Raw genomic sequence first — 63,252 nt, forward strand, 5'->3', positions numbered from 1 at the left:
CCACTCAACAGCCTATTTCCATCATTCCCCCTCCCACTTCCTCTCTCCTCCACCCGCACTCAGCATCAGTCACTCAGGGAGGACCGTAGCGTATGGTGGGGGAGCACTGTACCTCTGCTTCTGCAGCATGCAGCAGGCCTTGTAAAGAGAGAAGGAGATCGAGAAAGAGAGAGAGCTGCCGTTACCGCTGTCTGTCATTTGCACGCCCAGAGGAATCAAGACGGAGGAGGAGAGGAAGAGTGCAGTAGGGAAAGGAAATAATATTTTCTGAGTAGGTTTAGAGCCTTTGGAACTGGGAACTGAGACGGTAAATATTTCCTCTTCTCATTTCTCCTCTTGCTGCAATTCTCTGTTTCTCTCACTTTCCTTCCTCTGCCTGCAGCTTGGCTGTGGGGATTCCAGTGTGTATTTCTGCATGAGGAGCTGTGCAGCATAGTAAATCCTCTCTCTCTCACTCGCTCTCTCTCTCTCTCTCTGTGTACATGCTCATAGCTGGGTATTACCCCAGTTCATGCATCATGTATTTTCATGCTTTTAGATGCATGATGAAGGATGATGCAAGAACGCAAGTTTTGATTCTTCTGAAGCATGCTATCAGATCAGGGCTGCTTGTATGTATTAAAAAGCCACATGTTCTTGTCTTGAATGTGCACATCTAGATGCATTCAATTACTTTTCTGCATTTCCATGAATTCAGGTAGCAGGTCGGAGATTTTCTAAACTGTGATCTGTGTTTTTTTCTTTCTTTAAGTTGTCCTGGGTCAGACTTTTTAGGCAGCCAGTGGCCTCCCTGCATCTTGCCGGTTGTCATGGTTACAGCAAATCCCGCGCCTTAGCTGAGTGACACTTGCTGTTCAATAGTTATTGACTTATTTAAAAATATCCCATGCCCTGTGTTCTCCTTCTGGTCCTCTTACGGGCATGGTCCTTCAATCCACTCAGACAGTCATGTGAATAAATACATTATTTGCTGTTTGCAAGAATATGTCAGGCAGCACATTATTTCAGTTAAGCGTGTCTGCGTATGCTGCTATACCTTTTAAAGTGGATATTATTACATGCATACTTAGAGCAAGAGCCATGCTTGTCTTTCTAAATGTACATCATTAGTATTGCATTGTATATTCCCTTTGGAAATGTAAAGTCCTCTGTCTTTGACTTAATTAAGTGGCTCTTTACTTCAGGACATTTGCAAGAGTTATCATGCAAAAAAAAGATCTTCCTAAGACATTAAGCTACTGTAAATTCAAAGTCAGTCAGGATGTTCTCTATGCCTGGAGTCTGAGCCAGATTCATCACTGTTTCTTTTTTAGGATAGTGGGGAGACAGGCTTAAATGACAGTACTCTAAAACTCAGTTAACAAGCTATCTTGCCATCATAATGATACAAAGTGCTCCTTTCCAGTAAGAATACACATAAATGTTAAAGTCCCCCTGCAGTCAATAATTGTATCCGTTAAAACTAATCTTTGATAATCACAATGCCATATTTAAATGTTTTTTCTTGTGAAAATAATTCCTTCATGCCTTAAAATAGCTTGAATGTAATTGCTTCATTTGATGCAGATACATGAATATGCAAATTAGTCCCCGCCTCCACTCACTCACAGCAGCTCAGACTATCTGATCCACTCGGCCAACTGTAGTAAACGCTACACAATGGCAAGTGGAAATATTGGTTTATTTCAGCTGTTCATTTTAAACAAGAAATTGATTTAAAAGAAGAAGAGAAAGAGAGAATTATACAGGCAGGTCCGGTACTACGGGGGTGCATGAGTGTGCTGAACACCCTCAAACAAAAGCAAGAGCACCCTCAGTTGATACTGTAATATCATATTGACGAAACAGGTTTGGTAAACGCTCCAGTGCGTATATGTGTTTGCGCTCTGGAGAATGTCAAATGTTTCTATTTACAACATATTATTGCAGCAGTGAGCAATGTAGCCAATAGCAGACATATTTGTTGATCTCTTGAGCTCAGTGGCCGATCAGTTTAGTCAATTAATTTCAGTTCAGCGCTGAACTGCACTGCACTGCACACTTGCGAAACCTCTTATTAACAAAGTGTAGACACAATGTTATTAAGAGATTCATTGTGCAGTGTAGACAACTTTATTGATTATTATGGGTCTTAGTGAGATTGCAAACCTTTGGCTTGACTACATTATCAAACCCAAAACGCTAATAATGTGTTGCTAATATTACACAAACCATGTTCCGGTTTGCAGAATCAGACAGCTGCCTTCTAAAAATCAGCACCCCTAGAAATAAGGATAGCTCGTTGACAGGATTGGTTACATTTTTGTGATGGTAGGAATTAGGTAGGGAGGGAGTTTTTGAGACACTGCAAGGAGAAAATACTCAGCAATGGTGTTGACTGATGAATTTGTGCATGATTTGTCTTAAAGGGCACCTATTATGACCCTTTTCACAAGATGTAAAATAAATCTCTGATGTCCCCAGAGTGTGTATGTGAAATTTTAGCTCAAAATACCCAACAGAATTTTTTTTACAGCATGTTTAAATTGTCATTTTTTGGGGCTCAGAAAAACGCGCTGTTTTAGTGTGTGCCCTTTAAATGCAAATAAGCTGCTGCTGCCGGCACAGGGGGCGGAGCCTCACGAGCTCCGCTCAGAGCCAGGACAATCTCATCTGATAATATCAGAACAGAAACTCTCAGTTGCGGTGCTCATTGCGGTGACAATAATGCCTACAGAGCCAGAGAATATATGCTGTATGGAGATAGAACAGGTATAGTTTAATTTTGGTTATAACTTATTTGTCATCTGCTTTTATCCACTATTAATACAAGCCTGCTGTAGCAGACCCTGTCCGAATGATGACCAAAATATACTGATGAGTTCAATGAAGTTTATTGTAGATCACACAAAAGATGAAGTGTTAGTTTTACTCCAGAGAAACACTCTAAGAGCTGAATAAGAACAAAAGTTAGCATTAAAGTCTTGTCCATAAACTCTCTCTCTCTCCCTTTCATTATCATGGAACATACACAGCGAAGTACACAAAACACTCGTTACAACTAACAGTAAACAAATATATACACACCTTTTCAGTGGGTGCTTAATAAACTGGTAAACCTTATATCCGTAAAACGACTCCATGAGCTGTCATAAAGTGCACACTCTCACTTTCATTTCTGCTGTGGTCAGTAATGTTATTCCTGTTGCTCTGAAGACCGTAAGCTGGATCACAAACAGTACAGATCCATCCTTGAGTAACAACGGGAGTAAATGAAGACTGCTATATTCATTCTTACATCCAACAACAAAACACCTCAATCGCTTAGGAGACATTCTTGTCTGCAGCTGCTCAAGCGTAGAAACAATGGCGGACTCTGTGTCCAGCTCACTCAGGGTGGGTCTATCTATGCTCAAACTGTAGTGTCAATCAACAGTCGTGGGAGGGGCCTGTGCAAAGTGATGTCACATTGCCCCGAATCTGAGAACAGCTTGTTCTGAGACAGTGCTTATGATTTATGGGGATTATAAAAAAAGCACTGGGTGGATTTTTATCATTATAGGGTGGTTGTGTACACACACTGCCAGCACACATTTATGTTCAAACACCATGTAAAAGTGAATTTTGCATAATAGGTGCCCTTTAAAGCATATTAAAAACACCACATAGACAAATAAACCATGTTTAAAATCTTGATTTTCACCACAGGGGGTCTTTAAGAGAAATAATAATACATGAAAGAGCCATAAAACCTAGAAACTAGTTAGCATTTTTGCACTTCTGATTCCATCGTTCTGAAATCAGTATTTTTTAGAATGGGTTGTTTTGTAAATGCCTGAAATAAGATCTGTGGTTAACACAAGCTCAAGATATTTACACGTTATATTCAACTACAGATCATACATCTGTAATGTGTTTATCATCAGATAGAAGAACTGTTTTTGTCCATACAATGAAAGTCAATGGGGTCCAAAACAACATTGAACCCAACTGACTTAGTTTTATCGAATGGACAATTTTTTTTCTCAAAATAGAATGAACTATCCCTTTAAAGGTTTGTTCAAAACCTTAGCAAGCTAAAAACACAGATTCACTGATAACCAATTCAGAGGCTTCTTGGTATGAAGAGTCTCGGGACAGCAGGATGCTGAGCCAAGAATAAATCAATCACCATGTTGACATCCTAAGCACTGTGGCATCATCACACCTCATGTATATATCTCTGGGGTTCATTAGTATCATGATTGTGATCATGAAGAAAGTGTCATGAGAAAGATTAGAATGCAACGATTAAGTCTTTCTGTGGCATTTGACACTGAGCTCTCTGAGATTGATGTTTCTTTCATTTCTTACCTTTAACCTTCTAGTCAAGTAGTCGACTAAACGATACTTCTGCTTCTAATCGACTTTTTTTTTTTTTTTTTTGCACATTTATGTTTTGCTTTATATTTTTACAAAGGCTATATTCAAATTACCATCATGTTAATGTTGCGTTTTAAGCGTATATCTGTAGCGGAAAACAAAATTTTATTTTACCTCAGAATTTGCTGCTTTAGTTTTCTCTGTCACTTGCAGCAGGCTAAAGGAAAATATCCACTGGGAAGATGAGCAAGGTTAAAGAGTATTTTGACTTGGAAGAAAACTAAAAAGGTTTTGTGTAGAATATGTCAAATTTTCATTGTTTTATGTCAACAATTAAGCTTGCATATAGGTTTGTTATACTACCAGTAATGAGGGACAATGCCGGTATGAAATTTGATACTGGTTTAAAGGGGAAACATTTAGAAACAAAAGTTAAACTGTATATACTGTATGTCTATTGGCTAATGTTGATTAAGTGAACGCTTAGGTACAGTGATCATAATGCAAGGCTAGCACTTTGTATATGATTAATATGATTTTTTTTTAGCAGCACTCAATATGGGATTTGATTTGTTTGATTAATAGATTAAGTAGGCTATTTCAGTTGTATCGCTTCTATACAGATCGTTTTTTTTACTAGTCTTCTTAGACTAGTCGACTACAAAATTTCCATTTAAACATATAAGACAGACATATACAAATTGATAAAGCCATTGATGTGGGTAATGGAGGCATAATGGTATCTTTTAATGATAGGGCAGATGGAAAGGTGAAACCCGAGATTTCCTTCCCATAGAGATGCACTTCCTCCCTGATGAGATGTACCATGTCATGGTGATTCCTTTCAGGGTTTCCTGTTACACATTATCCATTTTGTATTTGCACAGTCTTGGACTATTTTCCAAGTGAAGGGAGTTTGCTGTATCCTGTGAGTTTCGTTTAACAGTGAATTGTGAATGAATGCCAAATAGGCTTCTCGTTCTCACGGTTAACTTGCTACCTGGATGAGTAGGTTTCTATAGCAACTACAGAGTCCCCTCCCCCACTGTAAAACGCACACGAGCACGCAATGCGTAGCACTTTGACTGCTCTCTCCGACTCACCAGAGGTGATGCTGTCATTTTGCCATTCGAGCAGCGGGAGGATTTACCATTCAGTGTTAATAGCTCAAGATAAATGATCAGCGTTTTCTCGTTCATCTCATTTAATGGGAGGCATTGTCTTGTTATAACAAAGTTGGTTTGGGTGAAAAAGCCCTCAGTTTAGCAAAGCTCAGCTGTGTAACATGTTGACACAGATGAAACGGTTGTTAATTCCACACCACTAGGTTTGAGCTCCCAGCTGTTCCTTCTCTGCCCCAGTCTCAAGAGCCCTAATGCTACGCATGACTGCTTTAAAACACCCATCGTTAGGCGTCGAACACTCTCACACACATCCAGACCTTTCTTTCTGGAACATGCCCTAGTATTCTAGTATTCTTAAAGTATTACTGCCCTCGAATGAAGTTACTGGGATTAGCTCATGATTCTCTTATCATGAATCTGCTGAGCATCAGGAGAGCTCATCTAATATTGTCTTAAATGTTTCAGACCATTCCTAGATGTTCAGGAACTCTTTAAATAAGCATTATAAGTTACACACAGCTGAATTGTGAGTCATTTTTGCACCACTTGCATATTAATGATTGTTTTCAAATAGGTTTCCCAAACTTTTTTATTGTAAAGAATTAGACATGAATTAAAGCATTAATTGTACAACATCTGATATATATATGGTGCATCTGTTCTAATCTTTTCATTTGTACCAGAATAAAAATGGCATCTTCCCTGATTAAAGGGTTAGTTCACCCAAAAATGAAAATTCTGCCATCATTTACTCACCCTTGTGTTCCAAACCTGTATGAGTTTCTTTCATCTGTTGAACTAAAAAAAAATATTTTAAAGAATGTCGGTAAAGAACAGACAGTTGACGGTCACCATTGACTTCCATAGTAGGAAAAAAAATTCTATGGAAGTTAATGGCTACTGTCAACTGTCTGGTCACCAACATTTTTCAAAATATCTTCTTTTGTGTTCAACAGAAGAATGAAACTCATACAGGTTTGGAACAACATGAGGGTGAGCAAATTATGACAGAATTATTTTTTTTTTTATCCCTTTAAGGCCCTTTATAGTATCTGGAAGCTGCTTCAATGCATTCATTTTTGTTAAATGACAATACTCTAATCATCTTCCTTATGTTCTGTCATAAAATATGTATTTAAATCCTTTCAATTAAATTGGTTATTATTGGTCACATCCACTTGTTCTTGTTCTTCATCCTTTTAGGAGTCAGAGGTCAACGATCGAAGGAAAAGGTGTCAGATCCTTGAGAGAGAAGTGAAGAACAAGGCATTAGCATGTAAGACTTTGGTGAGTACCGGCACAAGCTACGCAGTGCATAATGTAATGGCTGATAATGTCTGAAAATATGTGTTCTCTCCTGTTGCACTCCATAACCATAAACCACAACTGACACTGATCTGTACACTTTAAAGATTGTTCTAGCTGTTTTCTTAGGTATTTTTTTTTCTGTAATGCCTGTCCTTGCTAAAGCTTTTAATGCTTTCAACAAAGCACACCCAATCCTGTTGCTCAAGAGCACCTTTGCCTTTGCTAGTCCCTTTCTCTTTTTCCAACTTGTTTCAGGCAGGTTTTTTGAACCCATCAATCTTCAATTAAAGGTGCAGTATGTTATTTCGTCGTTGCTGAACATTTTTGATATTTGAAATCAACCCAAACAAACACACCCCTCTCTTCATTGCTTCACCTCCAAAGCTCACTCTCAATCCTAACCGCCCTGCTCCAAGTCGGTCTTGGACCCCGATCGCTGGTAACACTGCATTGTCTAGCAGTCATCAGCCTCCACAGCTCTCACTAGCTGGCCTCCATTACACACGCAATGCAGGAGTGGATGTCTATTTATCGCAGCAGAAGCGCAACTAAAAATAATGCTTCACGAAAAATAAAGTGAGGATGATGAACGAACGACAAGGAAGCACAAAAAATGAACATACATACACAAGAGTAAATACAAACAAGAGTTTGTTGTTAGTTGCCAACAGCACAGCAGCTCCAGACAAACAATGACACAAACCAATGTTACTCACGTAGGGAGCGAAATCAAAGCAACCTTCGCATCTCTTTTCAGGCCTTCTCGCTTAGCTCTCTCCAGCGCTGGAAGGCTTTTCTAATTTTAACACGGGTCCTAAAGCTCTTTCCTGATCATAACCCTTCTTTTCCCAGTTATATTCTTATGAGCTTTTCTCTTTTGTAATGTCTCTCAGCCATCTCTCTTTCTACGGTCTTTTTTCGAATCTCCCTTTTGCTTGTACTCTCTCATCCACCGTCATACGCCCCCTTAAGCTGATTGGCTACATGTTGGTTATTGTGTCGGTCCGACCAACTTTCAAACAGCGTTTTTCAAATATCGCTTACTCCACCTTTAAGGAAAAATTTATTTAAATTAATTTATATATATATATATATATATATATATTTTTTTTTTGAAAATGTTACTGCTAAATATTCAAAAAATATTTTATTTAGATTATTACTATCATTATTATTATTTTATTTTTTTTAAATAATTGTATTATTTATTACTGACATTGAGGAATTATTGTTGGTGGATTAATACACCCCCAATATTCAGATTCAAAGCATAAACTTGATGTGTCACAGTACTTTAGTCGTGTTACAGTGAATTTGGAATTGATATACAGTACTTAATCATTAATCATTTGAATAGATTTGTCCGTATCCTGCAAGGTTTGCATAATGATTTAAAAAATAAATGATTTATATTCCTTCATAAAGGATTTTGACACAGAAACCTTTCAAACACTTCTGGTTGAGGCGTTAAAGCCATGGACTACATGAGGAAAGCCAGTGATTTTAAATATTTGGTTTCACATGTGTAAAGGGCACATAAGTTACCCAGCAGCAACTGCTGTATTAATGAAGCTACCACACACCACCTCCTTAGTGGAGATCCATTGGGTGTTTAATGGAAAAGCACAGGAATAGCATAATTGTAATAAAATAAAACAAATGTAATTTGATATTACATACTGCTTGGTGGCAAACACTCAAATGTGCTTTTAAAATTCCCTGAAAAAAACATCTTTATCCTTCAATGTCAACTATGTTAATTTGATAATGGTGCTCAAAACCCTTGTGCTGCTATCAAAGTACGTAGCACCACGGCGCTAGTCCAACAGTTTATTCATTCTAATAATTTTTATGAGCTGGGGGTGTTAATTAGCATGCATCATGAGAAGCGTGTTTTGCGACTTGTAGAGATGACATGTCAAGAGGTCACGGAGATGGTCGCTCTGAATAACAAACAGCTGTCTAATAGGATCAAATCTGTCTAATGAGCATTTTTTCCATAATTGAATGCCAAGTATCTAAACTGCCTTATTTGTTTATTGTGGTATATACATCAGTGCAGTGACAGCATTCTGACAGGCTAAGGGAGGATGCAGTCTCCCTCCCGACCTCCTGTAGCTGTCATGGAAACCACCTGCTCTCAGCGGGAGAGAAGCCTGAGCTTTCACAGCAGGATCAGAGGCTAAGATTTCTGTTTGTTACAGGTACAGACTGGAGATGTCACCTAAGATTGGCAGATCTGCCACTATAAGCTGCATGTTAAAGAATTGAATGTGTATTGGCTAAATGAAATGTGCACAGAACAAACTCCTTTTAGTAAGATTGAGTCAATGTATAGTGAGCCAGTGCTAGTACCCTGGTACAGCAATGGGTATTTGGGTAGTTGACATTAAATACTTTTGAGAAGTTGACATTAAATACTTTTGGGAAGTTGACTTGCTATACTAAACTGGCTATACTATACTGGTTTCCCATGACTTTGTCTAAAGCATTCAAGGCATGTTGCCCTATGTGAGCACTGTTAAGCCCTATTCACACTGGATTAGTATTACCTGGTAACCTCTAGCCATTTGTAATAATTGCAGAGGTTGTCTGTGATTTTAATCCCGTGCGAATCGGCCATTTCTGTAATTTGTAAAGTAAAAATTCCCCCGCAAATGACCTACCATATTTCGCTGAACACAGAGGTCCTGTGATAACATTAGTCCTGTGCGAATTGGCATGTCTGTGATTTGGCGGGGTCGTGTATAATTTTTTCAAGGTTTTTGTTTCCTGTGCGCCTTTTTATCCATCTTTCGCGAAGAATGGAGGCTGTATTGGAGTGTTTTGATAGTATTTTGGGCACTGGGTCATATCGCTATACCTACACCATACAACTGTAATTTGCAGAAAGAGAAAGCTGAAAATCATCAGAAGAGCGAAAAGAATGATTAGATGGAGATGGATGACATGTATGTATAGCAACATGCGGTACAGAACATTTTTCTGTTCATGATACAGTATATCATACAGCTAGACCTATAATGACAAGACATGTCCCAAGCAATAGCCTATTGACATCATATCCAGGAGATAAGTCAGTAAATTCAAGTAAAATCACAGATTTTGCTTATCCTGTGCAAATGCGCCACACGAAATTCAGATGTGGGTGGGTAATTTCTAAATCACACGAGGTCCCCAGATAATACTAATCCAGAGCGAATAGGGCTTTAGATGTTTGATAAACAAATAAAATGAACCTAGCATGACAAATAAATAATCTGTTCATGACCCACAGATTTCCTGCCCCCTAAAGTCTCTGTTTCTCCTGTTAAAGGGGTGGTATAATGTCCCTTTTTACAAGATGTAAAATAAGTCTCTGATGTCCCCAGAGTGTGTATGTGAAATTTTAGCTAAAAATACCCCACAGATAATTTTTTATAGCATGTTAAAATTGCCCTTTTTTGAGGGTGAGTAAAAACACATTGTTTTGTGAGTGGGCTCTTTAAATGCAAATGAGCCGCTCCCGGCACAGAGAGCAGAGCCATATAGAGCCCTTTGTTGCGAGGTGGGATTTATGTAAATTTTGGGGTTCATGATGTCACTAACCCGGGAGGAAGCTCGTGTAGTCCCTACCAGCCGTTTGTTGTAGTCCTTAAAAAGTGATTTCTGTAAAAGAAAATATCTCCCTTTGCTTTGCGTCGTAACTTTGCAAATGTTGTTTATGCTCAAACAGCAACATTACACTCTAACTAAAGTTAAAAAAGTGAAATCATAATCAGCCACCCTTTAATACTGTATGTCTGTGGTTGTATAACAACACCCACACACCCTATATACATCTATAATGCTGCAGTGGTTGGCCATGTAAAGAGCCTCATCTCAGTGAATGTTTTGGAAGGATGAGCAAAGCTTTTCTGAGCAGCTGCAAAACCAGGGGCCAAACCGGAGGGTGGGGATCGGGCAGCCGTGTCTGCTTGAATTAGTCCATTCTTGTGGCACGCTTTCGCTCTCTCTCTTCCCAAGACCGCCTCTTTTTTTGCCGTTCTGCTGCTTGATCCATCCGTATGGAAATTGAAAGCAGAATTCCTGGGTATGAAACGTGCCGCTGCTTTCACTTACATCCCTGTGAGAGTTTCTGTTGATAATCCCATGGTAGTCTAATCTTTGCTACATTAAAGCTGTGTTTAATCAGCTGTGACTGTGCAGAGAACATAACTGCACATTTTTAACTCTAGGTTTCAATGTGCAGCCAGTTCAGTGGTCTCTTAAAGCAGGGGTTCCCAAACTTTTCCATGCCAAGGCCCCCCAAATACCACTAGGTTCTGGCCAAGGCCCCCCTTTTGCAGGATGTGTTATTGAACCCATCGACAATACTACGGCACGCGTAGAAATAAATAAATAAAACATCTAGGTGAACATCAGATATATATATATATATATATTAGGGCTGGGAATCGATTAGAAAAAATTAACTAATTACTTGCACAATTTGCTGTAATTAATTGCAATTAATTGCATTTCCTCCAAGCTTATAATCATCAATAATTAAAACTTAGAATCACCAGAAAAAAGGAACAGAAAATAGCCCTATATTAAAATAATATTAAACATCAATATATCAATGTATTATTCTTTTTCAATAATCAATCAACATAATCAATTTAAGACTTTTTTTTTTCAATTTTTTTTTTTTTACTAATTATAAAAATAAACTATAGTCCTAAAAAAGCTATTATTACACATAGCATGTGATCAGAGCAGGTCATTTTAAAGGAATAGTTCACCCAAAAATTAAAAATTCTGTCCTCATTTACTCTTCCTCAAGTTGTTCCAAACCTTTATGACTTTCTTTCTTCTGCTGAACACAAAAGAAGATATTTTGAAGAAAGTCGGTAACCAAACGACTGATGGACCCCATTGACTTCCATATAGGAAAAAAAAATACTATGGTCAATGGGGACCAGCAACTGTTTAGTTACAAACCTTCTTTAAAATATCTTCTTTTGTGTTTAGCAGAAGAAAGGAAATCATACAGGTTTGGAACAACTTGAGGGAGAGTAAATTACAGAATTTTCATTTTTGGGTGAGCTATCCCTTTAACATTGTTGCCCAGCATGAATAACAGCGCAGCAAACAGAAGTCTAGAGAGAAATTTCACCTTATTTGAGCGGACTTGCTTTTCCAGTGCGTGATCGGTACATGATTGGAGCGTTTGGGCCGTGAACGACAGAGCAGAACGCGCAGCGCGCCGACACCTATGGCCGACACACACACACACACACACACGAGTGCGGCGGCGCACACGGAGCGGAAAAGACCCGCTCATTAAAGCTGCTCGAGAATGAAACCCGATCCACATATTTTCGGCTTTTTAATAGCAGCCGCAACAGGAAATCATTAAAACGAGGCAAAAAAAAAGTGCTGCGTTAAATGCGTTATTTTTTTAACGCGTTAAACATTTCAAATTAATCGCAAAGATTAACGCGTTAATTCCTCCAGCCCCAATATAGCCTATATATAATAAAACACCACTTTTACCCAAACTGATTAATAAAAACAAGTTTAAATTAATACATTTTCTATAAATATTTTTGTCTTCATTTTCTTTAGTAGGCTATGTCAGAAAAGAAAATGAAGGCAAAAATCCTACTCCAGTTCTTGTTCAAACACACTAACTATACATGCAATATGTGCATTTTAGGTACTTTTTGTGTGAAATCATATTTATTTTGTCCATCAAAAGTGTGCCTTCACTTTAATTGAGCGTGAGCAGCGCAGCAAAAATAGACTCGGCGCCGAAACCCTCCGCTTCACTGCTGCTCACGCGACGCTCCTGCTTGACGCTCACGCGCTGCTCCTGCTCGCGGTGTGAATGCACTCACTGAACATGCACGCCGGAAAAAAAATCGCGCTGCTCGCGGTCTGAAACGACCGTAATTCACAAGGTTTCCTACATGTGCGTTCTGTGTGCATGTGTGATGCTGATGTTGCGCGATCATGTTATTCATGCGGCGCCCGAGTGCATTTGAATCGGCATATGTCAGACTGAAAATCACGTGAAAATCGGCCAATTCTTGTCACTAGCCGATCAATCAGTTCATCTCTAAAATATTAACATTAAAAGTATAATGTTAAGATAGGCTATGCAACAAATTATTATAATGTTATTTCATAACAATACTCATATTAGCAAATATTTAATATTTTTTATAAATATATATTTTTTTACTTTTTTCCGCTTTTTTCCCCAACTTGCTGCGGCCCCCCTGGCGCCCCCTGGCGGCCCCCCAGGGGGCCGCGGCCCCCACTTTGAAAACCCCTGTCTTAAAGGTCCCTTGAGCAGAGGTTAAGGACTGTCCTTTCATATGAGGTAATAGAACATGATGGCTGAAATGTTCCCAAATGTATATGCGGATATGCTACCCGTGATCTCATGGGAGGTGTGCAGTGGTCACCGTTTGCTAGCAGTTGAGTGTGCGCTGCCCTCGTGTGCAGTAGCTGTCATGTCCTGGGTGACACTGTGGTTGACAGACAGGGCTTCTGACAAGAAAGTTCAAATGCTCCTCTTGTTGCTGTTGAGCAAACCTGCCACCTGATATACTTTGAGATGTGAGCCAGCTAGGAAGGGACAGGATGCTGAGTCAGAGACGCTCACAGAGTTCAGTCAGGGTGTGGCACTTTGAAAACGTCAAGAGATGGATGGCTATGTTAAACAGTCAAATTAGTGTGTTTGAAATGACTTTCCAAGCTTGTTCTTGTGCATTTATTATGATAAAGTGTGATGAGATACAAGTTGCATGTTTAGATGTGAGATGATTTGCCTTTCTCTTGTCTTTCTCATTGTTTGTTGCCTTTTTCTACCTTTTCTAAATATTGCTTAACGCCAATGTGTGTAGTGTTTTACATTTTCAAATTCTGTCCTAACTTAATACATAGAGACATCTATAAGTAAGCTATCTGTAGGTTGATTCCCTCATAAAGTGTAAATAGGTGCTCTGTAGATTTCAAAATATTTAGGTTTGTTTGAACCAGCCCACATAAAAATTTTGGCTCAATGTTGTGAGTTTGGGGCATGGCTATCAGTTTAACTATCTGACCAATCGCAGAGAGTGGGAGTGTTTGGGAAACCTGTTTGAGAACACTTAATATTTTTGCAGTTTCATGTTGTGATGCTTGTGGCAAAAGAAATTATACACTTCAAAAACGGCATAAATTACTTTAACTAGATGTACCGCATCGCGGTACAAAATATGACCGCCGCTCAGGCCTGCACTGGCTTTCCACAAAAATAAATGACGTGGAGTAATTTGGCTGTATTGCGTGTTTATGTATATACCTAAAAAAAGTAATAGTATGTGCATGTGTGTGTGTGTGTGTGTGTGTGTGTATGTGTGTGTGTTTGTGTATGTGTGTGTCTGTGTGTGTGTGTGTGTGTGTGTGTGTGTGTCTGTGCGTGTATGTATGTGTGCGTACATGTGTGCGCGTGTGTGTTTGTGTGTGTGTGTCTGTGCATGTGGATTTGTATGTGTGTGTATGGGTGTGTGTCTGTGCGTGTGGATGTCAGTGTGTGTGCATGCTTGCATTTGTTTGTATTCCTGCATGTGTGTGTGTGACAGTATCATCCTAAACCAGCAACCCTTCGCTCAACAGCACCATCTACAGGCCGATGAGTGTACAGTCACTAAATGTGCACATAAATGAATTTATTTTATACCCCCCCATGGATGAAATTCTACAAAACTTAGCAGAGGATACCCCCAGAGGATGTCAAGTTAATCATACACATGAAATATGGTGCAGTTCTGAACATCTCCACTGAAGATAGGGGCGATTAAAGCAGAATAATATTGCTTTTTAATTTTTTATGGGCGGGGCGCAAATCACAAATGAGTGATTATGGGCTAGGTTGATGTGGGCCCTTAAGAGCAACATACCATAAAAATTTCTTCATCCTCGGTGCCACGGTTCAGGTAGTTATTTAGGAAAAACTGCATTTTTTTGGGTTTGGGGGGGCCCAGCGCGGGGGGGGGGGGGGGGGGGGAGTGGCCCCCGGGGACCAAACGAAATTTTTCCGTAGAAGTCTAGTGGCGCTACATGCCCACCAAATTTCATGTTCCCCGGTGTTTCGGTGTCCCTGGTATCGTTGACGAAAAATTTACGGGGGCCCCAGCGCAGGGGGGGGGAAGTGGCCCCCGGGGACCAAACGAAATTTTTCCGTAAAAGTCTAGTAGACCAACATACCATAAAAATTTCTTCATCCTCGGTGCCACGGTTCAGGTAGTTATTTAGGAAAAACTGCATTTTTTTGGGTTTGGGGGGGCCCAGCGCGGGGGGGGAGTGGCCCCCGGGGACCAAACGAAATTTTTCCGTAGAAGTGTAGTGGGGCTACATGCCCACCAAATTTCATGTTCCCCGGTGCTTTGGTGTCCCTGGTATCGTTGACGAAAAATTTACGGGGGCCCCAGCGTGGGGGGTGAAGTGGCCCCCGGGGACCAAACGAAATTTTTCCGTAAAAGTCTAGTAGACCAACATACCATAAAAATTTCTTCATCCTCGGTGCCACGGTTCAGGTAGTTATTTAGGAAAAACTGCAAATTTCATGTTCCCCGGTGCTTCGGTGTCCCTGGTATCGTTGACGAAAAATTCAGTAAGGTGACGAAAAAAAAAAAAAAAAACTTTGACAATCCCTATATGACCGCTTTCGCTAGCTACGCTAGCGGCGGTCATAATTAATTTAAAAAGTTAATCTACCAACAAATTGAATCCTGGTCTGTGACAATTGCTGCATGGAGCCATTCTCCATGAAGTATTGATTCATTTTTCATACACGCCGTGTTAGAGGTTTTGAGATTTTGGTGGCTCTTTAAGCACAGTCAGTTATGGGTGGCAAAATGAGCACCCATCTTCAGTCCCTACTGGCAAACGAGATTTGTGTTTTATCACTGAGAGCATCACCCAGTGTTTGTATGTTCTCTAAGCAGTCACATACATCCTGTTGTCTGAAAGGATTTCTATATTGATCTAACCTTTCTTTTGGATGAAATGGCCAGATGTCTCGGTCCAAAATTGTATTTCTCTGCGGTTTCACTTCTCATTGGTACTGTCCGTTTTTAGATAGATAGATAGATAGATAGATTGATAAACACAGTAAGTTATATCTTAAGTGAATGTAAACAGTAGGGTGAAAACCAGATATGTCAGTATTTTGGAGCAGTGTATTATGTCTTAAAGGGACAGCAACCTAGTATACAGTACCTGCTGTCTGTGTTATTAATGCTAATCAAACAACAAAAGACAAAAAGAAAATCACTCACTGCTCTTCATTGAATTATTTTTGTATCTTTAATAAGAATCAAGTTATATTTAATTCATACATTGAAAACTATGCAGCGTTTTATTTTTACATTTGATTGACATCTGTAGTATTTCTTACTACGGGACCTTTTTTAACGATCTAAGCGCATTGTCTAAAGCACGGTGCAAGTGCACTTAGCTAGTTTAATGACGGGAAAAATGGTCAGCGCGCCCGGCGCATGGTCTAAAAGTGTTGTCCCTATTCTCTTGAGTAATGGGTGTGTTTTGGCCATAACATGCAATAAAGCAATCAGAGTCTCATCTCCCATTCCCTTTAAAAGCCAGTTGCGCTCGTGCCATGGCGGATTCGCTATTTACATGGTGGAATTTTCAAGCAGGAAAACTGAACGCTTCTCCAGAGAGAAAACGGATCTGCTCGTGTGCGAGGTTAAAGCGTGCAAGAAGACCATCTACAGGACGAGCCAGATTCCACCATATCTTTATGAACAATATAATAATCTTTTACATTGTAATCCTTTTATTATTTATATTTATTATGTTTGTGTTGCACGTCCCTGTGTGTGTATTAAGCAGAGTGTACTGTACGTGCGTTGTGCACCCGCCTATAGGAGCATATTACTAATGTGCCCTTTAAATAACAAAAAAATACTGCGCCCTTGACTTTAGACCAGGTTTTTTTTGGTCAATTTCAGTTGCCTCATAATAGCAACGAGCCAACAATGCACCTGAACACACCTCGTTTTCAGACCAGCATGGGTGAACAGATGAGCGCAAATGCATTTACTATTTAAACAACGTGGCGCAGGATGTGAAAATTACAACTGCGCCGGGCTGAAACTAGCAGAAAACACTTGCGTAGCGCCTGGCACCGCATTGCGCCGGGTGTATGATAGGGCCATACATGTTGAAGAAATCTACTGTGCCTGAAAAACTTTATTTACTTTGGATCTTTGTTCTATTGTACTTGTCCTTTCTACTTATTTTTAACAAAATAACAATATCATGATATATCGTTATTGTGAAATAAAATGCCTCATATTGTGAAATAACATTTCAGTCATAATAAAATTTTGGTCATATATTATGTTTAGAATGAGCTGACTCCTGTTTTTCTTTTTTATCTTGACAGAAGAATGAGCTTCAGGATGCTTTGTTGGAGAGAAAACGGCTCAATCGTGAGCTGCTTAGTCACATCCTGAAGGCTGCACAGTACGAGAAGGTAAGAGATGGTCATCACGTGCCAGCCGAGCTCATATCAATGGCTGCTCATTACATGGCTCTTCTAAGAACATCTGCCCGAAGGGCTCTTCTCTGCATCTCATCGGAAGTATTGATCTTATCGTGTCCCTGTCTGGTCAATATATCTGCCTTGTTTGTTTTGACCAGATTTATCTAATTGAAACTGGATGGGGTTTTGCCTGTATGCATTTATTATGGTTTGAAATCGGCCTCCATGATGTGAAAAACGTGTCCGCATGCAAATTGGAGATCATCAGAAAGTGAAAGATTGAAACTCTATCATAGTGTGAAGGAAATCCAGTGACACCCGAACAGGGGTATCAATGTAAGCAGTGAATCTGCTGAGGAGTGGATATCGTACTAACACAGGACCGCTGAGAGTGGCAGTCCATGGCACTCATTGTGTTAATAGTGTCAATTTCACCGGTGCTTTTTGCCAAGCTGACGGGCCATGGTTTGGCAGTCTCCCTCCGAATAATCCACAGACTGTTCCTCTCCTCTAACAACAAAAAGGGGCCATCTGTCACAACCCCAGACAAGCGTCTGAGATAAAATGTCTTCTGTTTAATCAGGTAGTGTTGTCCGCTCCCATTCCCATTCCCTCAATGATCAAAGACTCATTTCCCAGCATTCAGCGGTGCTAACAAGGCAGAAGAGAGTAGGTAAATAACCCCAAGTGGGACGGGTCGGTTTGTCACACGCTTCAGCACCAGGCGCAATCTCATATACCGATCTTAGATCGATATGAGATGTGAATCAACCTCCCCATTTCTCTGAGACTCTGAGCCGGATGAAATGTGTCCTAATAAATGAGACAGAGTATGGGCGTGTGCCAGCCACAAGTGTGTGATATATTGTGTGGTGAATTTTGATTGGTGGATGAGGTTCTTGTTTGACTGTGTCCTGAGTTGACCCTCTTCTGCACTCATCAGGTGATTGGTTGTTTCTCTGAGCTCTGCCAGCATCGTGAGTCAATGTAAAAGTCAAACGCATTTCTGAACACTGAATCTTTATTTTTAGAACTGTTGCCTTAGATACAAATCACCTGCATTTTTATTATTTAGCTCACAGTGCCGTGGCGTTATGTTTCAAGCCTCAAAGAATCACTGCACCTTTTATGAGAGTGAAAAAAGCTACTAAAATAATCTATCAAAAAGATTAATTCTGTGCTCTCACGGCCCATTGTAAAATGCATCCAAGCAGTGATGCAGAGTCAGCCGTTTTGCTTCCCTTTGTTGTGGCCATTATTAAATGTCCAACAGCTGAAGTCGGGCCAAGGTTCCTCTGTTTACTCTGCTTTTCATTGTTTAAGTGATATTATTGTAAGTTTAGCTGGACTTTTGGGGCTTTAGACAGTACATGTATCCTCATCTCTTCCCAACTCTTTATCTCTGTAGGTAAAGTCAGACTATGATCAGCTCAGAAAGGCCTTTGGTTGTGTGAGTCAAGAGAGAGACTTGGCCAGGCAGGAGAAGGCTCAGCTCCAAGACAAACTGGAGAACCTTGAGCGAGTCCTAAAGGTAAGATCATTGTTGCATATTGACCAAGGATTGATTATCGATTATCGAAGTCCAACCAGGATACAATTAATCTTGCAAATGTTATTAAATATCTTTAATATTAAGAATACTACTCATTTTAGAAGAGTTTAGAGATTGCCTTGGCTTGCACTGACCAAATACTGTAAACTGAATGCTTATCATATAATTAAAATCCTTTTCCCCCATGACTGCTTTTATCATATCTAGTAAACCAATCTGTAATGTTTACGATCAACTTTCATAATGTTAGGGTCTTGCTTTTAAAGGAAAAAACGATATCGGCTGAGATAATTATGTTTCAGATATCGGACTTGTTTCTGCCGGCATCATGTTGCTGACTTATTGTTCAATGAAAGGTGTTCCTTGACTTGTCGGCTTATTGACTGCTTGTGTCATGAATCTTGAAAGGAAAAAAGCTCTTATAACAAGAAATCGACTGCTCATCTTTAAAAGGATAAATATGTATTTATCTCTCCTACCTTTCTTATTATTGACTATGTGATAAATGAGGTGAGATGAGAAAAAGTAGAAGTAGAGTTGAGTAGAAAACTGTTTTCTGTAAAATGTCAGAATTCCTTTTGATGTTGTCTGAAGATTTCTCTCTTGCTCCTCAGAAATGCATAATCATTCCAGTTAAAGCAGCAGGACTGTAATAAAAGATTTTCTTTTAAAGAAAAAAATAGCTTCTTGAATTTCCGTCTGAAGTGTTTCATTTGAACTGTCCACTGGGCAAACCATCTATTTTAAATCTTAAGCTCTTAACAGGATAGTCTCCAACGAAAAGGATAATTCTGTCACTGTTTACTGACCCTCGTGTTTTTCCATTTTTTTGGTCAGTCATTCTTCAAAATATCTGCTTTTGTGGGGTTTTTTTTTCTTTCAGAATTTTCATTTTTGGGTAAACTATCCCTTTAACATATGTTGATAAGACTCATGTAATGCTTTTATGCTTTCTAGTTTATTAAATGTTCATTTGAACATTTTAAAAATTGTAAGAGTAGTTTCCTGTCCTCAGAAGCTCTTCAGCTGCTCATAATTTAACGATTATGCAATGCATCGAGTTGAATAGGCATGCGAGTGTGCAAGGTGTGTGTATGCGTTGTGCTTAAAACACTTCCACCAAGGTCACCAAAGAAAAGAGGCTTTAATTCTCTTGAAGAGGATGGAGGTGCAGACAGTGAGAGAAAAGATGGATCTTAGACCTTATAAGCTTTTTCAAGTTTTTAAGCCTCACAACACATCTGATATGTTTCAGTCCAATTCCTGTCCGGTTTAACTTCATCTTAAATAAAGGAGAAAGAAACTTGAACCCAAGCGGTCTATTACAGTAGTCATCGTGTGTTGTTTTTTTATTCATCAGTTTTTATTCTCGGTTTTCTGCATTTTCACAGAACATGTTGTATTTACCAAGCGCTTCCCGTCAATGGCTGTTGGTGTCATCACTCACTGTCACTATTGCGCTTAATGTGTCTGTTAAAATGCCTGTGTGGTTATTCATGATGTTGTTTCCCAGATCTTTGTCCAGAGCCTGAAAACAGCAGGTCAGAACAGTGATTAATTGTTTTGTTCTACAATGTATGTTTAAGAAAGCAGGGGTTTCTACAAACACGTCCTAATTCTAACACAATCTCCTTTTTTCTCTTTCTGTTTTTCTATTTCTCAGCATATGCGAGAGGCTGCGGATCGGCGGCAGCAACTGGAGGCAGAGCATGAGCAGGCCCTGGTGTTCCTCAACTCCAGACAGCAGGAGATCAGCCTTCTGCAGAAGGTAAAAACCTCAGTCCTCAAACCGGTCTGTACACACACACACACACACACGCACACACACACACACACACACACACACACACACACACACACACACGCACGCGCACGCACGCGACACACACACACACACACACACACACACACAACCACAACAGACGCAGTATGGGTGTTTCTTAAACTACGGCCACTTATATGTTCCAGGGCGTGATTTTTATTTATTTAACTTTTCAAAATCCTTTTATTGATTTTAATGTTTTATACTCATCCCAGATATAAACATTTAATATTAAAGTGTGATTTTTTTTTTTTTTTTTTTTTTTTTTTTTTTTTTACAATAAACTATTTACAATATAATTGTGTACACTACTGTTAAAAAGTTTGGGGTCTGTAAAATTTGTTTTTGAAAGAAGTCTCTCATGTTGAGCAAGACTGCATTTATTTGACAAAAAAAATACAGGAACATTTTGAAATATTTGAAACTCTTTTCTATTTTAATATATTTTTAAATGTAATTTATTCCTGTGATGGCAAATCTGAATTTGTCAGCCATTACTCCAGTCTTCAGTGAGATCAGTGTCACATGGCAACATTTTATTTTGTTAAATATCAATGTTGGAATCAGTTGTGCGCCTTAATAGTTTTATAGAAAATGTAATACATTTTGTTAAATACAATTGTTTTTCACCAATTGCAGCAATTTCCAACCCAACCAACAATTTTTCTATTAATAAAGTTTAACAAGTTAGTGTACTAAAGAAAAATCAAGGTAAATATTAGTGAACAGAATATTTAATATAGACTGTATATATAATATCCAACCAAGCTGTGATTTTGTAATTTATGGAGATATGTGAAAATGAATATTTAACTGTCAATTTATGTAAAAAATTCTTTAAACATCTAGCTATAAAATTAGCCATAGCTAAACAAAGGAGTAAGACATTTTATTCCAAAAACGTTTTAAATGTAAGCTTTTCACAGCACAGATCACTATGTCGAACCAGTTCAATTCTTTTATAATAGTTATTTATTATAATTTAAGGATTATGACATGCCGTACTTCCTTTCCAGTCTTTCTGCAGAAGTTGACGTAAGGAAAAGAAAATAGTCTGATGTGGAAGCAGTAGATATTCTGGCTTAGTAGGGCTGGATAAAATCAGTGCAATCACATGATACGATCATGGCTGCTTTCCTTTGTGTCTGCGGCCTTTCAGGAAGGAGCAGCGACAGGCAAACAAAGCAATTAGAGCCGACAGCAGACACCGCATCAGTGCAGATCCCTGGGGAGGGGTTCAACAGAGCTTTCACCTCTCTAACATACACAACACAGACATATATGCACAAATGACTTACTGATACAACTTGCATGGCAATCATAGCTTGTCTATGTATCTCTCAATTTCCTGCTTGCCTACAAACACACAGTTTTCACTGTAATTTTACTCACTTATGAGTAACTGCTGTAAACTCTGACTCCCATTTTTGCCCTTCAGATACTGAATTTCCCCTCTGGGATCAATAAATCTGTCTGAAATTAGATGAAGTAGCTTTGCCAAAGAAATCTTGGCGAATCTTTCAGAATCAGTCTGAGATTATAATGTCCTACTGACGTTGCAGTTACTTTCTGAGGTTTGAGTTTGTCGGGTTTTGAGTGAATGGAATCGCATTTGTACTGCTAAACTAAATGCGCTATCTCTTATTTCCAGGTTCAAGCTGAAACTGAGAAAGAGCGTGAAGAAGTGGTGCATCTGCTAGAGGTAAAATTTAATCTACTTCTTTTCGTTCTGTCCTTTGGCATCCTTCTATGAAAGCCTAATTTACACTCATAGCATGGTCAGCAGAGTCTGCCTTTCGTGCAAAAAGGACCTGTCTACCCCAATTATCTGATAAGTTTAGAAGGGACAGGTTCGGCCTGTCTGGATCCCTCTTGTGTTTGATAAAAGACCACCATGTCTGACAGTCGGGCCGGTCTGAGAAGCTTCTACTTGTCTCGTACTGTCAGCTTAATCTGAGGAGAGCTTATGTATGTTCCCTACGGGGCGTCCTTCCAGTGGTTCCTAATTTTTATGACCTTCATAATTTTTGCCTCTTCCCATCTTTAATATTGTTTTATACCCTGCAATTTTGTCTCAAGACATTTAGCTCATCTTTTTTTTCCATAGTTGAGTATTATGTTATATTATTTAGTTTTGTGTTATTTTTCATCTCTGACCCCTGTCATTCTGATTTACATTTATTTGTTTTCCCTTTGTGTTTAAACAGAGCCATATGGACAAAATGCAGGTACACACACTCTCACTCATGTAGAGATTTTTTTTGCAACCTTCCATATCAGTTTTTTTCTCATTAGAGACATACAAACAACATGGACCACTGCACCCCTTACGAAAAATAAGTTTATTCAAGTGTGCTATTAGTATACTTCTTTAAAACTAAAAACAAGAAAGTATTATTTCACTATTTCATTTCATACTTTTTATATACTTCTCAGAAATATACTTTATGTACTTAGAAATATACTTCAAATTGCACTTAAGTATACTTGATTTATACTGACACAAAAGTCTAAACATATTTGGCCTATATTTGTACTCAATCTTTTGATCAAGATACTGTATACTTAAAAGTATAATGAAGTATTCTAAGTATACTTGGCTTGTAGTTGTGTTTATTATTTTGATTGAGTAGCCTATTAAATACTTTTTCCCACATAGTTTTACATTTATAATCTTACATGGTTTGAAAATATTAATTTATAAAGAAAACAGATTTTTTTTTTTGTCACAATTTACTCTTTCCACACCCATATATTTTGAATTTACTCCTACTATTTACTGCAAATAGCACACAAAAGCACTATAAACACTATAAAGTTTTCTGAGACCATAGTCGTAGCTTTGTGTTAAGAACTGACTGTCACTATTAACTGATTACCTTCCAGTAAGGACAACATTAGGGGTGAGTAAATAATGACAGAATTTCCATTTTTGGGTGACCTGTCCCTTTAAAATCATTGCATTATTGTGTGCCAGTTGAGTATCGGCGCTGCTACACTCATCTGTGTGGCCATGAATTGTTGCTGTTGAAGAGTTAAGAGTTTAACAAACAAAATGAAATTTTCCTGTGGCTGTGACAGGCTGTTGCATCAGGTCTTTTGTTGTTGGTGTAAAACTATGACTTGGTGAAATTATGGCTGCTTTTCCACCATCGGGCCGAACGGTTCTAAGAATGGTCAGGAACGGTTCCAGTTATATTTCCACTTGAGCTTGGTTCGGCACAGCACAATTACAAACCGTTTTCTCTTTTTTGGCTAACCGTGCTGGTAGAATGCGTCGCCACTCAGGATTGGTCACTTTGTCTGTTGCCTGCCCTGGCTGCCAGTTTCTTTGTAGCTGGCTAAGTGCACTATTTGAGTGAAATTATCGCAAGTTAATGATAACATTAAAATAAATATCTGATCATCCTCCATAAAGCAGTCGCTGTTTACATCTCATATCGTCTGTGAGTCTTGCATTACCAAGGCAATGACTGACGCATTTGTATTACACTCCAAAGATCTCTGTTATCAGCCCTGCAGGGGAAAATGAAACCATATCCGTACCGGCTGGGCCGGATTGGCACAAAATAGAACAGTTAAGCAATGAGAACATTTGGCCAGACAGTGGAAAAGTTTAAGTATTATGATCCGTTAGATAATACTCTTAACCTGTGTGTGTGTGCGTGTGTGTTTTCTTTATTTATTTATTTATTTAAACCTCTTTATGCCTTTGGCACTAAAAAGAGCTCTCACTGCATGCTTTGATGCAGTTGCTGTGTTAAGCCATTATTCATTTGCTTTCCTGATGCATTAAATTAAATTAATTTATCTTAGGTGTCTATTCACAAGCAGATAATTTGTCGTTCTTTTTTTTTTTTTTTTGTATGTGTCATATTTATGAACTATAGATATTTTTGTAGCTCAGTGGTTCTCAACCAGTGGTTAGTGATCCAGAATGGTTCGCAAGAAGAAAAACAATGCTAAATGCAAATGCAGCTAAGTCTATATCTGTTCATAATCACAGAACACATTTTCTGCATTCCACTGCACTGCATTTCCATATTTTTTCTATGTAAACATGCACTAGACGAATGCATTTGACCGTTGTGCTCGCGTTTGCACAGCGTTCTAAATTCAGTGTACTCAAGTTAAAAGTTAAATTTGAAAAATAAAGTGACTGATTTTATTTTTGTTCATTTCACTGCCCTGCATCTCACGCTTTTAACCACTAAAGTGTGTTGTTTCAATGATCCTTAAGGATATCAGATTAAATAGGCTTATTAACTTCTAAAAGGGGAAAAACAATTCCCATATCATGTTCTTATTGTCACAGGCTGTGCATTCAATCAAACTTTACAGCATTTTGTCGCAAATGTATTCAATGCTGGGTAATATGTCTAATAGCAGGGATTTTGCTAATGATACAGTATTTGGCCCAGTGTTTGTTCCATGTGCTAGGCTGGTAAATCACACTTCTGCTGTGTATGCGTTTACAAAATTGTCTGTATTCCTGTCAATAATTTTGCATATTGTTGGGTGTAATATTGCTGGTTCCTGAAGCCAAACCATTTGAGAACCACTGCTACAGTTCATTGTATTTCTCCTGTGTATTTATTCCTATGTATGATATATGCAATTTGATTTAATCTTTTGAGTAATTCTTTCCTGTGTATTCCTTACTCTGTCCCTCAAAGGTCAAGGTTCATGACTTAGAGCAGAAATGCCGGACACAGAGTGAGCAGTGCAATATTTTGTCAAAAAAGCTGGAGAAATATCACCTGGGGTCAGACACGGAGGATACGCTCGACATTGACTCACAGGAGAAAAACTTGAGCAACAGTTACAACAACCTGCAGCACCAGGCAGAAAAAAGTGAGCAAAGCATTGTTTTTAAACAGTTGGAGGTGTATCCGATTAAAAAAAACAAAACAAAAAAACACACACACACACACACACACACACACACACACACACACACACACACACACACACACACACACACACACACACACACACACAAACCATAGTAATTTCACAAAATCATGGGAAGTTTTGATAACATTTTTCTATCCGTTCTGGCCTTCCTGTAATGTCTCTAATTTAAATGAAAATGTCTTTTCAGATGTGTTTGTATTAGCATGTTTTATTTTTTTACGTTTCTTTCTTTTAAAGTGCCTTGGAGAAGTATGTACAGTAAACAACACTGAATATATTTATTTCCATGGTGTGTATTCATACTGTCACAGCATGTGTAGTCCACAGAGCAAGATGCATGACGCAGAATGAAATATACAAGGAAACTTAAACACTTGGAGAACTTCAGAAAAAACACTACACATCAAACATAGATGTTAATGCGGAACACATAACTGAGAAAACTGAAGGCTTAAAGTTACACTGTGTAATATTTTAAGTTGATTTTTTAGCAAAAAACACTTTTTTATTAAACACTTTTAATAAAATTATACATTCTCATTAATGTGTAATAACTTCAACCAACTAATTAAGTATTCTCGTAAGTGTATAATCTGCCATTTAGAATACATACGAGCGAGTCGCTCGAATGGCGGCAGCCATGTTGGGCCTCCATCTTGAAAATACATTAGACAGAGAGGGACATACCTGGAAATTCAAGCTTCGCCTTTCGCGTTTTTACACTCAGTGGCACCGTGACGAATGCGAGGGGGAGATTACTCGCGACTGCCGGCAGATTTGAAATAATACAGCCACCGTAGGAGTTAAAACGCCCTCGGAATGGGAGGGGCTAGAAAGTAATATTCAGTTGGTAGTCATATACAAATTCACCGCTAGATGGGAGTAAATCCTACACAGTGTAGCTTTAAATACACTGAAGCTGTGAATCAAAGAAACAGGGAACAGGTATGCACTATCAGAAACCATAGTAACAAATTACTAGAACTCAGGCAAAACAGTGACAAGGAAAACTAAGACAAAGAAACCCCCCGAGGGGGAAAATCTATTCTTTTTAATTGTCTTCTCATCTAATGTTTTTTCCACAGCCTTATTTAAATCCATTTGTTCAGATCCCTCTTATTGTTCAATGATCGAAGTCATTGATTTCCATTATAACTCATGCTTGCAGGTGATGAGAGATCTGACGGAACTCCACTGGTCTCAGATTTGTCCATAGTACAGCAACACAAGATTGACAAGCCAGAGCAGCTGTCGGTCAAACCCACCGTCCAAACCCAGAGTCGCTCCAGCAGCCCCATGCTAGCATCCCTCTCAGAGGTTTGTCTCCCTCAGCCAACCACTCATCACAGCTACACGGTGATCATTCGGTTAACCGATTGCCACGAGCAGATAGCAGTATCTGTTTATCTGCCTGTATTTTACTCAAGAGAGAAGAAATGTGCTCATTTCATGCTTTTATAATTGGCCTCTCTCTCTATAATTAGATACATAAATGACCTCATATCAGATGTTTGGGTGGAAGACTGTCTGATGCTTTAGGAAAGAAATTCAATTGTTTACTGTATGTGTAAACTAAATCACACATTTAAGCATCTAAAGTCTCAGTGGAATGTGGACTAAAAAGATACATTTTACAATTAATTGTGAAAAGTGTAATTGTTTTAATGTTAAAATATTTACTTTTGTCCCGACTATAAAGCATTTAAATTATTAAATTGTTTATTTTATTTTTAAACTCTATGACTTGATGCTTCTGAAAAAAAACATTGTGCTGTTTGTTTGAGCGTCTCAGCCAGCCTGACACAGCCAAATTGGCTCAACCAATGGCGTGAGTTCTTGACCAATGGCAAAACCTGTTTAAAAACAGTCATTGTTTTTGCAGTTCCGTTTGGTGATGCAATCACCACCATAGAAATTACGCACTTCAGCTTTATATTTTCCCTGGCTATGTGATTGACATCAATGCAAATAGGTAATAATCATCTCCGCTCTGTGCACTTAATCATACATGAATCAGATCATCCATGAACACATGCATGCACTGTGCACATTGGGAGCAGGACTGTAAATAAAAGGATGTTATGTAATGATCCTCACACAAACACTCTCATAGTACATTGCCATAGTACATTTATGTTGTGATATGTGGAATTTAAAGATAAAGATCAAGTGTGTCAGCTGATTTCCTCTGTCCAGATGGATAATGAGGTGAGACCAGCTCCAAGAACCAAGGCAAGATACACAGGTCAGGTCCGCCTCTGCACTGCCCGCTACAGGTACTTTTCTTACCACTTACCCTCTATATACAGTGTATATATAAGTACTGTTCAAAAGTTTGGGGACAGGTATGAAAGCGAGGCTGTGAGGGATAGACTTACTTTTTTAGACTTAAATCTGCTGTAAAAAGCTATATAAAGCTCCTAGATCACTTATAATTTTCCACAGCTTATATTGTCGGGAGCTTTTTGTCCACTGAAATATTTTGGAAAGATATTTTTGCAGTGTTTCATCAGCTTTGTAATTCAGCTTTGCCATCACAGGAATAAATTACATTTTAAAATATATTAAAATAGAAAACAGTCTTAATGTTCAGTGTACAAAAACATTACATAAATCTTACCGACTTTATGAGCAGTAGTGAAAGGTATGTATTACACACATACTTGTACATGTACATATATGTGTGTTTGTATTTTACTGTTTTCTTTGTTTTCTTTCCCGCTCACTGTCTGGTGTTTTGGTCAGTTATAATCCCTATGATGGACCTAATGAGCATCCTGAAGCAGAGCTCCCTCTTGTGGCAGGGAAATACTTGTACGTATATGGGAACATGGATGATGATGGATTTTATGAAGGTAATTGATTTATGATGTGAGAGGTGTAATTAATGTTGAAAATTAAGAGTTTAAATTAAGAAAACACCTGGGGCCTGATGTATAAACGTTGTGTACGCACAAAATGGGTATAGAAATGTGCGTAGGCAATTTTCCACACGCCAGGGACGTTTCCTCCAAGGAGGCAAGGGAGGCAGGCAGTGCCTCTTCAAAAAATAGGATGAGAAAATAATTCATATTACAAAAATAAAACAGCACAAATATTACAAAATTTGACACTAAAAAGACTTTAGTGTATAAATCACTGTCCAACAGCGACACCAGCAGGTAAAGTTACAGCACGACACCACGTATCTCGTGCCACCCCTGAGCCTATTGACATTTAACAGACCCCCTAAAGTGTGTGGTAGGGGGTAATTGTGCACGAATGGAGGAAAGTCACATGAGAGGAGGCAATGCCTACATCGCACTGTGATTGGTTGTGATTGGTTTGTGCTATAAATCCTGCCTCTTGTTTTTGTGCGTGTTCCGTGTTCACGAATCAGTCTGAATTAACAAAATTATTGAGTTAATGGGAAGACTAATTGAAAAGGAAGTAAACAGCTCAGCCACTTCACCGCTTTATGTCACTTCAAAATCAAAATTGCACTTAAACCGGAGAGTTGCTTGGCCTCCTCTCACTATAGAGACATATAACATCCAACTTCCAACATCCAACATCCAACCTCACTCCGCCTGGATAGCAGTTCTCAGTAGTTAGGCTCCAGACGAGCCTCCTTGGAAGCTGACCTGAGTGTGGAGCACAGTTAGGCCTCCTCTCTCTTTAGAGAGTCGTCATGCTGAGGCCTCCGTTCTTAGAGCTCAGCTAGGCAGTGGGAATGAGTTACAGGCTCTCTGTAAGCCTTCTTGGTACTCCTGGGTTGGGAATGTTGTTAGGCCTCCGCTTGCCTGAGCTGCTGGCCCTATTATGTAGCTTCCTTGACAGGTGTAGGACGTAGTGCTGAGGCCTCCATCCCATGAGCTCAGCCAGGGGCTAAGCTGCTAGGCTCTCTGTGAGCCTCCTTGGCTACTGCACTTAATCCGGATCACTATAGAGTAATCCTCTGCTCCCCTGACTCTACCTGGATAGCAATTCTGAGTTGTTGCGCTCTCTGTGAGCTTCCTTGGGAAACTGTCCTAGGAGTAGAATGTGGTTAGGCATCGTGCTGAGGCCTCTGTTCTCAGAGCTCCATTCAGTGACGACATTCCCTTAAAGGTATTCTCAGGAATACCAAATTCTTGAGCTCTACCTGTGGACTGAGTTTCTTTTTTGACTCAGCCCTGCTGGGAAGGGAGGATGATTTTTAAAAATAATAATAATTTATTAAAAGAAAAATTATTTTTAAATAAGTGTGAGTTTTCCTACTTCTACATCTTGCCTAATGTTTTGGTCATCACATTAAAAATAACATTTAAATATGATATTTGAGTTTTGAAGTGCTGGAAGAAGATGTGTTACGTACTTGAAAGCATTTTACTATTCCGGCCAAACTTTCATGGTTACAGTTAGTGTTGCTACAGTGAATCTATAGTGAATGTTGCTGATCTGTGGACTTGAAGCCTATAACTAGTTCTTTCATGGCACAATGTTTCTCCTGGTTTCCACGCCAGCGCTGTTTTATCTAATAGAGATCTACGGTTAATAACAGATACATTTGAATGCTTCGCACTAGATCTTGCAGTGATGTTATTACTTCTGTGGCAAATTCAAATGCTTTCTTTACTGGATCTTAGTGCTATGTAGTAACAGTGTTGCTTGATCAAGATCGGATCTCGCTGCACTGACATTGGCCCAAACTGAGCGTGAAGCAGTGGCGGATCTAGAAAATTTTACATGGGGGGGCAAAGGGGTGGCAAGAGGTCTTGGCAGGGTGGCAGGGGTAGACGGTACATGGGAATCCCTATTTATGAATTGCTTTAACAAAACAAACACAAAAACACTTTTTAACTACAGTAGTTATTGTTTAATCATGCCCTTACACACTACAACGGTTTTTACTTCACAACAGGAATGGCTGGTTTCATTGTGATATCTGAGAGGAATTGGATTTAATAGGACTGCTTAGCTAATCAAATGATCGATCTCCTAACTGGCACTGTATTGTGAGTTGTAACGTAATGTCAGTGTAACGGCACCCATCAGTAAAATTATGGATTATGGGGCGTGTCTAAGGGTATTGGATATTCGGTGCTTCAGCCCAAACTAAAATTGGGTATTTTTATTTAAAGGAATTAATTAATTATAAAAGCGATTTAAGGGAATAAAGAAAAAGAAAGTCTTGTTGTATTAGTGAAATAATTGTAACTATTTGCAACTTATTTTTTATTTTTAATTATACATGCATTCTCTCTAAATGAATCAAGGAAATTATAGCATAGTTTCAATTCAAAAAGGCAAAATTGAATAAAAAAATAAAAAATAAAAAAGTTGAGTAGCCTAATTTGCGTCACCGGATAGTGTCGGTAGTTGAACTTTTCTATTGTAAAACAGTCAAATATAACAAATTTATCTACTTACATTTTACCAGGCATTCGTTAACTTCTTTAACGTTAATCATTTTGATATTGATGAGCTAGACTGCTGAACTTTTAGTCCTCCTAACAACAAACAGAGCGTTGCGTAATGTAGTGCATCAGAGCAGCATCAATAATAATATCAAGTGAATCTCTTATTTGCAACTTAAGTTTATTGCCAATAATAATGACAGGTTTGGAGTCAAAAGCGAACGTGAACTCGGTGAGCTCGCGCAAAACACATCTTCAGCACAGCGACTCATTGAAACGCCTCTGATTGGCCGATGTAATCAACAGACATGTCTCTGATTGGCTACAATGCTCAACGCTGCAAAAGCACGTCAAAAGTACCTTTATGCAAAGGGAAAAATTTAAATAAATATGTAATATGCACTGTTCATGATTAGGTAATCGCGGCCGCTGTAATCTTATTCACATTTGTTTTTCTGATTAATTGTTTTGCTCTATGAGAAAGACAATTTAACAAAATATTCGGGGCTTTTCTAAAAACATTCGGGTCTTAAGCATGGTCTTAAGCCCTAGCGCCGCCCCTCAAAATTTTATATTTTTTATTAAGCTGTTCTTGTCTTTACAAAATAAGACTAATCAAAGGGAAGAATGCTCTTACAAATCACGAGGGAGCGATTTTTGACCGCTGATTTTGGCTAACGTAATAGAACCGCTGTTTTTGCTGATGCTGAATCGTCTTTAGCATACAATACATTCATTACAAATGTAACTGTAAGTTAAACGTGTGTTTATACTACATCTGGGGAAACTCACTTCACCTTCAGAGGCTCTGTCCGGGGCAGCTCAGTCTAGTCGAGTTGCAGGGCCACCGCACCGCAGCAGACTCGCTGTGTGTGAGGTAGACTGAGCGAACGCCGCTCTGCACGTTTGAATCAGGGACGTAACTAAGTATTTGAGGGGCAGGGGGGAGGGGCGAATAATACATTTAAAATAAAAAATTAAATTGTTCACTTTTGGTAAATGTATTAGACATAGTGGCGGGTTGTTTTTGTAAGTACAGTTTTTGGATCATCAAAGTTAGGGGGGCAGCTGGGGGGGGGCAAGGCTCTAGAATGGGGGGGCACCTGCCCCCCTGTAGATCCGCCCATGGCGTGAAGCACAAAATAATGAGTAGCGTAGTTTTCGTTCCGCTTTCATTGCGTTTGCCATTTGATGTTGGGCAACGTTGTGGTGGTCGCGCCATCTTTATCTTCGCAGTCCACTTACAAATCAGGTTCGAATGGAACGTGCACCTTCAGTCAACATGATGTGGAGAGCGCAGTTCATGGTTGCATAGCAACGACAGACGCCACGGGAGCGCAAGGTCTTTGGAAAGGAGGAGAAAGCGGCACAGCCGCGCTTTCCACGCGTTTTTAGACGCGATACTTGAACAGCCCCTAAGATCTACGGGCGATGGGTGCGCATTTTAATATAATATCGAGCGCTATATCGAACATTTTTTATATCGTTACCGACAATGGTGTAACGTCGATAAATACAGATACCGTTTTATCTCCCAACCCTAGCGCAAGCCTGGACTTTCTCTAGTATGCAGCTCTAGCTTTGGCCGTAGGGAATTAGTCATGAGCTGCTGGTGTGTACCTCAGGGATGGGTACAACTTTAGAGTATTTGACTTTAATGTGAACCGATGAGGCACTCATCCCTTCAGCATGGCGGAGTGGGCATTCATTCCCCAAAGTGTCCTTGAGGGGACACAGTGCCAGTTCCCATTCGAAGGGGAACGTCTCAGGTTACGCATGTAACCATGGTTCCCTGAGAAGGGGAACGAGACACTGCGTCTCCTTGCTTCAGGTATTCCTGTGCATGTCTCCTTCAGATAAAGAAGTGGATGACCTGTTCTAAAGGTGCCCATTTTATACTTCCAGTCGCATCATTAGTAGCCAATATCAAATTCATTGTCCTGTTTTCACATGTGCTTCAGACACTGGCCATGCCCAAAGTGTCCTCTAGGTGTCTCGTTTCACTTCTCAGGGAACCATGCTTACATGCGTGACCTGAGATGTTTATACATGAGGCCCCAGATCTATAATCATCAAACATCTAAAAAAAATCCTAACAACTTATTTGCTAATGGACACTAGAGGATAAATAAGACATAGATAAGTAACAGTGAATTTAATTAGTAAGCATTACCTGACAGCGTGTATTATAATGACATGCTTACAAAATTCATCACAATTACATTTTATGTAATGAGATCTGTTGCAGCTTATAAGATCTTTCTTTTTGTCTTTGTTCCAGGAGAGCTGTTGGATGGGCAGCGTGGCCTGGTTCCCTCTAATTTTGTGGAGTTTGTCCAGGACAAGGAAAAGCCATCTATTGACGGAGAAGAGGAGCAAGGCAGGCTGGAGCAGAGCTGTCTGAGCCTGACTGCCATAGATGGAGCTGCTCCTCTGGACAGCCTTAGCAGTGATGCCCTCGGCCACTGCAGCAACGGGACAGGCACTCTGGACGGAGAGGAGCTGGGCGACAACATCGTGCCTTACCCTAGGAAGATCAACCTGATCAAACAGCTGGCAAGAAGTGTGATAGTGGCCTGGGAAGCGCCTCTGGTGCCCCTCGGTTGGGGCAACATCAACGGCTACAATATCTTAGTGGATGGGGAAGTACGTTCCTCTGTGCCATTTGGGGGCAGGACCAAACTGCTTCTTGAGAAGCTAGACTTGGCTACTTGTACCTACCGTGTGTCGGTACAGAGTGTGACAGACAGGGGTCTTTCCGATGAGTTGCGCTGCACCTTGCTGGTGGGCCGCAATGTTGTGGTGGCCCCCACTGGCCTGCGCATGGACGACATCTTGCGGGACTCCGCTGAACTTTCGTGGCTGCCCAGTAATAGTAACTACTCACATGTTGTGCACTTAGATGGTGTGGAGCATGCTGTGGTCAAGCCGTGCTCTTACAAACTGCGTTTTGTGAACCTGAAGGCCGCCACAGTGTACAAGGTAAAAGTGTTGGCCAAACCTCACCAGGTGCCCTGGCACATGCCCCTGGAGCAGAGAGAGAAGAGAGAGGCTGGGGTGGAGTTCTGCACCCAGGCTGCAGGCAAGTTTCAACTCTAATATTGTTCAGATATCGCACCAATGTTGAGCGATTGAGATGCATAGGATGACTTTTGTTTTTTAGATTAGATTGTGATCCACAAATTCATATCAGATCCAATTTGATTTATTTGTGATTCATTTGAGTGTATTTCATTTATAAGGTATTATTTAATGTTACTCTGATATTGCTGTTTTTTAACTATTTATTTAAAGAACCTGCTGATATGTGTCGTTCGTTCGTAAATTAAACTACACTGTTGCGCTGTGTGTTTTGGATTCACTTGAAAGAACCAGTTCATAAGAGTCATTTGATTGTGAATTGAACTACACTATTCAACCTACACTATGGGCCCTATTTTAACGATCTGAAACGCAAGTGTCAAAGCGCAAAGCGCAAGTAACTTTGTGGGCGGGTCTTGGCGCTGTTGCTATTTTCCCGGCGGGATAAATTACTCTTGCGCCAGGCGCAAATCTAAAATGGGTTGGTCTGAAGTAGCTTCATTATTCATAGGTGTGGTTTGGGCGTAACGTGAAATAAACCAATCAGAGCGTCATCTCACATTCCCTTTAAGAGCAGACGCGCTTTTTCTAAAGCGGATTCCTATTGTAACGGCGGATTTGCCAGGCGCGCGCCAGGAGCGGTTCACAGCCGAGGAGAGCAACGCTCTCGTCAGGGACGTTGGGGATGGAGAAACCCACCCAAATTAACTTAGGTTAAAAAGGCGTATGATAATTTGGGTAAATGTGTAAGCTAGATGTATGCTTTTATAATAAATTGTCTATCTATCTATCATAATAATGTATGATTTGCAAAAATGAAAACTGCTGCTTCTGTGTAGATGAGAGAATCAAAGTGTATGCGCGTTGTGCACACGCTACATTGATTATGGCCAAGCATGCGCCCTTAAAATAGCATATGAATAACATGCGCAACGCGCCACTGACTTATTTTTTCCTGGTTAGTGGCGCAATTGTTTTCTAAACCTGCAAAATAGCATGAAGGAACGTTTGCGCCGGAACACACCTCCTTTTTTGCGCTGAACCGCCCAGGGAGCGCAAGTTCATTCCCTAGTTTAGCGATGTGCTTCTGTGGAGGGAAAAGCGCGCTTTGCGCGGGTGCAAAATAGGAATGATACATGCGTCGGTGTACAAAGTCAATTGCGCTGGGTGCAAGATAGGGCCCTATATGTTTCTGACTCACGTAAAAAAACAAGTAAATTGTTCTTGAGGTGGACTAGAATAGTTGTGTTGAATGCTTGATTTTGCAGCCTGTGAGAATAACTAAAATGAAAGTCCATTATTTTTGCAATATAGACTACAGTTTTTGACTGCATCACATTCAATACATACAGTGAAAACACATTCGTAGCTCTGGTAAAATGAGCAGTAGGGGAGCAGGATTGCTTGGAACACTATTACGGGGAACCTTCTAGCTTAGAACATTAGGAAAATAATCTTGTTCTTTTTTTTTTTACATTAACAGGTTCTAAAGTGTACAGTAGAGTTAGCTCAGTAGAATGCAGTTACAGAAAGTGCTGCTGAACAAACGGATTTTCACACAGCCACTGAAAATAGGCAAAGAGTAAAATACTGATCTTGGCATTACAAGAATCGACATCCGGATTTATTAAATGAAGATCAGAAAATCAGTATTTTAACCCACTAAGGCTGACACTCACATCTGACCTAAACAGAGCATACACAGTCTTCCCTGAGATAGACAGAAAACAGCTATTTTTGTTGTTCTTTGTAGCACAACACTCCACTTAACATAGTCGAAGGCAGCAGAAAAAGATTTAGTGAGGCTAATTGGATTAATTAATTAGCTGAGATACTTGGAAGTAATATATGCCCTTGTGCCATTATTCAGCTGTGAAGCTGTTGGAATGACCATATTACTGTAAACTTGAGCTCAAGCAAATTAATCCAGTGAACACAATCCTTTCTAAATATCATGCATTTATTACTGTAAATATATGGTTGCTGTCTGTCCCTCCCCAGGACCCCCTCTGCCTCCTCAAGAAGTCCAGGTCCAGTGTGGACACGCCCCAGGGGTCCTTCAAGTGCGTTGGAAGCCCCCTCTAATGACACCTATGGGAACCTCCAATGGTGCAAGTGTCATTGGCTATGCAGTGTGCACTAAGGGTCAGAGGGTAAGTATGTGTGCATCAGCAGTCATATCAGTGGTGCCATTTACAGTATGTGACAGAACAGTTCTTGGCTGCATGGAGGCTAAAATTCATCAAGACCTATTTTATCAAAAAGTCATACTGATGCCCCCTGTTGGTGGAGAAGATTGGTTCCAAACATTTGAATTCGTTGTTTCTGGTTTTTGTGTAATGAATTTTAAAGGTTTTTCTTTTATGTTATTTGGGTGATTAATGAGAATGTTGATTCTAAACATTTGTCCAGTCAAATTAGTGAAATTTTGTTGGAAAAAAGGTCCATTGTCTATTGTCAGTATTGCACTAGTGTTGTACAAAGCACAGCTCACACAGAAGTTACTTTCAAAGCAATCAGCGTTCTGTTGCTCAACGCAGCAAATTTGCTGGATCAGCTTAATCCCTTTGTGAAATCTGCATGGGGAAATCTTTCCTAATTGTGTGGATTCCTACTGAAATTACTGGATTTCGCCCATGAAAAATTAACTGAACCATGGTAAATGTGACTGCACCTTAATGCTAAAACTAATGCCGTTTCAGATCGCTGAGGTGTTGTATCCAATGGCAGACTATGTGGCAGTAGAGCTGAACCGTCTACAGTGCTTGGAGGCCCGTGAAGTTATCGTCAGGACTTTATCAGCACAAGGGGAATCTCAAGACTCCCATGTCGCCGTCATTCCAAACCACCTGCTGGTGCCTCCTCCTAAAGCCCTCCCTCCTTCTCACCACATGCAGTCCTCTCTCCCACCCCAGCAGTCCCAAACGATGCCTCCCCATCCCCAAATACGGTCCCTTCCACCTCACCCTGGACCTCAACCACCCAGCCATCTCCAACCCCTCACCGTTCGACCCAACCAGCCCCCATCTCACCTCCATCCCCACCGTATGCCCCATCCCACACAGCCCTCTCCACCCCACCTCCAGCCTTTACAACCACACCCAATCCCTCAACCTCAGCACACCATGCAAATGCCCCAGCCTCAATCGTCCATGCCCATGCCCCAACCCCAGCAGCCCATGCCTATGCCTCAACCCCAGCAGCCCATGGCCATGCTCCAACCCCAGCCGCCCATACCCATGCTCCATCCCCAGCCAGCTATCCCGATGCCCCAGCCTCACATTCCTCAACTGGCCCTTCCCCAATCCCAAAGACCACTAAGTGCCAGAGAGCTGGAAACCAAAGAGCCAGGGCCAGGAATGATTAATCATGGAGGGGGCCCACCTCAGCCATGGGAGCCCGGATGCTCCCCATCAGGCATGCCCACAGGCCTGCCACACGGACACACCCTGGATGCCCCGGCCTGCCCGAACCGCCGTTCCCCGTCACCTCAAAGGATCCTCCCTCAGCCCAGGGGTACGCTTATTCCTGACACTGTGGCCAAGGCTATTGCCAGAGAGGCAGCCCAAAGAGTGGCTGCAGAGAGTGGACGGGTGAGTCTAGTCAGCAAAAAGCATGTAATGTACAGTGGTTGCAAACCAACCTTAACCCTAGAATGCATGACCCAAAAAAACCTACATGAATAATGGGGGTCAAAACGACCCATATTGGAGTAGTTTTTTTATTATTATTATTATTATTATATATTTTATTTATTTTTTAATTTATACTTTTATTAAATTTTTATTTAGATTTTTATATTCTTAGTTAGTTAACCCAAATAATAAAATACTGTCATCATTTACTCATGTTATTCCAAACCCAAAGATATTTTTTTAATGAAACCTGTGTGGTTTCTGTCCTTCCATTGAAACTCCAGGTTACCAAAACTTAGAAGATCCAAAAAGGCGTTGTAAAATGAACTCATATGAATCGAACGGTAAGCCAAATATTGTAAGGAGAAATTACAGCTTTATATATGATGAACAAATTTAATTTAGAATTTTATTTACATCTAAACAATGATCGACACACACATATATATAGAGCACATCACATTTGGTAAACACAAAAACTCAAACGTGTATGCATGATGCACAAGAACTTATGACTAGGTGTGACACACACACACAAACATCTGTGTTTACCAAATGTGTTGCACTTTATGTATGTGTGTTTGAATAGAAGCCTAGTTACATGTGTTCATCGTAAAAAGTGACCAAAGTCTTATATATATTGATCAAATATTTACCAAAGTCTTATGGGTTTGGAACCACAATTAAATGATCATTTTTGGGTGAACTATCGCTTTAAGTGTAATTAAATTATTTAAATGAAATTTATTATATATTTACAGTGTATACTTAACAGTATTATGAATATGATTATATGCATGTTTAAATGTTTCTGTTATGTTCTTTTTCATGTACATACACAATAAAACAGTAATTAAATATACCTAATAACTATAACTAACGTGTTTATGTGAGAAATTTGAATTTACTGGCACCTTTTAATTTATAGATTATTTTGTTTATAGATTATTTAGCAAATCTATAATAATTTATTTATAGATTATTTTGTGGATAGACAAATGTGATTATTTTTATTATTATTACTATTATTATTATTGACAAAAAACCCATGGTAAGTTAGAATAGGATGTCATTTTGACCCCCTTTATGAAGACTTGGGGTAGTTATTCTGATCCTATGAACATATAGTTTTGCTGAGGCTCAATATTTATGAGGAATACATCAAATATCAATTAATCAAAATAATCAAATAACAACACCCTATCGGGTCAATTTGACCTGTTTATGCATTCTAGGGTTAATATGTGCAAATGAGAACTCTTTAAAAGGGTTCATGAACATACAGAAGATTAGATATTTTGTCAGTACTTAACCTCAGCGTTACTGTCAGATCTCTTTATTAAGACTTCTGAAAGTACTTTAATATATTTAGATGGAGAGGAGAAGCCAGGGCTTTTACTCTCAAAATTCAGATGAGGAAGAGGATGAGGAAAGCTATCAGGCCTGCAGAAGAGGAGCATCTGTGGATGACTTCCTCAGGGGCTCAGAGCTGGGCAGGCAGGTATGGCAGTTGAAGTGATTGCCTTACCATACAACCACAGGCATAAGAGGCGAATGTCAGCATTGACTGCTTTGGTTTGTTGTATTAGCTTTGGATTGTCATTTTCTCTCACAATCTGCATTTCACAGTCTCATTACAGTCACAGCGAGGAGTATCATACGGACAGCAGTCGAGGCTCGGACCTCTCAGACATCATGGAAGAGGACGAGGAGGAGTTGTATTCTGAAATGCAGCACGAAGAAGGCAGGCGACGAAACTCCCACAATGCACTTAAGGTATTGCAGAAAGCAAAAGACATCTCACAATATCCCAATGACATCCTGGTTTGCATGGCTGTAACTACTTTGCTTTCTTCCCGATTCAAGACCGGAGGCAGCACTCAATCTTCGAGTCAGCTGGATCGGGACTCATACCGGAAGCCATCTCACCGAGGTCCTCAACCTCAGCGCCGACCCCTCACGGTCCCATCCATTGGTCAGTGCTCTCCTAGTAAGAGACAGGTCCAGCTCCTAGTCCAAGACTTGCTTTCAGGGCCTGTCTGTCCTCCTGCTCCACATTGTCTCTTTTTGAACTGTTAAACGTCCATAAGCTTGTCAATGTGTACCAGACCACCACTGTGTGTTCCAACCATAACCATATCCTGTTGCTTTCAGCCATTATAACCCTTTCTGAATCTTTACGTCTCTCTTAAGGGCTGCGTCCGAAATCTAAAAAATGCTGGCTCTGCCGGCAGCAATATAGAGGTAGGAAGGCAACAAGTCATGTCCGAATCCAGTGATCGTGTCTCATCCAGTCTTTTGGGATACCTTCATCTGATACATTTTTGAAGGCAGCATAGATAATATCCCACAATCCTGTGCGTTCAGTTCTGTGACAGTTGAGCTTATAAATAAAAAAGTTGCGGTTGGTGGTCAGTTTTTATGTAAATGTATGTTTTTGACCAACTTTTTCCACTTTTGATGTCATTTCTAGTGAGAAGTTAATATTGTTGTAATTAAATATTTGTTTAGTTACCACCAAAGCTCTCTCTATTTTGTTGTAGATCGTTAAACTGTTATGCTGCTTCAAAAAAGTGCGTCCGAAATCACAAGTTTTGGCAGGTACCTTCATACGCAAACGCTGCCTGCAAAGTCATTGCCTGATAGGGCAGCAAGGCAACAAGTCAGCTGCCTAAGCTTTCGGACGCAGCCAAGGTTTCCCATAGAGATGCCAGTGTAGTTAGGTGTCTCCAGCCTGGGGAGGTTGACGCGGAAAAGCCTTCGCATGGTATAACGACTCTTTGATTGGTGTTTCCCTCAGAGATAACCACTGAGAGTAACAGTGAAGGGAACCTCTCTCCCGTCAAGGAGGATGTTTACTATGGCAGTGTAGCGCGGCACAGGACATGTTCCTCCCGGAGGCACGGGGGACGCAGGCCGCCTTATGGTACGTGTTGAAGCTGCAGCATTTAGAATGGGGTCCGAGGAGAAAGAAAATGGCCAAACGCATGAAACTGCACTGGACTGCACCAAGATGGAAGCTTGTGTTGGAAGTGGTGCTGTAAGATAGCCATTAGCAACATGTTTGCACAGAGAATGCTCCTCCCCCTTTGCACTGCCCCACCAATGGATGCCTGCCAAACCTCCCTCTTTTCAACCTGACCACTCTCATTCTTTTACTTTGGCCATGCATGACTGAATGGTGAAAGTTAAAGGGTGGCATCTTACGCCGAACGAATGCCATCAAATATGTACATAATGGTTGACCAGGAAGAGAACGCAAACGGTTCCTTAGCATCGACTGCAAAGGCAACTGTGTGGAATGCACATTGGGCATGTTGGAATCACAATCTAGCACAGCTCCGTAGATGCGTCAGGGAGAAAAGGAAACAGGTGTAGTTTTATCCGGGACTAATTTGCCCCATCTGATGGGTCTTTCTCAGATCCAGATCTCTGCATGGTTACAGTAGCTCAGACTGCGTGCTCCCTCTCTCTCTCTCTCTCTCTCTCTCTCTCTCTCTCTCTCTGTCTGTGTGTGCGCCTGTCAGGAGCTTCATGTTTGGCTTGCTGTTCATCTGTAATTGGCTGCCATATGGGTGTTTCACTCCCAATCGCCACATACCCACACACACAGCAAAACACACACAGTGACACACATCATGGCCATCATATTACTGTAAGAAATGTCTGTTTTTTTCAACCCACCCAAGATGTGTTTGGCAAATAAATGGATTGTGCAAGTATGGAGCGTAATTTCACTCCATTGGACTGAATTGCATGCTTATTCACACTTTCCATTATTATACACGGAGATAATAATATTTATACTGTTTGTTACTTGCTTCAAAATATCCCCTGGATCCTTTAAAAAGTCTTGTAAGCTTATACCATCAAGTCATGCCTACTGTGTATGGTGCTGTATTACAGGACCAGGTGTAATATACATTGATAATATGATTATATACAGTGAGGAAAATAAGTATTTGAACACCCTGCTATTTTGCAAGTTCTCCCACTTAGAAATCATGGAGGGGTCTGAAATTGTCATCGTAGGTGCATGTCCACTGTGAGAGACATAATCTAAAAAAAAAAATCCAGAAATCACAATGTATGATTTTTTAACTATTTATTTGTATGATACAGCTGCAAATAAGTATTTGAACACCTGAGAAAATCAATGTTAATATTTGGTACAGTAGCCTTTGTTTGCAATTACAGAGGTCAAACGTTTCCTGTAGTTTTTCACCAGGTTTGCACACACTGCAGGAGGGATTTTGGCCCACTCCTCCACACAGATCTTCTCTAGATCAGTCAGGTTTCTGGGCTGTCGCTGAGAAACACGGAGTTTGAGCTCCCTCCAAAGATTCTCTATTGGGTTTAGGTCTGGAGACTGGCTAGGCCACGCCAGAACCTTGATATGCTTCTTACAGAGCCACTCCTTGGGTATCCTGGCTGTGTGCTTCGGGTCATTGTCATGTTGGAAGACCCAGCCTCGACCCATCTTCAATGCTCTAAGGAGGTTGTTCCCCAAAATCTCGCAATACATGGCCCCGGTCATCCTCTCCTTAATACAGTGCAGTCGCCCTGTCCCATGTGCAGAAAAACACCCCCAAAGCATGATGCTACCACCCCCATGCTTCACAGTAGGGATGGTGTTCTTGGGATGGTACTCATCATTCTTCTTCCTTCAAACACGTTTAGTGGAATTATGACCAAAAAGTTCTATTTTGGTCTCATCTGACCACATGACTTTCTCCCATGACTCCTCTGGATCATCCAAATGGTCATTGGCAAACTTAAGACGGGCCTTGACATGTGCTGGTTTAAGCAGGGGAACCTTCTGTGCCATGCATGATTTCAAACCATGACGTCTTAGTGTATTACCAACAGTAACCTTGGAAACGGTGGTCCCAGCTCTTTTCAGGTCATTGACCAGCTCTTCCCGTGTAGTTCTGGGCTGATTTCTCACCTTTCTTAGGATCATTGAGACCCCACGAGGTGAGATCTTGCATGGAGCCCCAGTCCGAGGGAGATTGACAGTCATGTTTAGCTTCTTCCATTTTCTAATGATTGCTCCAACAGTGGACCTTTTTTCACCAAGCTGCTTGGCAATTTCCCTGTAGCCCTTTCCAGCCTTGTGGAGATGTACAATTTTGTCTCTAGTGTCTTTGGACAGCTCTTTGGTCTTGGCCATGTTAGTAGTTGGATTCTTACTGATTGTATGGGGTGGACAGGTGTCTTTATGCAGCTAACGACCTCAAACAGGTGCATCTAATTTAGGATAATAAATGGAGTGGAGGTGGACATTTTAAAGGCAGACTAACAGGTCTTTGAGGGTCAAATACTTATTTGCAGCTGTATCATACAAATAAATAGTTAAAAAATCATATATTGTGATTTCTGGATTTTTTTTTTTAGATTATGTCTCTCACAGTGGACATGCACCTACGATCACAATTTCAGACCCCTCCATGATTTCCAAGTGGGAGAACTTGCAAAATAGCAGGGTGTTCAAATACTTATTTTTCTCACTGTATATATATGTATGTATATATATATAATATATATTGGGTGAATAGGGGTGAATTCAGGTTGATTGTGACACATTTTGCTATTGAGATTAATGAATTCAGTCAGAATGTTTTTTTGAATTAATACTTTTATTTAAAAAGGATGCATTAAACTGTTTAATAGTAAAGCAGGTGTAAAGTGTACCTGAAAACCACACTGGAGTAAAAGTACATATACCTTACAGTGAAAATGACTCCATTACAAGTTTCAAGTCACCAATTCCAATATGACTCGAGTAAATGTCTTAGAGAATCTGATGTTAACAGTACTTAAAGGGATAGTTCACCCAAAAATTAAAATTCTGTCATCATTTACTCACCCTCAAGTTGTTCCAAACCTAAATGAGTTTCTTTCTTCCGCTGAACACAGAATATGTTTTGTATATTTTTTGTATATTGTTTTGTAAATGTAGTATATTCTTATTCAAATTCATACAGGTTTGGAACAATTTGAGGGTGAGTAAATGATGACAGACATATATTTTTATAAAAAAAAAAAAAAAAAAAAAAATATATATATATATATATATATATATATATATATATATATATATATATATATATATATATATATATATATATATATTATCTGTAATATTTTATAAATATATCACAGACTCCTAAGAGATATGTCAGTGAAAACAAGAAACAGTTGATTTGTGAGGAGAGCAATCATGTTTCTTTTTCTAAAATCAAAATAAAACTGAACACCTACTGTAAATATTGCAATAAATCAAGGTCGACAACAGCCACTTAAACGTCCACTTAACCTCTTAAACATCTACAAACACTAAAGTCTCAGTTAAGCTCAAGTGCTCATGAAGGAGCATACTGTAAGTAAACCAATATCCTTTCAAATGTTCTCTTCAATATAACGAATAAATAAAATAATGTTAGGTAAAAATAAATATTCAAAGCCTACTTGTACTGGACGTGCTGGTTTCGGCTGGAGTCGTGTCCTCACACCATAAATGAAACACCTGCAATTCACGACTACCATGCGTTTGCATTCATTGTAAAGTAACCTTGTTGACAAGTTTGGGTGAACAAGGGCAAATCGCACAAGATATAGTGGGCCCTATTTTAACGATCTGAAACGCAAGTGTCAAAGCGCAAAGCGCAAGTAACTTTGTGGGCGGGTCTTGGGCGCTGTTGCTATTTACCTGGCGGGATAAATGACTCTTGCGCCAGGCACAAATCTAAAATGGGTTGGTCTGAAGTAGCTTCATTATTCATAGGTAAACCAATAAACCAATCAGAGCGTCATCTCACATTCCCTTTAAGAGCATGCGCGCTTGTTCTAAAGCGGATTCCTATTATAACGGCGGATTTGCCAGGCGCGCGCCAGGAGCGTTCACAGCCGAGGAGAGCAACGCTCTCGTCAGGGACGTTGGGGATGGAGAAACCCACACCCAAATTAACTTCGGTTAAAAAGGCGTATGATAATTTGGGTAAATGTGTAAGCTAGATGTATGCTTTTATAATAAATTATCTATCTATCTATCTATCTATCTATCTATCTATCTATCTATCTATCTATCGTAATAATGTATGATTTGCAAAAATGAAAACTGCTGCTTCTGTGTAGATGAGAGAATCAAAGTGTATGCGCGTTGTGCACACGCTAAATTGATTATGGCCAAGCATGCGCCCTTAAAATAGCATATGAATAACATGCGCAACGCGCCACTGACTTATTTTTTCCTGGTTAGTGGCGCAATTGTTTTCTAAACCTGCAAAATAGCATGAAGGAACGTTTGCGCCGGAACACACCTCCTTTTTTGCGCTGAACCGCCCAGGGAGCGCAAGTTCATTCCCTAGTTTAGCGACGTGCTTCTGTGGAGGGAAAAGCGCGCTTTGCGCGGGTGCAAAATACGAATGATACATGCGTCAGTGTACAAAGTCAATTGCGCTGGGTGCAAGATAGGGCCCAGTATCTTCAATGCCCTGTAGTGTAGATGGTGATATCGCTTCTTTTGTAGCAGTAATAAACTGCTGCTGACAATGTTAGGTGCCATGCAAAATGTAACAAGTAATTGCATTGCTCATTACAAATGTATTGGAGTAAAAGTACAAATTCTTATTCAAAAATGTAGTCAAGTAGGGAGTAAAAGTTGTTTTATCTAAACTACAAAGTAGCCAAAGATATACTTAAGTACAGTAACTAAATACATTTACTCAAATACTTTACACCACAGCAGTAAAGACATTTATCTTACAAAAGATTTATATTATAAATTATAAGTAAATGCTGTTCTTTTGAATGTACTATTCATAATCAAAGAATGCTGATATCTTTTATCAGTTTCAACAAAAAAAAAATATTAAGCAGCCCAACCGCTTTTTATAATTTGTTTACAATTACAATTATTCATTGTGATTATATATCACAATTTTACTGACTTTTTTTTTTCCCTTCAGTTTGGTCAAATGGACCTTCAAAGTGACAAATGATTTTTTATGAGCATGCCTTCAAATATTAATAAAAATAATACATTTTATCTCAATTAATATAAGTAGCATAACAGTAAATATACAATAATTAGAAAAATCGTTTATTAAAAAAAATGTTTTATATCACACTGCAGAACACGGCTTTCCAATTATCCATGTATAAGGATAATATGGTGCCACTTAAATCTGTCTACTAGACGACTTGTTTTTTTTACCTATCTTTCTCATTGTAGATGGATACAGGGACCGATGCCGGCGTTCTCCTCCGTACTATGATGAATCTGAGCAGGAGGAGCCGTTTCGAATCTTTGTGGCCCTCTTCGACTATGATCCTCTCTCCATGTCCCCTAACCCTGATGCAGCGGATGAGGAACTCCCTTTTAAAGAGGGTCAGATAATAAAGGTACTGCTCAGATGGAGTTAATGATCAATGTTAAATGGCCCTTCCATTATTTCAGCATCCCTCTGTCTGTGTGTCTAAGGTGTTTGGCGATAAGGATAATGATGGCTTTTATCGTGGGGAGATCCGAGGTAGGTCTGGACTTATTCCCTGTAACATGGTGTCAGAAATCCGTGCTGAGGATGATGAGACTATGGAGCAGCTCATGAATCAAGGATTTCTCCCTCTCAATACCCCTGTGGACAGAATTGGTTGGTGTTTTTCCTGTCACAGTTATCTAAACTTATTATAATGACAAAAATATTAAAGATTAAACTTTTTAAATTAAACTTATTGTTACAAGGTTTTGGGTCGGTACGATTTTGTAATGTTTTTAAAAGTAGTCTCTTTTTCTCACCAATGCTGCATTTATTTGATACAGTTAAAACATAATATTGTGAAATATTATTACAAATTAAAATAGTTGTGCTGCTTAATATTTTTTGTGAACACTGTGATACATTTTTTCATGGATTCTTTGATGAATATAAAGTTCAAAATAACAGCATTTATTTGAAACAGAATTTGTCACTTTTGTTAAACTGAATACATTCTTGCTAAATAATGGCTTGTTCACACCAAGGATGATAACTATAATGATAATTGCATTAGCTTACCCACCAACGCACAAAAACACTGTTTATCATGAGCAAGTTGTGTCATTTGCCACTTTACATGCTTGAGCTGTTTAAAGAAGGATAGATTCTGATTTGGCAATGTCAATTCAATCATTCTTTAGCTGGAAAAAATCATTCTGAAAGTGATTCCAAATGATATTCTTACTTGTGTCGTTATCATTATAGTTGTGGTGTGGACTTCCCTATTCTCTTACAATTAAAACAATTATTAAAACTTTATAGTCATCGTTATAGTTCTTGTACTTGATGTGAACGGCCCTTAAAAGTATACATGTATTTAAAAACACCTTACTGACCCCAAACTTTTTTTGTTTGTTTTTTTTGTACTTTGTTAGAATATATCGAATACATGGCTACTTTTATGGTCATCAGTGCAGAGCTTTCTACCAGTAACTGGATCATGCTAACCAGTCAAATGTTATTTTGTACATAGCCTGCCTATCCCACAAAGAAACTGATTCTCTCTCCCGTCAGAACAAAACAGGAGAGGTCGCCACCCAGTGGCCACAAGAAGAATGGTTGCCCTGTACGACTACGACCCCAGAGAGAGCTCCCCAAATGTGGATGTTGAGGTGTTAAACACACACTCCAATATATATATAAAGTATCTCACAAAAGTGAGTACACCCCTCACATTTCAGCAAACATTTTAGTATATCTTCTCAAGGGACAATACTATAGAAATGAAAATTGGATATATTTTAGAGTAGTCAATGTGCTGCTTGTATAGCAGTATATATTTACTGTCCTCTGAAAATAACTCAACACACAGCCATTATTGTCAAAATACCAGGCAACAAAAGTGAGTACACCCTAAGTGACCATGTCAAAACTGTGTCCACCATTGTTATCGAGCACTGCCTTAATCCTCCTGGACATGGAATTCGACCAGAGCTGCACAGGATCCTCTTCCACTCCTCCATAATGACATCATGGAGCTGCTGGATGTTAGACACATGGTGCTTCTCCACCTTCCGCTTGAGGACGCCCCACAGGTGCTCAATAGGGATCAGGTCTGGAGACATACTTGGCCACTCCATCACCTTCAGCTTCCTCTGCAAGGCAGTTGTCATCTTGGCGGTGTGTTTGGGGTCGTTATCATGCCGTTCGGCACAGTTTCTGAAGGGAGGGCATCGTGTTCTGCTTCAGAATGTCACAGTTCATGTTGGAATCCACGTTTCCCTCAATGAAGCGCAGCTTCCCAGTACCAGCAGCGCTCATGCAGCCCCAGACCATGATGCTACCACCACCATACTCGACTGTAGGCAAGACACAATTTTCTTGGTACTCCTTACCAGGGCGTCGCCACACATGCTGGAGACCATCTGAGCCAAACAAGTTTATCTTAATCTCATCAGACCACAGGACATGGTTCCAGTAATTCATGCTCTTGGACAGGTTGGTTTCAGCAAACTGTTTGCGGGCTTTCTTGTGAGCCAGCTTCAGAAGAGGCTTCCTTCTGGGACGACGGCCATGCAAACTGTTCCAAGTGGAACCCGTCTTGGAAAACCTCTGTATGACCCTGGCCTGTACTGTAAAGTTTCAGGGTGTTACCAATCTTCTTATAGCCTAGGTCAACCTAGGACTACAGCCATGCAAACCAACTTGTTGCAGTGTGCAGTGTATGGTCTGAGCACTGACAAGCTGACCTTCTGCTTCTGCAACCTCTAAAGCAATGCTGGCAGCACTCATGCGTCTATTTTTTGACGCACAGCACAAGGACTCAACTTCTTTGATTGACCCTTGTGAGGCCTGTTCCAAGTGGAACCCGTCTTGGAAAACCTCTGTATGACCCTGGCCTGTACTGTTACTAAGTTTCAGGGTGTTACCAATCTTCTTATAGCCTAAGGCCATCTTTGTGGAGAGCAACAATTCTAATTCTCAAATCCTTAGAGAGTTCTTTGCCATGAGGTGCCATGTTGAACATCCAGTGGTCAGTATGAGAGAATTGTACTCAAAGCACAAATTGTAACTGCTCTAATAAAAGATACACAGATTTGTATGGTCCTGTCAAGCAGACAAAAACATGAACATGATGAATAGGACATAGGTGGCTTTGCATGGTTAAACGACGTACAGCTATTATCACTTAGGGTGTACTCACTTTTGTTGCTAGCTATTTTGACAATAATGGCTGTATGTTGAGTTATTTTCAGAGGACAGTAATATATACTGCTATATACAAGCAGCACATTGACTACTCTAAAATATATACAAAAAGTTTCATTTCTATAGTATTGTCCCTTGAGAAGATATACTAAAATGTTTTCTGAAATGTGAGAGGTGTACTCACTTTTGTGAGATACTGTATATATATAGTCAGGTTTTCAATCTGCTGAATGTGCATTTGTGAATAGTTGCTGATCATGTGCTTTCTGTGGCAGGCTGAACTGACGTTCTGTGCTGGTGACATCATTGCTGTTTTTGGGGATATAGATGAAGATGGCTTCTATTATGTAAGTATCATTGTTGCGCTGACCACTCACTCTGTTTTATTCTGAGCCTGCGGCATTGTACGTTTTTCTGACTCTCAGGGTGAGCTGAATGGACATCGGGGCTTGGTTCCATCCAACTTTCTTGAAGAAGTGCCTGATGACGTGGAGGTCTATCTGACGGACACTCCCTCCCAGCACGGTCAGGACGAGCCCAATCCGGTACCGGCTCCGCGCCCAGAGGCCAAACGGGTACACCATCGCCGTTCTCAGCGCTAGGCCCTGTGTCCATTCATCCTCCGTTTGAGTTTCGGTCCACTCGCCGTCTCTGTGTTTTCTTGTGCTTGTTTGTTTTTTCGTTATGTGACCGTGGTGGTGGTTTCCAGTCCAACCTTTCTTGCTCTAGGAAAGGGAGAAGCAAAGCCCACTGCAAACAGAGCCTTTTTGTTTTTGAGAACATAGAGAGACAGGTACGAACGTGACTCTTTTAAGAGAGCAAATGTTCGTAGAGCCGCCAGAGGACTTGTGGAAAAAGGCCAAATTCTGTTCCTGCACCGGACTTTGAATAAAGCATAAAGCATCTTTGCACTGAAACACAAAACCCTACTTAAGTGAAGCTGTTTGCATTAGTCAAAGTGCTTTGTGAAGTCCATAGGGTCCATGGCTCATGATTTGTGACCCTGTTAAAAGACTGATTTGGAAACTCACGTAGTTGACGCATGCCTGTTTTTTTTTTTTTTTTTTTTTTTCAGAACAGACCTGTAGCTTTTATATAAAAGTAAACTACATTACCCCAAATGTTGTATTTCTTTGAAGAGGCTTTGTTTCTTTTTGTATATTGCACATTGTCAAAAAAACTATATTTTTCAGATCATATGAACTAGCAGAACATATAAATATTACTCATTCTCATCTCTTCCAGAGAGACTAAAATGATAACAGTCATGATGTAATTACAATAAATCAGAATAAATAAAAAACTGAGACAAATATGTATTTTTTGCTAGTGGACATTTCTATTCATTTATGTGTACGTGGTGGTGTTTTTTTTTTTTCTCCTCATAATTGATGTTTTGGATTTTTTTTATGATGTCGCTGCTTTCTAATTTCCGTTTTTCCCCACCGGCTTTGCCAAAAAAGAAAAAAGCTGAGGAATATTGTTCATTTCCTACCCTAGCAGACTTTGGTCTTGCTAGGTAAGTTAAGCAACTGGCGATACCAGTGATCAGTCTCATGCAAGGGATTTTATGCAGATTTTTTATGGACTTTCTACGGCTAAATTATCTATTTGGAGTTTTCTATCATATTGCTTTTATATGTAGCATATGAGCAAGTTGATTTATTTATGTTTTCATATAAAGATAAGGTTTGTTTCAGGTTTATCTGCGTAATAATGTTCATTTATTAAGATTATTTATTTTTCAAATTTATTTTCTTTTTCTATCTTCAAAAACACAGACTTTTCTGCTTAATATGCCAGTGCATTAGACTTGTATGGTATCTGCAGTTGGTTTCCGTGCTGTGTGTCTATTTTGATGCTTTAATAGAATATAAGATCCCTTGACTTTTAGAGGTTTTTTAATAACATTTCAAACAGAAATTAAATTAAGGACTATTTCTTATCTTTCTTATAGCAGCCAAGAAAAAAAAATTAATAACACAGTTGAGTTAATTCAGGAACCAGCCATATTATCTGCCTTTTCTCTAGAGTTCCAATCTGTGAGTAGTAATATAATTTTTGCTCTTACTTTCTTGGTACATTTCAAATCATTTGTTTTAAAACTGTGCTGCTCTGCTACTGAGAAGAAGGCAGATGATAAGGCAAAAGATAGACTTGCTGTGTAATATCCCACAATTTTCCCTTCCCCATGGATGTTTCATTAGGTGCCTGTGGAAAGTACAGTGCCAGCTCCGGCCGCTGGAAGACCTGCCTCTCCCACTGTGCGTCCTTTGCTTCCTGTTGGCCCAGTCAGGCCGCTGAGCCCAGCCAGGGGTCCACGAGACCTGGCGTCTAAAAAGAAAAAAGGTCTGCTCTCTAAGGGGAAGAAACTGCTCCAAAAGTTCTCAAAGTAAAAGTATGAGTTTGATTTCAAATTCATATGACTACAACAGCATACAGATTTCTATCTCAAAAGGGAAACAGCCAATCCCCAATGTGTCCCCAATAAAAACTAGGATTAAAAAAAACAGAGAAAACTTTCACATTAACATGCCACGTACACATTATGAAATAGATCTAATATCCAGATGAAAAGGAATGACATATATAAAGATGTCACTCACATGTCAGTGAGTTTGCTAATTGGCTGTCAGAATAAAAGCATCTTTCCATACTGTGATGTAGAGGACAAAAAGATGTTATATTTAAAGAATTAGCCTACTTCCATTGCTATTTCCATTTTAAAATCAAAGTGCTGGATTTTGAGCAAAATATTTAATCTCAGATTTTAATGTTTGGTATTGCATTTAGTGATGAATAGAAACGGTCCAAAAAGCACTTCAAATATGGCCTGACGTTGTGCGTCAAATAGCAGTACATGCTAACCTCCAAACCATATCAAGTGCATTAGTCCGAAACACAAAAAGGACTACAATAAAATTATATATTTAAAAGCATTTTAGAAAGATGGGCAATGTGCAAAAACGCATTACTGACCAGGACAGTCTATGAGCAAATCCTTTTAAACATTGCTGTGGCCTTCATCTAAACTCAGTAAGTACAGTATATTACCTTCATCTGATGTCTCCATACATCAGTCTTTGCCAAGTATTCTCTCTTTTGCTTGCTCCCTATCCCGTGGTTATCACGAGAATGACTCTGAAGTTATAAAAATACAATGGAAAGTTTCTGTGTTTGCCTTTCAAATCGCACAATCTGTGTGTGTTTTGGTGAATGGAGTGTGTCCCCTCTGCATCCATGTTCGTGCAACCCCTTAAACTTAAAAGGGACAAATGTTGTTATAAACTTTTGTGAAAATGTGACGTGCTGCTAATTACAAGTTGTTTTCTGTTCCTTTCTAAAGTCAATAAGGGTGGTTCCGTCTTCTCAAGAAGAAACATTTAAGCAAATATTGTGTCTTGGTGTCTCCTTAAAGGGATAGTTCGCCCAAAAAATGAAAAAATTGTCATCATTTACTCACCCTCAAGTTGTTCCAAACCTACATGTGAACCTTTCTTCTGTTGAACACAAAATAAGATATTTTGAAGAATGTTGGTAACTCATACAGGTTTGGAACAAGTAAGTGATGACAAAAAAAGTAATAATAATAATAATAATTCATTACATTTATATAGCGCTTTTCTCGACACTCAAAGCGCTTTACATAGAAGGGGGGAATCTCCTCAACCACCACCAATGTGCAGCATCCACCTGGATGATGCGACGGCAGCCATATTGCGCCAGAACGCCCACCACACACCAGCTTACTGGTGGAGAGGAGACAGTGATGAAGCCAATCAGTATATGGGGAGGATTAGGAGGCCATGATGGACAGAGGCCACTGGGCAAATTTGGCCAGGATGCCGGGGTTACACCCCTACTCTTTCGAAAGACATCCTGGGATTTTTAATGACCACAGAGAGTCAGGACCTCGGTTTAACGTCTCATCCGAAGGACGGTGCTCTTTTGGCAGTATAGTTTCCCCGTCACTATACTGGGGCATTAGGACCCACACAGACCACAGGGTGAGCACCCCCTGCTGGCCTCACTAACACCTCTTCCAGCAGCAACCTGGTTTTCTCAGGAGGTCTCCCATCCAGGTACTAACCAGGCTCAGCCCTGCTTAGCTTCAGTGGGCAACCAGTCTTAGTAGCGTTAGTAGCGTTAGTAGTAACAGTAGCGTTAGTTCTGGCAGGTCACGTTAGTCAAGCTCGCGTCAGCTAATCCACGTCTACCTATAGGAATACGACGGCTATCACTGTATACATATAAGCTCCTTCAGTATTATCAGCAGCTATCGCGTTTCACAGGAGCAAATTACCCTCCTCCATCCCCAGCTCCTCCTCTCAACAGTCAGGATTTGGCATTCTGATTCCCCCTTGAATCAGATTAAATTCTCGAATTATGTTGTATATTAAAATATTGACATTAATGATATCTGCAATACATTCATGTTGGTTCTGTTCTGTTTACCCTAAGGGGGTTATTGCTGCTCTCCCTGCTCTTATCCATGCTAGGCTGCATGGATGCGCAGGGAGTTCTTGCCCAGAACAGAACCATACCGCCATTCCAAAACTGTATTCTAACTGTCAATCGTATCTGACGATAGTGGTCCTGACAAAATTTTCCTTTAAATTCCACTTTCTGAAGGCAAGTTTACACAGAACACGTTTTTTTTTTTTTTTTTTACAATTTTCCAATGTTACATATTAAATTGAACGTATTTTATCAGTGTTGGCTAATGAGCGCCGCGTTTTTTAAACGTTGCATCAGGTTAAAAGACGAAAACCCGTGAATTTAATTTTTTTTTTTTTTTTTTAGTTTTAAACGCAAGAACATGTTCTGTGTGAACGGCCCTTAAAGGGTTTTCACCCCAGAATTAAAATTTTGTCATAACTCACTCACTCATTAAATTTTTTCTGTGGAACATGAAAAAATTATCATCTTTTTTTGTCATACAATTGAGGTCAATGATAACCAAAACTGTTTTCTTCACAATATTTTTCAAAATATTGTCTTTTATGTTCTGCAGAAGAAAGAAAGTCGCAAAGGTTTGGAACAACATGTGGGTGAGTAAATGATGACAGAAATGTCATTTTTAGGTGAACTATCCCTTTAACACTGGTTTACACAAATAGGTTGGGCTGATATAATGAGATCATCTATAGGCCTAAATGGCATATCCTTGCTGCTGTTATCATTGGCTGTTTTTCCTGGGGTCTTTGCTTGCTATGGTAGACACATCTTTTTGTGATAGTCTCTTTGCTGAGGACCATAATACACATTCTCAGCTACCAAAATACAGGTTAAATACCCTCAGGCAAAACTACCTATGATGGCTCAGCTGTCTCAAGCTATAATAGTAGTTTACATTAAGGGCAAATTATTTTGCATTAACACAAAACAACTGGAAATGCGAAGTTGTGCCAACATTTGGTGGAATCTCAATAATGTGGCCGGTTAGGTTTAGATTGCACTCTTGAATGGTTTGATCCAGGGTACTTACTGTGTGTTTAAAAAAAAAAAAAGAAAAAAAGAAAGTTTTTGAAATCTTTAAAAAATATGATCTTAAAGCTGCAGTCTGTAGTTTTCCCTCTTTGTCGCCATCTCTGTTTGAAATCTGCAATTGCAGGTATTCACAGAATTATCAACTTTACGTGGGTTGTGCCTCGGCACGGCATAGCGCAGATGAATCCAATGTTTTGAGGAGAATGTGTGGCTGACAGTCGCCGCGCCGGTGTGGATACTGTCATTCGCAATCACAGATTCTACTTTTTGGAAGTATGACCAACATAAGAATTTTCACCATAAAATGTCATCTGAACAAGTAAGTAACATCCACTTTTGTTCTGACCAACTAAGGGGAAAAAAGCATTGCAGTAAATCGCGCTGATTAAATCTAACGATCACTTATGTCTTACCTGTCCAGCAGAAAAAAAGCCGTCTCTGCGTCCGTTTTGAAGTTTGGAGTTCACGCCACCTTTCAAAAGCCCTTCTGATATTATCCTTGTTTTCGCATGGGCCCAGTTGCAGTCTCTTTTTTCTGTAGCCACTCCGACGTCTTTTGCATTTTACAATGGGTGAATCTCCAGTTGTCACTGGTGATTGTCGTTTGAACCTTTCTGGATCTGCCATCAATTGAAAAGTTTAATTATATCAAGTGCTGTGAGAAAAGGCAATAAATCTCCACCTCCAACATCCTCACACGCAATATAGCATACTAGCCGAGACACCTTCTTTATGTGCACAGATGTGACGTAATGACGGCGGAAATCCACCAGTACCACTGGAATTAAAAACATTATTACAAGCTTACCGTTTTGAATTGAGCTAAGGCAAGCAGATAGTTTTGAAAACTGGCTGTTTATGTTCTTGCTCAAAAATTTATTTTGGATCATTTTTAACCCAAAAAAGTTACGGACTGCAGCTTTAAATGTCTTTAAGCATTTTAATATAGCCTATATATATATATATATATATATATATATATATATATATATATATATATATATATATATATATATATATATATATATATATATATATATATATATAATGACATTCATTTGGGGTGAATTAAGTTTATTTATTGTATAGAAGAAAAACATGGAAGGTTCTAATTAATTAAATGATAATAATAATAATAATACAAAGTTGGATAGCCAAAAAGGAATGTATGAAATGTTCAGCTGCTTGTATAGCTTGCAACATCATTTTGCCAAAAGAAAAATAAATAAAAGAGATTACATATATTTTCATTTAACAGAAATATCTCTATTATTATCATGAATCCCGAGTGTTCGTTGTAACTGGATGATGTGTTCATTTCTCGGTTACTCTTTTGTACTCCATTTGTAGATAATTTATAAATGTTTATACTTAATTTACAGACTTTTTTAGTGCTTTAAAATTTAATATTCAACAGTGTAAGTGTTATCCATGGTGTCTTCAAGAAAAGATGCTCAAGTCGGCAATTCTGTGTTCGCTCTGTGAATTAAAGAGAGAAAAAAGGACTCGTTGGTCTACTGATATGGACAATTGTGTGGCTGTGCATGTGTAGAATTGTGTAAAATATACATTTTCTATGAAAATAAATGTGATATTTTTCAATATCGGACTTGAACTTTTCATGGCAAATCACATAGCACGTCTCCCAACAGCAAACACTACAATTAATACAGCAACTACCCAGTAGGTGGCAGCAGTGGCTTCAATATCTCAGTACTTCCCATCAGGCTTCATGGGTAAGGTGAGTAAATTAATATTGCTGCGTTTTTGGGTGAAGATTGATGTTGACAGGCAATATTCAACTCTGTCAACATCCGAGAGCTGCATTTATCACACTTAATAACGGGTTATAATCATCTAGTTTATCAATTTCTGAGGTGTCATCCTCCTTCTTAGGATCAAACTGATGTTACTTGAAAATTCAAAGTGCGTAGTAAACAAACATGGTGAGTTAAAGGAATTCACCCAGTCCAAAGCTATTCCATGACTTTTATTATTATCCATATCCATGACATATTTTTGGGAAATTGTTGCTGCTTTTTTCATACAACGACAGTGACCAGCAGAGTCTATCAAGCACCAAAACAGCTAAATAAATAATAATAATTAAAAAAAATGTAAAAGTATTTATATATAGGGGTATAAAGGTGCACATTAAGAAAAATGTGCTTTTCACTACTCACATAGTGTGTGATTGCAGAAAAAAAATGCTTCAATTGAACATTGATGGAGCAACAGATTTTGTTTAAAAATCTTATAATTGTATGAGGTGGCAAGTTTGGCCTTTTACCCCACCACACATGGGGTAAGGATCACCAGCATGGGGCAAAAGGCACACAGTATTGATATAAATACTTAAAATACTAAAATAATATGTTTTTAATACTAAGTTAATATTTGTTCAAAACAATAACTTTAGCAAAGTTTGTACTCTTTTCTGTTCATTTTGATAAATAAAAGAATTCAAATATGTTCATTTTAGAAAATACAGAAACAATTTTTTTAAGTAGATCCTGAAAGCATTGAAAATAATTGAATATGAATGTAATCTATTAACAATAAAATATATTTTATTATATGATATTAATAATATTCCATGCTATCATTATAAATGTATTTATTATTGTGCCTTTAGCCCCAACAGCCTTTAGCCTTTTACCCCAAATGAGAATGTTTTGGAAAGTGCTGCGGCAAGTTTTTGTGCCATATAGTGGTTTAGAGGAAAATCAAATCAAATGTGCCTTTTACCCCGGTGCGCCTTTAGCCCCGTTGTACCCTATATGATTTGTCATATATGATTAATTGTCTTCTGAAGTCTTACTATAACTTTGTGAGACCAAAATTTAAAATTTTATTAAATTTAGATTAAAATAATATAAATAATCCTAAAAAAATAACATCATAAACATTTGCCACACTATTTAGTTTATCTATGTCCATATTCGAAAAATGCTGCGTTGATGACAAAACGCTTTGAATCTTGCATGTGAAGTAACTAAATAAGAAGCGTCATTTTTAAATCGTGAACAACAGGCAATAGCTGACCCTCAGGGGATGGCAAGATTATGAATAACTCTGACTTATACTTTCCCCCACTACTTTTATGGAGCTATTTTATTTTGGGTGAATTGAACTTTTGTTATATGGAGTTTTTTTTTTTTTTTTTACATTACTACTTTTGTGTTCCATGGGGGAAAAAAATAACCACTTTGAAGTTTGGAAACAACATAAGGGTGAAAAAGTAATAAGAGAACTCTGATTTTTAGTTGAACTATCCCTTTAAAAAGACCGCTGAGAGGAGCCTGCTGCAGAGGTTTCAGTGGAATATGCTCTACCGAAATTCAAGAGGATGAAGTGAGGGCCAGCCCTGCCTAGAGGAAAAAAAGGAGGAGAGCGAGAAATGATTATGCTCGTATATCACCGCGCTAGGCTTCTCTTGCTCTTGGCTCGGCTCTCCTTCCTTTCAGGAGTGAGCTGTAATGATCCCGGGGGGCCCTGGGCCAATGGATGTTTAAAATTCTCTCCGGCTTTGACCTCTCGATCAACGCCTTCTTTTAACAAGGGCCCTGAGCTGGGACACAGGCGCCCATTCATCTTCCTGCTGCTTTTTCGTGAATATTTCAGAGGCTGTAAAGCAGCTTCTTTTCAGAGAGCATTGTCTAACTGACCCCTGAATGACAGAGGTGTGTTCAATGCAGGTAACTCATTGGATAGGTCAGGGTTGGACACAATGGCGCACATTTTTCATGAATATGTTTTGACTGAGTCGTCTGTGACGGGAGAGTCTCCTTAAATGAACCACATTGCCCATGCTGAGACTACACTGTACCACTGAAGTACACTGAAGCAGTGCTTGAGGCTTTGTTCGCAATTAATGTCCTCTACAGCTCTATTCGGAAGGAAAACGCCTGCCTCATGCCACCTAAGATCTGATCGGGAATTTGCAGGGCTGACCTTTTATAAAACTAGAATAACTTTCAGCAAATTTGTGTCTGTGTAATGGAAGCAAGCCAGGCTCACAACCCCTTCCTGAGGGAAGGTGTAGAACGACATTGCAGGTTAGCAGTAACTTATCTCTCCATCCTGTATGGAGCAGAGTGATATACATCCACGACACGCACTGCAGAGCGCATTCATTCATCACCTGCATAGAAATTCAACTCACACTGAGCGAGAGCGCCTCTGCTCAACTTTATCCATAGATCAACGTCACAAAGGCTTTGACTGAGGCTCCCAAACTCCATACTTTTCCAAGGGGTTTCCACTGCTCCGATTGACGGACGCCGTTTGCCAGAAATGATACATTTGTTGTTTTATGACTATTCCCTCAAACTTGGGTGATTTTTTAGCATAGCATTGAAATATAAAACTTCTTTTTTTTCTTAAAGAGGCTTGAGCAGCGGTTTTACCAAATTCTGCACTCGTCTGTATAGTGCATAAAAAAAAGAGTAAAAAGAGCAAGTTTTCTTACAGCATATTGGCGGTGACATCTCAGAATGTGATTTATGTGTGAAGGGTGGTGTATAATCATTTAGCGACATGGAGTCGGTCATGGGGTTGGTAAGATTGATATACATGTGGCCATTGTGGTATATTTCATTTTCTAAGTAGGTTTACTGTCATTCTGTGTTACTGTGGCAACCTATCATCACACGATCCTCATCAAGATAAAAAGCCCAAGTAAATTGTAGTGCAGCTGATGCGCTTTGTTCGCGTAAACAAAAATCTTAATGGAATAGGTCATCAAAATGGGTCAAACTCCCTGGCGGGTCGGTTTACTGACCACCATTTCATATTATTGCTACTAAGCTGTTGTTCACCTTTGAGTATCACGGCTGTGGTCTGTCTCACACTGCTAACATCTGGACATCTGAGCAGATGGGGCTGATATGATAACAGAATGTAAACTGGGCCATGGGGGAAAATTCATTTTCAAAAGCATTCCAGCAAAGGCATCACAACTGGAGGGATCTATTAGTACTGAATTGATTAAAATCCAGATGAAATGCAGCTGCATGTTGAAATTCACAAGATAAATGCATAATATCCATTGCATAACTTTGTACCTTTGCACAAAGTGGTAACTTTTAAATCGAGCCTCTTACACAGTATTTGGCATGGGCTGCCTTTTGATTTATTCTTTGCATTAACGGTTGGTACTCTATGTCCTTGCAGAGGAATTTGTGGCACTTATCAAAAGGCAGGACATAAAATCGTGCTTCGTACTAGTGAAAGATGCCATCAAGCACTACAAAGCAGCAAAGGTACAGGTTATACTGTGTGTTCTGACTGACAGGAGATTGATGACGTTCCCTTTAGTGAGATCTTCTTTAGTCAGAAATCACAGGGAGTTTATTCATTCACACTGACTCTGAATATAAAGTGAAAAGCTAACGTATACCTCTTGGGGAATATATAACCTAACATGTCATAATGATGCATTGACTTCTACCGAAGGTATTTCAATATGTGACTAAAGCTGTATGAGAAATAGTTGTCACAGGGGTAAGTTGTTTCAAGGGCTATACATCAGTGACTAAGCATTTGAGTCAAACATCCAATTACTCAGCAGTGGTTTTGTAGGCCTATAATGTTTTCAAAAACCTAGTTCAAACTCTAAATATAAGATTTATATATATAAATGTCAGGTTGCTGTCACGTGTATGAATTTTAAATGTTCAAAATTTATTAACAACAATATTTGTAGTGTAAGTTTTAATTTTTATCTCCATTGATTTATCTCATTAATTTGTGCTGTTTAATTAGCCCAATTGTTTCCCAGATTCACCCTCAAATGTTTGAATTTTCATGAAAATAAAAGTTAAATATAAACACTAGTCAATATATAACAAAGTATGACTTTTCAGTATTTAAATGATTTTGTCTTATTGTTTCTCAACTGGCTGAAGTTCAGTTCTATCTCTAAAATCCTGTTCAGGCTTATCTCTGAGGTCATCGATGGAGCGCGAATGTCACGTGACGTCGTGCTTTTCAATAGGAGTAGTCAAACTAGGGTGTTTAAAAAAGAAAAATCGTCAATTATATTTAAAATAGCCTAAATAGATCCTCGTCGTCAAACATAATAAAAAGGTCGCAGTAACCATGAGAGTCATCACAAAAAACGTTTTAGACAAATTGGCAAGGCTGGGCTATTCAATAGGCTACTGTTCCATTGTGACAACTTCGTGTAACAAAATGCCCGTGAACTGTATTTCTTTCCTGGCACCAACAATGGAAATGTTACAACTTAAGGTAGGCTATGTGTCTCCTCTCCAGTAGGCCTAGACACGAATTAGCCTCTGGCAGTCCACAATTTGCAAAAGTACAACAAGTAACACTTATTTTTTTGAATTAACCACTTAAAGCAAACTTTTACTTGTATTTTACTCACGCTGCGCTGGTCTGTCCATGTTTTCCTGTGTGTACTGCACAGCTGAAGTTTGTTCCAATCCAGACCAGGGCTGCCAACTCTCACGCATTGAGCGTGAGACTCACGCAATTGACACTTTTCACACGCTCTCACGCCACACATCCATTTTCTCACCCACAGAAAAATTGCGGAGCAAAGGGGTACTTTTAATATTAAACTAATTCTCAGCTTAGATTCCGTCAATTTTATTACGAAATTCAGACAAAAATACGTTTGGCGCTTGTAAATGTGACGTGGCAGATCGCTGAGCGCCTCAGTTCAAATGCACGTGAACCGATCATCTATTACTTTTTTATTTAAAGATACAGTACAACTTACCGAAAGTATACATAATATCGACCACTCGTGGATTTTTCAACCACTGAAAGAGGTCAATATATAACAGCAGGAGAACAATTATGTCACATAACATTACATTTACCTCAGGAAAGCCCTTTAATGACCATGTTAATTGAATAGAAATAATAGCTAGAGAGGAGATTTTGCTGAGCACTATATTACATATTTATTATATTTTTACTTATGCCATTAAATAATTGTTATTATAACAAAAACTGCATTATATTTAATTTGTTATTTTTAACCTTTAATAATACCAGCAGATTAGGCCTTCTATGTTTACAGCATTAGGTGAGATTATTTTTTTAAATAAAATTTAAAATAAACGGTAACACTTTAGAATACTGTATCTTACTTACTGCATAACTAATAAGGAATTATTGAGGAACTAATAGGTAATTCTTTATTAACACTTAAGTCACTACTGTTAACTACTAAGGAAGATGTGTTAACTAATTAGTATGTAATAGAATTGTATGATTGTGTTAAGTTTCAGTTAGTTAATCAATAACTAATGAATTATGTCATAACTCTTGAAGAACTATTATTAATTATATATTAATTACGGTTCAAGAAAAATAACTAAGAAGTAACTACTAATGAACAGTCATCAGTGGTTACTACAATAAACTGTTTTATTTTAGCACTGGAGTGGTGGATGAAGTACACAAATCAAGTACTTGAGTAAAAGTACAGATAACCCAATAAAATATTACTCCAGTAAAATGATAAACTATTGGCCTATTCATTTTCAAAATTACCTTATTAAAAGTACAAAGGTAATTACTTGAAAAGTAAAAAGCACTGATCAATGTTTTTTATTTTATTTTCTAGCCAGTTTTAGTCATTCTTCAGCACTAATAAGAAAGATAAGTGCAGACATTTACTAGGCTATATATTGATCTGCAAATAAGCCAACTTTTTTTTAATTAGCAAAATGTATCATAATGTATGATAACTTATCTATTTTACAAAGGTTTAGATAATACCGTTAATAATGTGTTTTTTTACAGTAAGTTTGATTTGAGTCAGAAGTATGTGGTAATTCTGTATTAATTACTAATGAGTTCACTATATTCTCACTTTAGAATACTGTTCCAGGTTCCAAGTAATTCCTGAAGAATTATCTAATAATTATTTGTTAATTACCAATGAATTTCCGTATATGTTCACTTTAGAATACTGTTTCAGGTTATAAGTAGCCTAATTCCTGGATAATTATTTGATCATTATTTATTAATTACTAATGAGTTCCCTATATTCTCACTTTAGAATACTGTTCCAGGTTCTAAGTAATTCCTGCAGAATTATTTGATAATTATTTATGAATTACTAATGAGTTCCCTATATTTTCAGTTTCCCTCAGTCATTGCCTCAAACATGAATTTACTCAAAGGCATTCTATGCTGAGGAAAACAGACACACACAGTACTGTATATAAAATATAAAAACTGATCTGAGGTTAGTTTTGTATGACTGTTCATTAGTAGTTACTTCTTAGTTATTTTTATTGAACCTTAATTAGTAGATAATTAGTATAGTTCTTCAAGAGTTATGACAGAATTCATTATTTATTGATTAACTAACTGTTACTTAACACAATCATAAAAATATATTACATACTGATTAGTTAACACATCTTCCTTAGAAGTTAACAGTAGTGAAGAAGTAGTTAATGAATAATTACCTATTAGTTCTTCAATAATTACTTATTAGTTATGCAGTAAGTAAGATACAGTATTCTAAAGTGTTACCAAATAAACATGTATCCAAATGAGTCAATATTGAATCAAAATCGGAATCAAATCACAAGAATGGAATTGAAATCTTTAAATTTTTGTCAAGCAATAATAAAAACTGTATCCTACCAGTCATTGTACAATGTAAACATTGTAACATGTTGTCACTAAACTTCATAAAATTCTATTTAGTTACCAAATGTTTTTTGGTAACTAAATACCAAATCCCCCCCCCCCCCCCCCCCACGACTACTTTGACCGTCAACAGGGGCCGCTTGCGCGCTACACCACAACACTCATCTGAAGAGACTGAAGTGTTTGTGTGTGAGCTGCACAATACAACTGCAAGTACGTCTTGAACAACCATCCGGACACAAAGTTT

At 39.0% G+C, this 63,252-nt stretch overlaps 1 protein-coding gene across 1 annotated transcript; it reads left to right on the plus strand.

Annotated features, from left to right (window-relative positions):
• Positions 1-17,199: 17,199 nt before the first annotated feature.
• rimbp2a (RIMS binding protein 2a) lies at positions 17,200-51,268 on the plus strand (the record flags this gene model as incomplete). Its single annotated transcript, XM_081390706.1, has 22 exons — positions 17,200-17,289; positions 18,707-18,829; positions 20,514-20,618; positions 22,324-22,374; positions 22,880-22,900; positions 25,349-25,526; positions 26,758-26,906; positions 27,786-27,865; positions 28,335-28,444; positions 33,249-34,049; positions 36,050-36,201; positions 36,751-37,641; positions 39,056-39,184; positions 39,313-39,459; positions 39,550-39,658; positions 40,484-40,609; positions 45,920-46,089; positions 46,169-46,337; positions 47,238-47,335; positions 49,148-49,219; positions 49,298-49,447; positions 51,080-51,268. The coding sequence occupies exons 3-22, from the start codon at positions 20,517-20,519 to the stop codon at positions 51,266-51,268; spliced, it is 3,894 nt and encodes a 1,297-aa protein (XP_081246832.1). The 5' UTR covers positions 17,200-17,289; positions 18,707-18,829; positions 20,514-20,516.
• Between the last annotated feature and the right edge of the window lie 11,984 nt (positions 51,269-63,252).

The sequence above is a fragment of the Scardinius erythrophthalmus genome (assembly GCF_964197995.2).
Source record: "Scardinius erythrophthalmus genome assembly, chromosome: 17".
Classification (NCBI taxonomy): domain Eukaryota; kingdom Metazoa; phylum Chordata; class Actinopteri; order Cypriniformes; family Leuciscidae; genus Scardinius; species Scardinius erythrophthalmus.